The 72,089-nt window shown below is 30.7% G+C and overlaps 5 protein-coding genes across 9 annotated transcripts; 4 read left to right on the forward strand and 1 right to left on the reverse strand.

Annotated features, from left to right (window-relative positions):
- The first annotated feature begins 4,538 nt into the window (after nucleotides 1–4,538).
- On the forward strand, nucleotides 4,539–9,114 carry LOC114189543 (syntaxin-71-like). 4 transcript variants are annotated; one of them, XM_028078133.2, is made up of 10 exons: nucleotides 4,539–4,676; nucleotides 4,809–5,081; nucleotides 5,214–5,339; nucleotides 5,794–5,953; nucleotides 6,069–6,154; nucleotides 6,277–6,345; nucleotides 7,122–7,166; nucleotides 7,282–7,344; nucleotides 7,445–7,521; nucleotides 8,864–9,114. In XM_028078133.2, exons 2-10 carry the CDS (start codon nucleotides 4,926–4,928, stop codon nucleotides 8,877–8,879), a joined length of 798 nt encoding a protein of 265 aa, XP_027933934.1. In that variant the 5' UTR covers nucleotides 4,539–4,676; nucleotides 4,809–4,925; the 3' UTR covers nucleotides 8,880–9,114. The 4 variants fall into 4 exon arrangements, with proteins under 4 accessions (XP_027933934.1, XP_027933932.1, XP_085521301.1 ...); XM_028078131.2 differs by having other exon boundaries at nucleotides 4,570–4,676; nucleotides 4,766–5,081; XM_028078130.2 differs by lacking the exon at nucleotides 4,539–4,676 and having other exon boundaries at nucleotides 4,723–5,081.
- A 790-nt stretch (nucleotides 9,115–9,904) lies between these two features.
- Nucleotides 9,905–13,291, forward strand: LOC146884589 (uncharacterized). The gene is made up of 3 exons (XM_085675933.1): nucleotides 9,905–10,055; nucleotides 11,395–13,205; nucleotides 13,274–13,291. Exons 1-3 carry the CDS (start codon nucleotides 9,905–9,907, stop codon nucleotides 13,289–13,291), a joined length of 1,980 nt encoding a protein of 659 aa, XP_085532059.1.
- Nucleotides 13,292–13,320: 29 nt separating this feature from the next.
- Nucleotides 13,321–14,331, forward strand: LOC146884590 (uncharacterized). The gene has a single exon (XM_085675533.1). The coding sequence runs from the start codon at nucleotides 13,321–13,323 to the stop codon at nucleotides 14,302–14,304; it is 984 nt and encodes a 327-aa protein (XP_085531659.1). The 3' UTR covers nucleotides 14,305–14,331.
- Nucleotides 14,332–50,576: 36,245 nt separating this feature from the next.
- Nucleotides 50,577–54,024, forward strand: LOC114191867 (zinc finger protein JACKDAW-like). 2 transcript variants are annotated; one of them, XM_028081308.2, is made up of 3 exons: nucleotides 50,577–50,707; nucleotides 52,106–52,502; nucleotides 52,703–54,024. In XM_028081308.2, the coding sequence occupies exons 2-3, from the start codon at nucleotides 52,147–52,149 to the stop codon at nucleotides 53,769–53,771; spliced, it is 1,425 nt and encodes a 474-aa protein (XP_027937109.1). In that variant the 5' UTR covers nucleotides 50,577–50,707; nucleotides 52,106–52,146; the 3' UTR covers nucleotides 53,772–54,024. The 2 variants fall into 2 exon arrangements, with proteins under 2 accessions (XP_027937109.1, XP_027937107.1); XM_028081306.2 differs by lacking the exon at nucleotides 50,577–50,707 and adding an exon at nucleotides 50,885–51,969.
- An 11,678-nt stretch (nucleotides 54,025–65,702) lies between these two features.
- Nucleotides 65,703–71,240, reverse strand: LOC114192312 (uncharacterized). Its single transcript, XM_028082001.2, has 8 exons — nucleotides 70,922–71,240; nucleotides 69,420–69,899; nucleotides 68,342–68,504; nucleotides 67,219–67,501; nucleotides 67,013–67,085; nucleotides 66,851–66,941; nucleotides 66,677–66,756; nucleotides 65,703–66,423 (listed from the first exon to the last, which is right to left on the reverse strand). Exons 1-8 carry the CDS (start codon nucleotides 71,009–71,011, stop codon nucleotides 66,175–66,177), a joined length of 1,509 nt encoding a protein of 502 aa, XP_027937802.2. The 5' UTR covers nucleotides 71,012–71,240; the 3' UTR covers nucleotides 65,703–66,174.
- Between the last annotated feature and the right edge of the window lie 849 nt (nucleotides 71,241–72,089).

Here is a 72,089-nt window from a genome sequence, read left to right on the forward strand (position 1 = left end):
AGATTATTGGAATTGGAAATGAAGAAATGGAGATAATGAAAAAAACGATGAAGATGATGGAGAGTCAAAGGGAAAATGGTGTCGATGGGGAGGAAGAACATGAACATGGTGGTGGAAGCAAGATGGAGAAGAAACAAAGAAACCTTGGATAAAGAAACATTTTTTAAAGGTTAAAAAGTAGTGTTGAATTTTATAAAAAAAAATTAATTTTAATTAAAAAAATAAAATTAAACACGTGGCAACCACACGTCACTGTATGTGGCAACTTAAGTGAAGCATTGTTTGTTACATGGACAAAATTTAATGTCATTGAAAATCAGAGACGAAAACCATTGCTTTTGAAAGGATGATGATCAAAATACTTCAAAATTTTGCATAAGGAAGTACAAGACCAAAAATATATTTAATCCTAATTTCTTTTTAAGTTGTAATTGTTTAATTAAGTTACAATATTATTGTATATTATCTGCAAAAGGTTAATTATGTTTTTAGTTCTTAAACTATAACACAATTTTGAAATTTATTTTTATCTGAATCTTTGATATTGTTTAGTCTATATACTTTAGAAATTAATGAATAGAATTCTCATTACCTAATGACGTTAACTTTTTTTTTGTGTCAAATAACACTGGCATATGTTGACATGTATGTGTCCACATGTGTCATTTGCTCTCCCTCTTCAACCTTCCTTGGCCGCTCCACTCCTCTCCTACTTGGCCACTCCTCCCCTTCCCCATCTTCCATGGTCCATAATTTAGAAAAGTCAAATTAAATAAAAAATTTAATTTGAAAAATTGTTAGTAAAATTTGTAAGGTAATACTTTTAATTTTAAAAAAATAGTTAGTTATTATAGAATAACATTATAAATTAGAAAGAATGTATAAAAAAATTGAAAATATAATATAATACTAACGAAAATACAAATATTGGTGCGTGTTTATATTTTTTTTAACTATTTGTGTTGTATTATAAGTTAATAATATTTATAAAATGATTAAGTTAATATATAAAGTAAATTAATACGCAATAACAAAATTAAATACATCTTTATATATCTTTATACATGTACATGACGTTAAAAGGAAAGCATTAACACATTTTTATAGCATTAAAATTCTCTTTAATTGAAAGATCAAATAAATATTGAGGTTGAATCCATGCTTTAGTTTAGGGATGCTAACGGGGTGGGTAGGGTACGGATAGTAGCTCCCCCCTGTACCCTACTCGTTGGATAAATATTTGCCCTGTGCCCGTACTCATATCCATCGGGTATCCGTTATGCGAGTATCCGCTAATTTTTATTCATATTCGCGGGTATCCACGGGTACTCGCGGGTATTTACAAAATTATTTAAAAACAAATATTTAATCATAAATTCAAATAAAATAAAATAAAATACATCATTGTCATAAATTTTAAATATAGTTCAAATAAACTCAAGTTCATACAAATCCAAATAATTATAAAAGTATATATAAAATGACGTTCAACAAAATGAAAATTCTTTAATTAGTGTTTTGATAAAAAAATCTACTTTCTCCAATTGATTCCTAAAAAATAAACAAAATAAACAAATAATAAACCTCAATTACCACGTGCCAAGTATTCTTATTTTGATTCCATCATTTGACAACAAGCATACCATAAACGTCATTGTCTATATAGGATTTAATGTATATGCTCAACTTCAAATACAGAAAGAGAGGAATGTCAAGGGGTGTACTTGGAAGAATACAACGTACCAATACTTGAAGTTTGAAGAATGAAGACAGAAGACAAGATGTGCAACTTGGAAAAAATTATGCCAAAATGTTTTTTACTAATATATATATATATATATATATATATATATATATATATGAGGGTACTTTTGTGAATTAAAGTTTAGTGGGTACGAGTATCCACAGGTGCGGATACTATGATACATGTACCCGCCCCGTTAACATGCGGGTATCAAAAATATCCGTACCCGCGGGTAACGGGTATCCATTTTTAATATCCGTTTCCTACCCGTTGCGGATTTTATCCACGGATATCCGTGGATACAGATTTTTTTGACATCTCTACTTTAGCTACTTAATTTTTGTTTTTGTTAATATGCAATCAACAAAAATTAATATGTATCAATTGAGGCTCTCATTTAAATTTAATATAAAATAACTAAAAAATGTAATTTATGTTCCTGTGCTTGTTGACTATACTAGTTAAAAAAAAATAAAAAATAAAAAATATTTGAAACCTATTTCAATTTTATACAAAATATTTCAAAATAATAATTATGCTAAAAAAGTTAGTTAAAAATAATTATATTATAAAAAATAAAATAAAAATTGTGTACATGAGAGATTTTTTTTATACAATTATGGATAATATATATATATATATATATATATATATATATATATATATATATATATATATATATATATATATATATATATATATATATATATATATGCATGGCAACGGGGCGGGGCGACCACGAGTTTCGCTATCCCATACCCATCCTCGGCAAAAAAATTCATCCTCATCCTCATATCCAAACCCAACAGATATCAAACTTTTGTCTCATCCCCATCCGCTAATGGGTATAATCTTGTACCTATACCCCATACTCATTTTCTTACTACTTCAATATTAATTTTAATTAATTTTATAAAATAATAAAAAAATATGGTAAAGGAAACATAATATTATCAAATATTCAATATTAGAAGGATGGTTGTTCCTTCGATACCAAATACTTTAAAATAAATTATAATTGTTTACGTTTTAGATTATAATACTAAATAAAATTTCATAAGAACCAAAACAATTATTAAATTTGCAAATATTAATGAAACATAGTTGATAAAATTTAAAAATATGTTTTAAAAAATATAAAAGGAAAACAAATATTCAAATTAAAATATATTTTAAATGTTTGTTTACTTCAATCTTTTAAATTCTAATAAATATCTTTTTTATACACTAATAAAAGTTATAATATCATTTGATGAAAATGATACAAAGAACAAAAATATCACAATAAAAGTTTAAAGTAAATTATAATTGTTTACATTTTAGATTATAATACCAAATAAAATTTCATGAGAACTAACACATTTATTAAATTTGCAAACATTAATGAAATCTAATTGATAAAATTTAAAAATATTTTTTTAAAAATATAAAAGGAAAACAAATATTCAAATTAAAATATATTTTAAATGTTTGTTTACTTCAATCTTTTAAATTCTAATTAATCTCTTTTTTATACACTAATTAAAGTTATAATACATTACTTGATCAAAATAATACAAAGAACAAATAATAATCATAATAATAAAATTTTAACATAGATCTTGTATCTTTTGAACTTCAATTATGTTGGATGGTGATAAAAAAATATTCATGACAATTACATTAAATTTTTATGTTGTAGTAAATAAAAGTTATTTATACAATTATAGTGAAAAAAATTACAATATGATTAATAATGAGATAGAAAATAAAAAATAATTAGATAAAATATATCGAAATAGTATTCTATATAATGAAAATAAACAACAAATAAAAATATTTAAAAATTAACAAATGTTTACAAACAATTTGGGAGACTATTGAAAGAAATCGCACAAAGGAAAACAAATGTATAATTAAAGGTATGATAAGTTGAAAAATATCTTAAAGATTTAAGAAAACTTTTCAAATATTAACATATATATTCAATAGTTGAGAAATAACAAAAATTGTTTTAGTAAAACAAGAGTTCTTCAATGAAACAAAAACTAATAATAATAAGTAAAAGTTTTTTTTTATATTACCTATTAAATGAAAGGTTTGTGCTATTAAATACTTAAATTGAGAGTATTAATCATTCTCATGTGAAAGGAAAATATACAATAAATAAAAATATTAAAAAATATAGAAATATTCAAATGTGAGACATTAAATTTTTTTAATTGACATATATCTTTTTAACATGATTACATAAATGTTATGATGAGATGAAAAATATAATTGAGATGCGAATGAGTTTCATGACAAACCAAATAATTAAAAGAAATAAATATATATATATATATATATATATATATATATATATATATATGGTTACTTAATTAATTGTGAATATTTTAATAATTTAAACGGAGACGGATATTATGGCGGGATATGTAGATCCTCATACCCATCTTCATACCCAATTGAAAAAAGTCCGGGATTTCCCATACCCACATCCATACATACCCAGTCAACGCAGAGATTCTCCTTCAAAACGGGGACGGATTCGGACAATATCCACGGATACGAGTTTATTTGCCCCATATATATATATATATATATATATATATATATATATATATATATATATATATATATATATATATATATATATATACTTTTTTTTTCGTGTAATATCCTTTGACCTAAAAAAATATTAGCACTAATATTAAAATTTCCTTTTATTTTGTTTTCAGAGAAAAAAAATCGAGAAAAACATATTTTATGACAAATTTAACAAATAAGAAAATAATTAAAAAAATCGAAGATCCAAGTTACCGACCCCGACCGCTAGTTCACGTAGTAACCTCTAAAGTCGTCTGTCTCAAATTAACCATGGCATAAGCAAGTCCACAACACGCTGTAAATTGAACACCGATTCAATCACTTTTCACACCAACCACTCTCCAAGGTAAGTTACCACTCCTTCGAAATCAAAATAATTTTCTAATTTAATTGATTTAAAAAAACTGTTTCATGTTCATCGCTGTCTTGATACAGCTGTTCATGATCTCTCTCTTTCCCCTTTGAAATCCCTTCTCAGTTCTGCGCCAACTGAAACTACCAGATCGAACTCCGCTTCAACGGTCATCGGTTGGTTGTTGTCGGCAACAACCGTCGCAAGTCAGAGATCTGTGTTTGATTCCGAAACCGCCACAATATGAGTGTCATCGAAATTCTCACCAGAGTCGATTCCATTTGCAAGAAGTACGACAAATACGACGTCGAGAAGCACCGCGATGCTAATGTCGCTGGCGATGATGCCTTTGCCAGACTCTACGCCTCCGTCGACGCTGACATCGAGGCATTGCTTCAGGTATGCCCGCACCGAAACTCTTATGACTCAATTTGTGCCCTAACTGGAGAATTTTTCTACAGAATCATGGAATTAGGGGTTTCTATAATGGTACTGAGGAAATTCCTATGTATTTCTTTGATTTTTGTGCAGAAAGCAGAAACGGCTTCCAAGGAGAAAGGTAAGGCATCTGCTGTAGCGATCAATGCGGAGATTCGTCGTACTAAGGCTCGGTTGCTGGAGGAGGTTCCCAAGTTGCAGAGACTGGCTGTGAAAAAGGTTTTATTCTATTGTTAGGGTTATTGTCTGGGCTGGGAAAATGGTTACTGGAGATTTTTAGGCGTTTTAATTATGAATTCTCATAAACCTTGTTGCTGAATTAATCTAACTAGGAACTTGTTAGTATCTAGGATAGTTTGTTTAAACTAATTGAAGAGTCCTTTTATGAATTTTGAACAATGATCAAGAGTTGAGAAGTAAATTTAACTTTTCTGTTGTATTATAACTGTTATTACCAGTATAACTTCAGTTTCAAACGGGATTCAGGAAATCTTGTAATTCTGAGTATTTCAATCTAATAGTTCTAACGAGTTTATTCCATTTGGCGTACTTGCTTTCTTAGGTTTGATTTATTTTTCCTCAAGTTTATTTTGCATTTAGTAACTTCATACATGAACAGTTTCGAAGTGAATGACAGTACTTCTATCTGATGCATGATTCATTGTATCCACAGGTCAAGGGTTTATCTTCACAAGAATTTGCTGCCCGTAACGATTTGGCTCTTTCATTGCCAGATAGAATCCAAGCCATCCCAGATGGGTCTCCTCCTGTGCCAAAACAATCCGGAGGCTGGGCTTCTTCTGCCTCACGTCCTGAAATTAAGTTTGATTCAGGTAATTAAGTTGTCCATGTCTCACGTTCATGCAGTTATCATATTTCATCTGTGGGAGCCTTTTTATTGATTGACTCTGGTAACGTGTGTGAATCATGCAATCATCTCATATACAGATGGGCAATTTGATGATGATTACTTTCAACAGTCTGAGCAATCAAGCCAATTCAGGCAAGAATATGAAATGCGTAGAATGAAACAGGCAAGTAACTTATAGAAGTTGAGAGGATTTCTTATGTCTTTTAGAGTTAGGTTGATTACTGGATGCCACTCCAAGAATATTATGATTCAACGTTCAAATCTAACTACATGTAATTTTTTTAGGATCAAGGTTTGGATGTGATTGCTGAAGGATTGGATACATTGAAAAACATGGCACATGATATGAATGAGGTCAGTTGCTTTTATGATTTTTTGTTAGATTATATTTAGTCTCCCTATCTTTCATTGTGTAGTCCCTGACTGAAAAGTTAAGTTGTTTACAAATTAGTCCCTAGTCTGTACTTGTTCTGGTTCAAAGTTTAAGTGGCCTCAAACCAGGGCATTCAAGTTTTCTTTCTAAGTTAGAGTTGTATTGTATTTATATGGAGATTCTCCTTAGATTCTCTTGGGCTAAAATCCTAGGTAGTGGGAAACAAATGCCTGAAGTAAAAAACTTGGAGTACTAGAAAACAAACTCTTAAGGCTAAAAGCTTGGATTACTAGAAAACAGATTCCTTTTTTTACTTTGTTAAACCCTTAATTTTTTTATATGGAATATCTTTCCGGAATTGGCATGAATCTATTTCTAGATTCACATAGGTCGTCCTAGAGATGATCTACAATTCGGTTATGGGATAATTTGAACACTTATTTTAACTTTAAGGTCCAGGTTTTGAACAACGATGACTGGACTAGTGATCGGACATACCATAAAGCAATAAAAAATGTCAAGTATAGGGACCAAAACTTACTACCATTATAACTTTGCAAATGGCAAGGATCAATTTTTGAACATTATTTTTTGTAGAGACTAAAACGAGTTTTTGTATTTTTTTATTTAGGGACTAAAATAAGAAAATGTAGGTATAGGACGAAAATTTTAATTTAACCTTGTTTTTATGTTCTCTTGTGTGTGTGCACATGTGTTATAATTCTTTTTAAGGTCATTATTCATGTTTCATATACAGGAACTGGATCGACAAGTTCCTCTCATGGATGAGATTGACACTAAGGTGAGAATTATCAATTTCTGCCTGTAGCCTAATTATATACATGGAAGTGTTTGCTTTTAGAACTTGAATTATGAAGTTGAAATTAATATGACTCAATTGTTTGTCTTCATTACAGGTGGACAAGGCATCCTCTGACCTTAAGAATACAAATGTCAGACTTAAACACACAGTGAACCAGGTTATCTAACTACAATCTATTTGTATAGATTTCTATCAAATTCTAGTTCAATAGGTGAGATTTTTTTCTGAATCTTAATATGATTTTTTTTTTCATCCAGCTTCGATCCAGTCGAAACTTCTGTATTGATATTGTTTTGTTGATTATAATTTTGGGAATTGCTGCCTACTTATACAAGTAAGAGTCCTATCTGTTTTCTTGAAATTTAAAACTCTCAGCACTAGTATTCTGCTCATGAGTTTACATTATTCTTTATAGTACTGCTCAATTTGAATACTGGAAATTTTGGTGTATTTACTAACATGATTTTGTCTAGGAAATTTGAAGTACATTTTTATTTTTTCCCTTGGATTGAAGATTTAAAATATATTTCATATGGTGGCCTTAAGTTGCTCTTTAAGTCTGAAATTGGACTTGTCTTTGTTAGTAAAGCATTTGTCTCACATTCTTAGTATGCATATGCTGCCTTTGTTGCGGGACATAATCTTGTTTTTTCCCATTTAGCCCTTATTTCATATGCCTATACTTGGTTTTTGGAATGTAATCCCATCACCTATTTTCTGTGATTCGTGATTATCTAGTAAAACTTGAATGTTTCCCTCAAATGCTAATTTGCAAACTACTCTAGCCAAATGAATTTATTGGATGTTGTCGTATAAAAGAGAGTTTTATAACTCGACAGAGACGATAATCATGTTATGGAAAGCATTATTATAATTATTTGTTAGGACTGGAGGACTCTGCTTAATTTGAAAGTTGATCCTCTCCTGTTCACGATCAGTATTCACGACCAATAGGAGAAGTCCTATCCTATATGATAAATTTTAGCTGTTTATGATCAGTTTGATAAATTCAATTGTTTATGAACAGGATAATTCCTGTTCAATAAATTTTAACTCTATAATACTTAATGCATATACAATTGAAATATAAACTAACAAACCCATTACCTAACTAAAATATGCACTCGTACTCTCCATTCTTTTTTTTTTGGTTTTAATTAGTTTTTATTTGAACGGCTACATTTAATAATAAACTTTATAAATGGTCAGGATTTATTACTAAACAGGACTTCTGTTAACGTTGAGCAGCATAGAATCCAAATCCAAAAATGAAAGACTAGACTACTATATAAACCAAAATTTTAACGCAGTGCTCTATCTAAAAATTTTAATATTTTTTATCTATTAAGATAGTGGCTCCTTGTCACTTTCTGATGGCGTTACTAGGATTTTTAATATAATGGCATGTGTTTGTTGACAAGTCTTGGATGCTTTATCTGTTTGTTGATACATACACCTTTCTGACTTTCCACTTCCCGATGGCATTCCTGCGATTTTTAATATCACAGCATGTGTTTTATGGTGGAGTTTACTAGTCTTGCATGCTTTATTTCCTTGTCTCTTCCCAATGGTTTTACGGAATTTTAATTTCTTAGTATGTTCTAGGGTGTTCACTGGTTTACATGCTTTATCTGTTTCATGATATACCTGTCTGACTTGCCGTTCTCATTTTGCAGCGTACTAAAGAAATGATATGTACAAAGGCTGATGGATGTTCGAAGATTTGCCTTTACTTGTATTTTGAGAACAACGTTTCGTTTCATTTTTTTTTTATTTCTTCCTTCTTGCTACTTGTGAGATGTGCGCTTCTTTATAACCAGTCCTGTGTATGCAGTCATGTTAGTATCTTAAATAGTTGTTGCTGCTTATTTGCTATATATCTTTGATATATTAAATATATTATAGCTTGACGCTGATGATTTAAGAAGGATGTTCTTTGAGTGGTGTGGAATTCTAGTTGGAGTTAGCTAGCTATAAACACAATGATAAAAAATATGGGGACCCGCGTAATGAATGAGAAAAATATTGTGATTTGTGACTCATATATTCGTTCCTTTATTAATGTCATATGTCACTTCATGTGTTTATACAAGTTGAGTGGCACCGGAAATTTTATGTTTAAATCCCATTATCTGCAATGAATTTGTGATTTTATTGCTGGATCATATTGTGGCTGTAGTGGCGAATGATTAATCCCACTACCCTAAAGCATCTCTGGGTTGGGTCTTTGCTTTATGTACCCTCACAAATTACTTCTTGCATCCCTTGAATTTAATATATCCATTATATACATATTTTGTTTATAACACGGGAGGAGCAAGAGTGTGAAGAATAAATATCTAGATTTGTCCATGAATAATTTGTGTGCTGATTGATAAATTTCTATTTAATTTTTCATACAAACGTGTCCTTGAAAAATTCATTGTCTTCCATGTATTCTCTTTAGTTGGTGAAATTCTTAATAAAAAGTGCACCATAAGTGCAAGTACGTTACTTTTTCAATCTTTGTTTATTTCACATTTTCAAGAGTTTTATCTTTTTTCATGAAAGAAGTTGTTCACTGAAATGAATGTTTTTATGGTTGAGGGTTAACATTTGTAACTGTTATAAAAGTTGTCCTAATGTTTACTACTAATTTCGTGTTTTCTTCCATCTAAGGTGCATTATTATTAGTTAGATCAATTTGCTTTTTACAATGAAATCTTAATCAGTGTAAGATGAGTAGTGGTAGTCAAAGGTCTAATCTCAGGATGAGTATTATGGTTAGTTCTAATAGGTTTAATGATTCTTCAAGTTCTTCTAGGAGCTCAATGATTCTCCTTGTTCTTCTAGTAGAAGCTCAGAAGACAAGAGTTGAAATAGATGCAGGTGTTACTGTAGTAAGATAATAATAATGAGGGTATTAAGAAAATCAAGAAATCTTGAAAAAAAAAATGCTTGCATATGGTCATTCTTAAGAGTATTTGATATTGCGGGATCACCCAAATAATTGTCACTTTTTCATTTGGGAAAATATGGTAAATAAGAATAATTTATGGGCATATCATAAAAGTAAAATAAAGTGGAAAAGAGAAATAAAAGATACAAAGAGCTAAAATTGTGGTTGTGATACATAATTTAGTGAAGGAGTTAAAAGTGTTGAAGATAATGGATTTTTGAAGCATAATTTTTGAAGATAATCAATGACATAATATAAACAATTATAAAAGGACAATGCTTAGCAAAATACATAAAACTTCAACCATCCATTATTCAGAATACAATTATAAAGTAGTCATTAGCAACCAAAATAATAAAAATAAATAATAAATAAATTTATAGGCATGATATGTGTTGATGTCACTAGTGCTAAAATACTAGAGTTGGTACCACCTTAAATGCTTTCATTGGATGGGAGTTTGGTGCAGATTGAGACAATTGAATTTCAATTACTTTTTATTGAATGTATTGTCAAAAACTTAGGGCAAACTTGGACCAACTTCATTTTAAGCCAAACTTGGACCACCTTCATCTTCTTCTGCCAAACTTGAGGGGCTTGCTTCCTGCACCTCCAAGTTTTCTTCCTACACCCCAAATTTTCTTCTAATGTCCAATTTATCCCTACCAATTATATGTTTTAAATATTAAATTAAGGGTTAATTATGTTTTTGGTCCCTCAAGTATCGACCATTTTTGGTTTTCGTCCCTCATTCAAAAGATGCGCTATTTAAGTCCCTCACGTTCTGAAATGCATGAAATTCGTCCTCATTTTTTAACTCCGTTAGGTTTATTAGAAAGCTGGCAGACGGAGTGCCACGTCAGGATCCCGTTTTTAACAGTGTTGATTTTTTGATTGACACGTGGTAAATTTAGAAGCTGCGTTTTTTACGACTAAGTTACTAAGTCGTTTTAGTTTATTAAGAAGCTGTGTTTTATTAGGGTTTAGGTTAAAATTAGAAAGAAAGGGGTTTTGGTGAGATTGAAATGCGTTCGTGAAGGAGGACCATCGCAAGGGATTGGAGAGATTGAGATGCGTTCGTGAAGGAGGACGAAATTGCAATTTCGACGACGAAGTTGAGATATTTGAACGAAAAAGACAGCGCTGTGATCAACAAAGAAAGCAGGTTCGTTGTTCGTCCCTCTTCGAGTGTTTAGGGTTTCATTTGGTTGTTTGTTGATTCCGTTCATGATTCGATTAATGTGTTCTGTGTGTTCGTTTGAAATGTAGGATTGGGAATGGGGTTCGATGTAGCTTTTCACCATATGGGTAGGTTCGAAAGAAATAGGGGACTGAAGTACGTTGGGGGTGAGATTCATGTTGTTAAGGGGATTGATCCGGATTTTTGGTCGTTCTTTGAAGCATTGGGTATAGTGAAAGAGTTCAAGTACGGTGGTGAAGTGAAGCTTTGGTGGAAGGGGTCAAAACAAAGTTTGTTAAACAACCTTAGACTACTGAGTGATGATAAGGAAGCTATAGAGTTAGCTAACTTTGCCGAGAAGAGTAAAGAGGAAGTTGATATCTATGTCCAACATGTTCCTAGTCAGGCTGAAATAGTTCACTTCATTGGTGGATTGGATGAAGTTGTCGCTGAAGAGGATGTCGTAGTTGAGGAGGCAGAGGTGAATGACGGAGATGCTGTGGTTAGGGAGGCCGAGGTGAATGATGAAGAGGCTGTGGTTAGGGAGCCAGAGGTGAATGGTGAAAATGATGTGGTTAGGGAGGCAGAGGAGGCAGAGGTGAATGGTGGAAATGATGTGGTTAGGGAGGCAGAGGAGGCAGAGGTGAATGGTGGAAATGATGTGGTTAGGGAGGTAGAGGTGATTGGTGAAGAGGATTTGGTTAGGGAGGCCGGGGTGAATGATAAAGAGGCTGTGATTGGTGAAGATCATGTGGTTGGGGATGCAGAAGTTAATGGTGAAGAGGAACAACAAGATCCACCTAGAGATAGACTAGATGATAGTGAAGAAGAAAGGATGGCTGATGATGATGATGGATTTGGGATGGACAACAATTCAAGTCACAGAAAGATTGGCCCTGTTTTGGAAAGGTGGAAAGAGTTTAAACGAAATTCAAGCAAAGTCAAAAATAAAAGATATGTTAGTGAAGGTTCTTTTGTTACTAATGAAGAAATTGGAGAGCATGAGATAAATGAGGAATACATGAGTGATGACTTAGATTCTGATGTGGACAATGATGATGGTATTCTTAATGTTGGACCAAAGTTTTCAAAGTATAAACCGGAAGATATGAAGAAGGATTTCAAATTTAAATTGGGAATGGAGTTTAGTTCTCTGAAAGATTTTAAATATGCACTAATGGAGCATAGTGTGTTAAATGGTAAAGAAGTAAAATTTGTCAAGAATGACCACAAGAGAGTGAGGGCTGTTTGTAAGAGAAAATGTGGGTTTTTAATTATGGTGAGCAAGGTTGGAGGTAAGCAAACCTTTAGGGTGAAGACACTAGTGGGTGGTCATAAATGTGGACGTGTTTTTGGTAACAAAAATGCCAACACAGACTGGATTGCTCAAGTTTTAATAGACAGATTCATGAATGTTGGTTTAATGACAGTGAATCAAATCATTGATGAAATCAAAAAGACATACAGTGTTGGTATCACTGCTTGGAGGGCTGGAAAAGCAAAACAAATAGCAATGGACAATTTGGTGGGGGATGGACAGCGTCAGTACAATCGTTTATTTGATTATGTTGGTGAATTGTTGAGAGTTAAAGCTGGAACTTTCAAGGTTAAGATCAACCAACCACAACCCACTTTGCCACCAAGATTTGGAAGTTTCTATATGTGCTTAGATGGTTGTAAGCATGGGTTTGTGGCTGGGTGTAGACCCTTCATTGGTGTTGACGGTTGCCACTTGAAGACAACCTATGGTGGTCAGTTATTGGTAGCAGTTGGTAGGGATCCCAATGACCAGTACTTCCCATTAGCCTTTGCTGTTGTTGAAAACGAATGCAAGGAGACATGGAGATGGTTTTTGACACTGCTACTACAGGATATTGGTGACATTGATGGTCATCGTTGGGTATTCATTTCAGACCAACAAAAGGTAAAACAGATACATAATATTGTTTTTAACTGCTTCAAAATTAGTTGTCTGATTATGTCTAATTTGGTATTATATTTATTTGCAGGGACTTATGACTGTGTTTGATGAGATATTGAATGGTGTTGAACATCGTTTCTGTCTGAGGCACCTGTACAGCAACTTTAAGAAGAAATTTGGTGGTGGTGTAGTCATCAGGGACCTTATGATGGGGGCAGCAAAGGCTACTTTTTATGCAGGATGGGAAAAAAAGATGGGTGAGTTGAAAAATTTAAATCCTGATGCTTATAACTGGTTAATTGCAATTCCTACCAAATCGTGGTGTAAACATGCATTCAGCATTTACCCTAAATGTGATGTGTTGATGAATAACCTTTCTGAGTCATTTAATAGCACCATTTTACTAGCTAGAGATAAACCCATTATTAGCATGATGGAATGGATTAGATCATACATAATGAGTAGGTTTGCAACACTTAGAGAGAAGTTGAATGCATATCCTGGAAATGTAATGCCTAGACCCCAAAAGAGGCTAGATAGGGAAGTGGAAAAAAGTGGGAATTGGCTTCCTGTGTGGGCAGGGGATGCTAAGTTTGAAGTCACACAGGGGTTCACAATGAAAAAGTTTGTGGTTGATCTAAGCAAAAGTAGTTGCAGTTGTTACTTTTGGGATTTGGTGGGTATACCTTGTAGGCATGCTGTGGCAGCAATTAACTATAAGATAGAAAATCCTGAGGCTTATGTCCACGCATATTACAAGAGAGATGCCTACCAAGCTTGCTATGGCCCTGAAATTACCCCAATCAATGGCCAACAACTTTGGCCAAAAAGTACTCAACCTGAACTACTTCCTCCAATTTACAAAACCCCCCCTGGTAGACCAAAAAAACTACGAAGAAGGGAAGCTGATGAACATGTCAGTCATTCCAAGCTTTCAAAGAAAAATATCATGGGAAAGTGCAGCAGGTGCAACCAGTATGGTCATAATATAAGAAGCTGTAGAAAGGGCATGAGAAGAAAGGTAAATAATCATCTATACTTTCATTCAATTAATGATATTGTACAACCACAAATCTGAATGTCTACTACATACTCACATGACAGGGAAACACCCAAACTGGAAGTGGAGCTACTCAAACTACAAGTGGAACAACCAACGGTGCAGGCCCATCTAACCATAGCTCAACTAGTAGAAGAAGACGCAGACCCATGCTTGCAGCCAACAACAACCAAGGAGAAAGAGCACCAACACAAACAAGAAGCAGATCGGCACAAGTTTTAGGCTCTCAAGCAAGTAGTAATACTGCACAGCCCACGTGAAATTGAATGGAGATCCAAACTTTTTTGTTGCTTTATTAAAGAAATCTGTAATAGACAATTACTTTTGACACATTGGGCATAGGGATAGTGGACCACTATTTTGTTTTGGAGCACCACTTTTGTTGCTTTATTAAACTTTGCAGTGCTGTATTTAAAAATGTGGACCACTTTGTCTATTATGGAATACTTTATTGAATGCAATAGCAGGGACCACTTTTGTTGCTTTATTATAGTTTGCAGTGCTGTATTTAAAAATGTGGACCACTTTCATATAACGCTCTAAATCTCTTGAATACTTTAATTGTCAAAAACCTATATAAAGTCCACTGATTGTAATTCTGTTTAGTTATTTCTTGGGTGTTTATTCTTGCATTAGAACACATTCATCTGAAAACATTTTTGCTAAATTGTTGTTATGAAAAGCTTCAAAGATATGAAAGGGAGAAAGTCCCTCTGATTTGAGGGGAAAGACCAAATTTTGTTTGTTGTAGCTTGAGTCTCAATTCCTTGAGTTAGTGGGTGATAAACTAACTAATAGAGATTGGCATAGCAGAATGGTATGTGGATAACGTGACAATTCATAACATAATTCTAGAAATCTTTCTGAGAAATAGGGTCTCTGCAACAAGAAGAAATCATATTTGTGTGAGAAATGAGGCCAAATTTTGTTTCTGTTACTTCTATACATGTTACTACATCACTTATTCTTACATCACTTATTCTTATGTCCTCTTATTTTTTCAATATAGTATTTTACATTAGACAAATGTTATGGATTCTAAGGGACTGTTTGAGAAACTGCATAACTGAAAAATGCATTGGTAGGAATTTTTTGTGGTTTGAATTTCTAATCTCTTTGGCGTTATTCTCTTTCTACCATTCATGATAGGTCCCTATGAAGAAAGACAAAAATAGGCATGTTAGACAACAAGAAAATTTGGTAACTATTTTTCTGGTGAGGAGATATTTTGTTTAAAGTGGTTCTACTGTAAATGCACTGTTACATGTGATGTGAACTGTGTTTTCTCTTGATGAAATTCATATGCCAACTGTTACTTTCTCTTAAGCTTAACCATTCATATTCTACACCATAAATTCATATTCTACACCATAAATATCATCAGTACAAACTCATTCCCCAGAAATACAATAACTAATTACAGTTTAACTTGAACAAAAACATAACCACAAATACAATTGAAAATGCCCACGACAGTACAAATAAAAGTTGCAGCAATTTCCCAAATGTTTTCTCTTTTTGCAATTTCCTTTTCAACTTCTCGTTTTTCTTAATCAAGTCCAGTATCAATTTCTCCTTTTCCAAACAAACTTCCTCTTCTTCAAATCGTTTTCCGGCGCCAGCTTCAAATTCCGATTCTCCACCTTCTCCTTTACATTCCTCTTCATTAACCCATTCAAAATAATTACAATTTGAATTGGACTGCAAAAAAATTGAAACCATTACAACAGCCACCAAAGCAAGGTTGAGTAAAACAAATGCAATTTCTCACTTACCGCCCAATTTCGACATCTCCAAAATAACCTGCCCTTGTTCTTCACAGTACCTGCCTTTAGGAGCAACAATCGTTCCCCACACCCACACATTTTCGATGCTATTTCTGAACATGACATTGAGCTTTGAGAAATTTTCGAACCACTTTTCCTTTGCCTACAATCAATTCCGGAACTACCACTCTTCATCACCTACGTTTCCCCGCACCAAAGTGAACTGCTCAAGCTCCTCACCAACAATCCAATCTCACAATTCAAAATTTAGGGTTCCAAACGTTACCCTCAGACCCCTTTTAAGACCCCTTTTAAAACACGTGGTTACTGTACCTGAGTGAAAGTGAAAAACGGGATCCTGACGTGGCACTCCGTCTGCCAGCTTTCTAATAAACCTAACAGAGTTAAAAAATGAGGACGAATTTCATGCGTTTCAGAACGTGAGGGACTTAAATAGCGCATCTTTTGAATGAGGGACGAAAACCAAAAATGGTCGATACTTGAGGGACCAAAAACATAATTAACCCTTAAATTAATTAGTACTGTTTACCAAACGAATTTACTGTGTTCATTTGACTTCATCTGTTATATTTATGTGCACCCTCAAGTCATTTTCACTGTAACGACATTTAGATTCCTCTCTTCAGCTTTCTTTTTCTTTCAACAATGAAATTTTGAATTTTTCGACGAGAACAGCTGAATTTTATATTTACTTTTATGATTTTTAGCATGTACCAGATTTTAAAATCCCATCAGTAAAAGTATTAACCGGAATTTGAAAGACAGAGAAAAAAATATTCAATGTTTCTATTTTTTTTTCATCTTCAAATAGTTTTTCAAGAATGTTAATATCAAACATATAACTTTTACAAGATGCAATATCAATATTTGAAATTTATTTATTTTCTAAAATTGAAATTTTATTTTTTAAAATTTCTTCTTCTTCAAGAGACTTCTCAAATTTATTTTGTAAATCTTTAAAATCATATTTTAATTGTTTATGAGCAACATCTAATTTCTAGATTCATAAAATAATTGTTGAAATGCATCGTACACTTCATAATAATAATAATTTATGTTGCTAGATACACTTACTTGACTTCTAGAAAATTCACGGCTGGCTATTAGACAAAATGTGTTTGTTCATCTAACTCACTTGACTTTGAGGAGCTTGAGTTATCTTCCTACGAAGCAATATAGACTTTTTTCTTTTTGTAGAATTTCCTTCATTTCTTTTTTCTTCACTTCTTTCAGTGTTTGGGCAATCCACCTTTACATGACCTGTTTCTCTACAACCATAGCATTTGAAGTTCGAACAAGATCCTTGATTCTCCTTCTTGCCACTTCTAAATTGTCCTTTTCCTTTGGTTTTGATAAATTTGGTAAACTTCTTTATTAGGAGACTCACAATCTCATCTTTAGAGTCATTACTTCTTTGAAGCTTTTATTTTTTACTATCTCAGTTTTGAAGGCTATGATCTTTTTCCTTCCTTGGTCTTCTTCATTTAGAAGCCCAATTTAAAGTTCATGCTCAAGTTCTATGATTCCATGATGGTCGTGACCTTTGGTTGCCATGTCATGTTTAAAGATTTCAAAGTTTTAATATTTAATTCATCAGTGTCAAAACTTTTACCTAAGCTAGAAGATGATTGACGATGTATGTGAAACGCTTTTGCACGTCGTAGATGGTTTTTCCTTGTTGCATTTGCAACACCTCGTACTCTTGGATTAACAACCTGATAAGCTTTACATAATTTGTTCCTTCTAGGTTACTCTCAATATTTCCCACATTTCCTGAGCTCTAGTGCAAACAAATATCTTATAAAACTCATCAAGGGTTAAAGTAGATGAAATGATTTTTTTCTGAAAGGGACCTAATTGAGACATCTTTTCAAAAGTTGGGAATCAATTGACACATTTTTAAAAGCGGGTACCAAACTGACACGTCCGAACAAAAGTGGATACTATTCGACTAATTAAACCAATATGTTTCTAGTCTATGAACTTTGATGCAAAATTAGAATTCGTTACTGTCTGGAACTTTGATATATTTTAGTCCTCAAACTTTAAATGAATGGATATAGTACTTTTAACCCAATTAAGTTAATTTTTTTGTGTCAAACGCGTTTTTCAACAGATATTGAAATAAGAACGTGTTAGACGTTGTAAACAACAAATATAAATTTACCTACATAGAAAAAAAAATTGGAAGAGGGGGAGGGGGGCCATGGCCCCCCTATAGAGACACTAAGGTCTGTCCCTAAGTGACACACGACTCTAACACTAACACATGACACTGACAATGACATATGACATACATGACACAACAAGGGTATTGACATGTGACAAAAAAAATAAAAAAAATATATAATAAAACAAAAAAATTACAAATTGGTATGTGATATTTACAAAAATAGATTAACGTGGTTTATACAAATATAAAAGAAAATATTATCTGGAATCGATTTAATAAGAAGAAAATATAAAGCAAATTGAATAGATACAACAAATATAAAATCAACTTAGTAATTAAATCTTAAAATCCAGTGAGAAGGGAAGATTAATTAGCATTAAATTGATATCAGAGAAGAAATTCATTTCATTTCATAGTGATTTTGTTATTTACGTCCTGTTTACTAATTATAATCCTATCTTAATTTTTTTTATTCCTTTTATATCCCTAATCTCTTTTCCTTCCCATACCCATTACTATTATTACATTGGTCCTTCCGAGAGGGTCCAACTCTAAAATATTTGACTAGTCTAAAAGAAATTATAAAGTCCCACAAAAATAACGAAAACAAATTGGTCCAAGTGAAAACATATTTAATATATCATTTTAATTTGGTTTAATTATGCCTTTGGTTCTCATTTTGGAGTCAAAATTTCAAAATGGTACCCAACTTTTTAAAAGTCTCAAATTGGTTCCATTTTTTGTTAAAACGTCTCACGTTTGTCCTTTCCGTTAAGTCAAGGTTGACGTTGTTAGAGAGAGTGCCATGTGTCAGTTCCTCGTTTTTTTGAATTTTTTTTATATTTTTTTTGAATTTTTTTTATTTTTTATTTTTTAAAAATCAAAAAATTGCAACGTGTCAAGCTGTCATCGTTCCACGTGGCAGTGACAGAGTGACATGGCAATGACAGTGACACATGTTAGTATTATGTCAGGTGTCATTTCCTTAGTCTCAATTTGGTCCCTTTATTTTAATTTGTCTCAATTTAGTCCAAATTTTTGTAAAAATTAGCAATTTTGTCCCTCTCCAAATTGAAATCAAATTTAATTTTATATAAATGTTATACAAATATTTTTATTAAATTTGATATTTTTATTCAAATTGATATTGTTATTATATATTTTTAACATAGCTAAGTTTATTTACAATTATGTTTCACATTCAACTTTACTTAAAATTATTTTCAAATTTTAAATTTATATGTGTTTTATTGTTACATGAACTAGTTAATTTATGAATTTTTTTCTATTAACAACTTTTAAACCATTTTAAATAAAGTTCAATGTAAAATATTAATTAAATGAACTTAATTTGGTTAAAAATATTTACTTGAAATATCAATTTTGATGGAAATATTTGTGTACATTTATATAGAAATTAAATTTGATTTCAATTTGGAGAGGGACAAAATTGCTAATTTTTATAAAAAATGGAACTAAATTAAGACAAATTAAAATAAAGGGACCAAATTGAGACTAAGGAAATGACACCTGGTATAATACTGACACGTGTCACTGTCACTGCCACGTCACTCTGCCACTGCCACGTGGCACGATGACAGCTTGACACGTGGCAATTTTTTTTTGATTTTTTTAAAAAAATTCAAAAAAAAAATAAAAATAAAAAAAATAAAAAAAATTCAAAAAATCGAGGAACTGACACGTGGCACTCCCTCTAACGCCGTCAACCTTGACTTAACGAAAAGGGCAAACGTGAGACGTTTTAACAAAAAAATGGACCATTTTGAGACTTTTAAAAATTTGGGTACCATTTTGAGATTTTGACTCCAAAATGGGGACCAAAGGCATAATTAAACCTTTTAATTTTTTAGAATACTACTAAAAGAACCGAAAATGTGCCATTTCTTTTTTATTTGAAAATATAAACTTAATACTATTGACATATGTTAGGATCAAACGTTTATCACTAGACAAAAAACTATAACTAATAGTTAGGGTGCAACTCTTTTTACTTAAGAGTATAACAACCCAAGCGTCATGATTTGATTATGACTCGACCCACTTGACCTCCGCCACGGGACAATTGATGGTATCAAGATCTATGGTTCGATAGGATTTTTTCTTAGTATGCTCTGTGGTTGCAGCGTAGTCTGATCTTCCACATCAGAAACGATTAATTCCTTGTTGTTGGAGAATCATCTTTGGTTATTGAAGTTGCAATGAGAAATTTGATGGAAGGATCATTGTTAGTGTTGTGTTGACGCGGTGAATGTGCAACTGAGTTCGTGGAGGTGCAATGACTGTGAGTCGTGATGGATTTGCAGTGAAGTTCGTGTGTGGCAAGATGCTCTTAGATTTGCGAAGGACGTCGTAGTTGGTGCTCGCATGGCCCGATGAGTGATGTACAATGGAGATCTGATCTGTGTGAGTCACAGTTTGTAGCATGTGCATGGAGGAAGTGCTCTACGGTTTATAGATTTGCTTCGGCAAAAGTCAATGGAGGTGCTATGCCGACAAGTGTTACGTCTCCAGCGAAGGAGTCAAATGACACAGTGGCTGCGAAGTGTAGATGTTCGATTTGTGGCTTTTCATAATGTTCTGTGATTTTGTATCGTGGATTGCGACATGGTTCCAACGAAGGGTGTATGGTGTTTATGCGCAAAATTAGCTAATATTTATGGAAGGTGTGTGGTGATTATACACGGGCATTGGTTAGCATTGATGCATGGTGCATGAAAATTCTTAGGATGACTTAATTCGAAGTGGAAATTCTTGGAATGGTTTGATTCGAAGTGGAAATTCTTGGAATTGTTTGATTCCAAGTGGAAATTCTTGGGATGGTTTAATTCCAAGTGGAAATTCTTGGGATGGTTGGATTCCAAGTGGACATTCTTCAAATGATTTGATTCCAAGTGAAAATTCTTCGAATGATTTAATTTCAAGTGAAAAATCTTTGGATGATTTGATTTCGAGTGGAAATTCTTAGGATAGTTTAATTCCAAGTGAAAATTCTTGGGATAGTTTGATTCCAAATGAAAATTTTTGGGACAGTTTGATTCCAAGTGGAAATTATCGGGACGACTTGAGTATGGACAATGAAGATTTGTTTATTTTAATCAGGATGAAGAAGGTTGGGATGATGAAAATAACATGTCTTGAGAAGTCCCACATTGCCTAAGATAACCAAGGGGGTGGGTATCAGTGACTATATAATGAACTCTAAGTCCATGATGTTTCTTATTTTGAGCTAGTGTTTGACTTTTCTTATTTTCTTGTAATAGATTGTTGTGAGGTGTAACAAAATTCTTGTTCTGGAGGGTATGAGTGTACTTAGAGTCAAAAGAGTTGAGAATATTTTATGTGTTATACGTAATTATTCTATGATGGTTGTGGTTTTTCTCCAAATTTGATGGTTTTCATCTTATGTTTTTTATTTTATCTATTTCTTATTAATAGGATGATTATCGAAAATTTTTCCAAAGAATGTTGAAATTTAGACTCAAGTATTATGATATATATTTCATTTACTTTTGTACGGAATTTAAATATTAAGAACTTTTTAAATTTTATTTTAACTTTTGTTTATTGTGACATATTTTATTTCAGTAATCAAATATAATATACATTTGTTTACCCCTTTTCCTTTGAAAACATACACACAAAAAAAGGATGAATGTTGTAGGTGATTAAGAAAGATATCATTTTCCTATCTCGATGTGTCATTGTTCTTGTATAAATGAATGTGCTCTTAATTTTATACATAGATGGTGCAAAAGTAGTAAATATTTTATCTTAATTTTATACACAAATGATCCAAAAGTATTAAATATTTTATCTACATATTTTATTTATTGTGCTTTTATTGAATTTTTACTTTTTGGGAGGCTTAATAAGACATAATGATGACGCAATAACATCCTAATCTTATGAAGCTAAATCACCGATTATGACTTTTAATATTCTGACGAGGGTTTTGCAGAAAATTTCATGATTTGATCGATTTGGGACTATATGTACAGATATGAATCTTCACAGAGAAGGTTTTAAAGAGTTAATATTTTTTATTGATTTTTTTATTATTTTTTAACATTAAAAATATACTGTATTAATATTTTAAATAATTTTTTAATATATTTTAAAACATTAAAATTAATGATAATCGATATATTATAAAAATTAAATAAAAAAACCGAACAAAAATCTAAATTCGACTTCGAGCCTTGAGTACCATGATGTGTTGATATTTCCAATAAACTTGCAGTGTACAGAGACAATTTCAGTGTAGAAATTTGAAAATTTCTTTTAATAGCAATTCGTAAATATTCTTCCAGCTTCCTATTTAAAACTACAGTATGCATCTCTCCCTTTTTTTAACTGATACTGTATGAGTCTTTTGACCTAATACAGCAGGGACAGAAGCAAGTTCAAGTTCCAAAACATCGTTGTGATTTATGTTCCCCACAACAAGATACTATTCAGAACAAGCAATATGAATTTAATCATGATATTATGTTCAATTTTGTATTTCCATTATTCTTATTTATTATTTTTATCAAGATTCAAATGTAGGATATGACCAAAATAATGCAAATCCTAATAAACTACAATATATAGACATCTTAGTACATTTATTCACTGTGTTTTTAGAAGACTAGCCTTTTGGAAGAATTCTTTGAAGTGGTTTGATAAAAATTTTGAAATGTTAAAACCTTGATAGGAACACCATGCAATATTAAAATTGGAGTGAAATGCACCACTATGAGTAAGAAGAAACCTTAGTACACCATGCAATATTGATTAAATAATGCCGTCCAATTGATTAGAAGAAGAAAACTAATCCAAATTGTCCTGACTTTCTCTATTCTTACTATCTAGTCTATGACAGCAATTATGTTAAATGTTATGTTAATCGTTAAAATGAAAAAAACAAAATACTATATTTTCTCCGATAATTATTTAAGTATACATTTAAAGTAAAAGCCTATATTTTATTGTATTTTCATCGATATATAGAATATAAGATTTAATTGTAAGTTTAAGTTTTATATTGGTTAAGAACGAAAAAGTTGAGTACTATATAAAAAATAAAACTTGGATTGAGAGTAACATCAATTAGGGATGATAAATAGACCTTTTCTTCTGGATATTTTTCAAATCTGTCTCTATTTTTACATTGACAGGATGTGAATACATGTATGAGTAATATCCAATTTTTTAAATTGGATACGAGGACAAAAATGAAATATATATATATATATATATATATATATATATATATATATATATATATATATAATTTCTCTTAGGATTTAGTTTGATAACCATTTGTTTTTCTTTTGCTACACACTTTTTTCTCATTTTCTTCTAATGTTTGGTCTATTTTATATCTATAAAATTCACTCACATTTTCAAGATACTTTCTTTCTTATATTAATTTTCTTTATTATTTATTTTTATTTTATTTATAAAACGTTTTGTTTTACTAAAACAATTTTTCATTAGTTTTCAATGTTTTAACTAGTTCAATATCTAAAGTTTTCTGGATCTCTAAGATACTTTCTACCTTAATTAAATATACATTTTATTTTTTTGTTTGTACAATTTTGTTCTATAGTGTATTAAATTGTTTATGAAATACATATTTGATCATTTTTACTTTTGTAATATTTTTATTTATTGATTCTTTATCATGCAGAATGTTGTAATGATTATATTTATATAATTAATTTTATTTTATAGTCCATTATCATAAATGAAATTTTACAATCAAAATTGTATAAAACCTTTTATTTATTATAATATATTAATTTAATGTCATTATCATAAATTTTAAAAGATAAAAGATTTATATCTAAATTTGAATTATTATTATTCTTACTTTCATGTGATTGTATTTAAGTAGTGTATTATAATATTTATTAATGTATAAAAAAATATATTTTATTATAATTTAGAGAAAGGAACGGACATTTAAAATATTTTTAAATTTGAATATTTATTTTATTTTTATAAATTTTAAAAATATCTTTTAATTTTATTAACTTTATTTCATTAAATTTTCAAAAGTCATGGATGTTTTTGTTGTTATCAAGTTTTATTTATGAGTAATTACGTAATATTTTATAAATTTTCATTTTTATTCAATTGTTATTTAGTTTTTTAATATAAAATTTATATAATTATCATTTATTTTTAAATATTTGATATTGAATATGTTCATTTAATATTGAATATTTGATAATATTTTTTTAAAGAATTTTTATATAGAAGTTAATTAATTGAAACAATCAAAATGCATGTATACACACTAATTGATATCATTTGTTGAGATACTGTCAATGACTTTGATGCCATTAATCGATTGATGTGTATTGATTATATCATTATGTCTTGTAGAACAAATCTTTAATAATATAGATCAATATCAGAAGTAATTATATCAAACCAATATTATTGAAGTAATCAGTATCAGATCACAGTAACATATATATCAGATCAGATCAGAGCAAACATGGTAACATAGTACATGTCATGTTTTCTCCAATACTTTCTTGTGTTTCTAGTGTGCATACACTTATGTTGTTTCATTATTTTTATACATTCTCCTCCTTTCTTGTGGGTTATCCTCTTACCGTTACGTCTTCACTAATTTTTACTTAATTTTTCCCCTTATCATGTTTCATTTTTTGTCTTCATGTTTCATATGCATTTCTCCCCTTTTTTCAATATGCAAAAAATTGAGACTTGGGAATAAGAGATGAGAAACATATTTAGAAGGAAGAGAGTTCACGTTGATAAATATTAATTTCCAAAGGATGAATATAGACACAAAATAAAACGAATTTAAAACTGTGAAGGAGGAAACACCGATAGTTCTCTTAAAATACTGTAAAAATATTAGAAGCCACAAAATAACATAACATATCAAAACTTTTAGAAAGTACAAAAGTTTCTTGATGATGTTGTTATGAGGATCTAGCCTCTCACTCCAAAGTGCATCAAAATCATACAACTTCCTAAAAGTTTTCGACAAAAAGTAATTATCTGAAACCAAGTTACTTTTCTGGCTCAGTTTTTGAATACCGGAAGCACACTCGTGTTTCATATAATTCTAAATTCATCACCAATAACATTGGTTACCCAAATTCATGACGAGGAACAAACATCTTCTGATGAGTTTTTTGTAATCATGCTACTTGATTTTAACTCAACTTTATTGAACTGATTAAACAAAGTGAAGGTTCATTTCACTAATTTGGTCTTATCTTGCCAACAATGAGAGATTCCAAACTTTTGGCATATAAAAGTTTATATGTTAATGTTGTCATAAGTTCACTTTTTGTTTAATAGCTAGAAAGTTTGCAAGTGGATATGAAGCCACAAATGATGGGGTAAAAGAGTGTAGCTTTTTGTCTCACAAGAATCTTGTTCAATTAAAATGTTGAGTATTGAACATGGGTTACTTCAAAAATTGTCTTTTAATGCATGCATGGATAGGACCTTCAACATCCTAATCCATATTCTTTTATGACCAAATCCACTAATTTCAACATTTTAGAAGACCTTGGACCATTCATTATTATTATGTGTGTACTTACCTGAATAAAGTTCATGTTTGCTTAAACTTAATGAAGCATATAATTTTCCCCATGTTATTATCTTTTCTTTGTATCAAACAGATTGCAATATCAGATTATTTTATTGCCACCCTTAAAGTAAGACAAATACTGTGAACATATTTATGAAGCTTGACACAGAATTAGAATACTGGATCCCACCATGTTGATTATATTCTATTTCCGGTCCCAATGTTAACTTTAATTATTCAAATTCAGATTAATGGTTCTTGGCCAGAGTGCACCACATTCTGGTTATCATTTCACACTCTACTATGTATGAGTATATAGGTATAAATAACTTGAAAAAAACTTGACAAATTCCAAGTATTATGTCATTACATAATTGGTCTACTTGCATTGAAGTGAAAACCTAAAAAATGTACAACTTCTCTACTTTCAAATGTTTGAAAACCCCTTTTTTCAGTTACACATTCCGATGTAAAAAAACAGAAGGGGAAGGAAATGGTGAATAAAATAGTCATGTATTTTCGATGTAGTCTTAAATTTATTTTCTGAATGATTTTCGAACATGAACAAATCAACATATGTATACCATGTGGGAAATTGAGATAAAAAGAAAAGAAGAAGCAAATAATGGAGTGATTGATTTGAAAAGAAAGATGAGCATGGGCAAAACATGGGTTGAGAAGGTTGTATTTGGCTTTATTCCTACCATAGCAATACCATAGTCCAATTGCAGAAAAGTCCAAGAAACAGAACATGCATGAACACAAGGTGAAGAGACATAATAAGACCAACTTGATTCTGCTATTTGGTCTCTTCTTCTTGGACCTAATCATCTCAATAATCAAATTTCTTCACCCCCCTTAATTGACAGCCTGTTTTCACATTACTGCCTTACAACTATATGCCTCTAAGTTTCAATTTCTGAATCATTGCTCCATCAACAAACCCCACTTCTCACAGTTCCTTCCACCCTTTTTTCACTCTCACAATGGTATCATAACTTTTAATCTTGTTGGAAATACAACTATGAGTTTAAATCCGTCGTTGAGTAGAAATGAGAAAATTAAGTATTATTGTTCCGATACATTTAATAAATCACACGTCGCGTAGAAGTCGAGATCAAACGTAGTTTAAATATTCATTCTTCCCTTCACCATCTGAGACATCTTTTAAGGACAAAACCGTGACAGAATTCCACGCTTCAAAACGGACAATACCTTGAAAACACGGTGGTTCATCCTAACAATGTTGCTGGACGGACTTGGATCGGTTCGGGTCGAAACACATATAAACAACAACACTCGTGAATTGAATATTTTAAAGTTTTGGATTGAAGACGGTGTTAATTGTTATATTTTAAAATTTTGAATTGAAGACGGTGTTAATTGTTGTATTTATTAAATTCAAGTTTAATCGACGTACTGTCTACTGATGATCTCCTCCTGAAAAGTTACATCAAATTTAATTTGAAGTTTGAATCAAGATTTTATTATTATCTTGGAATCAAATTATACAAATGCAAACAAATTACGCAACTTTGTTTGTGTATATATAGAATGGTGAAGTGGTGATGGAAGATTGAAATTCGTGGATGATTATGACATGATTTTAGCTTCCAAGTCATTTCATGCCTCTAACAAAGAACATTCCTCAAGTTCAAATGTGAACACATTGAAATTCATCTCAATTAATTCCAAACAAAAATGGTTATATACTTATGTGAATGGAGCCACACGCAACTAGCTTATGATGGAACGGTTTTTCCTTGCACGTTCAACATTTTTTAGTATGCTTAAAACGCAACTTTTAGAAATAGATTATCACAAAAATCACGATTTACTCAAATCAATTCGGATTACGTGATGTACTATTATTTTAACCCGTTATTTTGGGAACATAGAAAATGATTTGACACCACCATTAGAAACAAGGTCAAAAAAAAAATAAACCTATTTATAATTGTAGAACATAGAATCATTCATATCTTATCCTTCTTTACGTGGATTGATATAAAAAGCAAGAGCAATGCAAAAACACACAAATTAAGACAAATTAGGGTTGGCTAGGGGGCCATCACTCACACACAAGGCAAATTGAAAGCACATTTTTTTTTTCTTCTCTTTCATGTGACCTAACCAATTTAAACATCAACCATAATCTTCTTATCAAGATCACCTTGCTGGATCCCAATCATGAATATATGACTCAATTTTTAATTATTATTGTAGAATATAATCTAAATCTTTCTGCAAAAAAATTATTAGATAGGAATCAAACACAAGATTTCTTTCTCAACACTATTTATTAGATTCGGTAGTTGAACTAGCTCTTTTTGGAATGATTTGAGGTAAATATTTATTGGGTTTTCCTTACGATGAGTGTTTGCATAAACCTAAGGGTTTATTTTAGTAGACTCTTACTAAAGTTCTGATTAATCATGTTTATTTTATTTGTAATTGTACTAAAAAAGTTATACTTATATCACTGTCCAAAGTGTTGTCAAAATAATTAAGTAAAATTGGTTTCAATTCGTTAATCATCAAGTTCTCATACATTCGACCCTCATGATTGAGAAAGTATATATATTTTCACTAAAACTAATTAACTAGTTTTCTGACAGATATAATAAAGTCTAGAAATACTTCACAACACATTAAATAAACTCTTGTTCACCACTAAATTAAACTGTTCTGATTAATTAACATTATATCAAACATTAGAGATAGCATGATGTCACTTGACTCATGATTTATCATATTTAACTCTTCTCATTAACTTATGTTAAATATGCCCTATATGTTTACTCGAAAAACTTAACTTAAAAGAACTTCATAATTCATTTTGATAATTAAGTGAAAGATTTAAGTGAGAAAATATATATGCTTTTTTTTAAAATCTTAGTGTGAGTCTAAGTGGTTAATTTATCAAATGAGATTAATTTTCTTTTGAAATTATTCGATAGAAACTAATTTTTAAAATATTATGGGATAGGTGAAGTAATGTGAGGAAAGACAAATTTAAGAGTGTGAAATCGTACTAGTTTAGACATAACATTAAAATTTATCTTATTTGAAGTGCTATAAGTCGATACAACTTCAATTTTGTTTTTCAATAAAATCGTTATACGTGACAAAACTTCGGTATGAAGCAATTTTTTTATTTTTTTTAAGGTAAATTCGTGTTATCTCATACGACTTCACACTTGAATTGATTTCGTGATATGATTTCACACTTACAAATTTGTCTTCCCTTCCACAACTTCACCCAATCTTAAAATATTTTAGAAATTGGTTCTCATTGCGTAAATACAAAAACAAATTGACCCTATTTAATCAATTAAATCTAAGTTTTACATCGAATAAAAATAAAAAAGTTAAATAACGAGACAAAACTTACAAATCTATTATACATTTTTTATTAGAATAATATCGATTCTTTGTATAAACTGACTTCATGTTTCATTAATCGGTGTCATATCTTTTAATGATGTGAGGTGAATGAAGGGTGAGAGCAGAGGAGGTGTAGGAAAGGAACAGGTAAGAACAGTCATTCCTTGAATGGGACCGGTTGGTGAAGATTCCACACACTCCAATGTGTTTGGTTGTGGAATAAATGTCTAATAATTGATAAGAACTCACCAACGCAAAAACACAGGAGATATCATGTGTTGGTGTTTGGTTTTTATTTTTTAATTGTTTCGGAGTTGAATAAGCATGCATGCAGCTTTATATAATATGCTTTTGTTGCTGCACGTAGTACCTCTTCCCAGTTATTAGATTCATATTTAAATAGTGGCATAGTTTTTGGACTCTTATGCCATGGTTCCGCACTTTACGCTGCTTACATCAAATAAACTTATGCAACAAACTATTGTGATGGAAAAGAGATTAGACAGTGATTCGTTGCTTGGTTCAATTTTGGAAAAAAATAAAGGTTGGGAAAAAAGATGCTTTGATTTTACCAATGACCATATACAAAATCAGAGTCAAAAACAGCCCAAAAAAGCAAAAGCTATTTGAGAACGTTCGGTCCCAATGAATTCGGAAGAGAAAACAGTTGAAGTCTTCAGTTTTCACACAAAGCATGCTTTTTCATGTTGAAAACCGTGTTCAAAGGGTGAATCCATCTCTTCGTGAAAAAATCTGCTGAGTGTGTTAGGTAATGAAAGTAGAAGAAAAATAATTAATGGAAACTTGCATTGATATTGGTTCCAGGAAATGTGAAATTCACTGTTTTAGGTGGTTGCAGTTTCCATCTTTTTTAAATTATATATAACTAGGTTCCACTTCCACAGAGGAGTTATAAAATATTCTGCAAAATATTTGTGTGTGTTAGTATTTTGCAAAATTCTAAAATATAATTTGAGTTATTAGAATATGTTGTAATAAAAAAGTTATGAAAAACAAATCTTTAGAATTTGGTTTTCAATTTATTTATTTTTTCTGTTTATTACTTTAAAAGATATTAGAAAATAAAAATGGAAAAGGAAAATTACAGGAAAGTTAAAAGTTCATATATGTCTTATATGTAGACGAAATAGTAATACTTAAAAGTAATTTTGTAAAAAATATATAAATTAAATGACAGAATTCTCATTTTTCTTTTCATAGATATAAAACATTATGGTAAAATATGGTAAGATGGGGCTTGATACTAGAGAAAAAAATTATATAAAAAATACTAATTTTTCATAATTATGAATACTCATTGTAACTAGAAAAAATAAATTATGTTAATTTAAGGAAAAAATATCACCAAAAGTAGTTTAATATATTTAAAACAATTTTACAAAAATTGAGGTGAGGTTTTTGGTGATACATTTAAAAAAGAGAAAGTTAGAATTAACTACCTTGCAAAAGCGATTTATAAGACAAACTTTACACTACAAAAATGTTAAAGAATAATGTCAACCAAAAGTGATGCTAGAAGGCAAAAGAGCATGCTAATTGGAATCTTGCATCTGTTTAGAGTATGATAGAGTGCATATTTTTTCCCCATTTAATATTTAATTTTGAATTTTATTTTTAAAAGATTAATTTAATTAGAATTTATGATAATTAGGCTTTTTAAGCTTGTAAGATAGCAATATCTTAAAAAAATGCTTTTTAGTTGCATAATTATATTTGGATATTTTAATGCTTGTTAATGTATTTAAGGTTAAGCTCATTTAAGGTGTAAAATAAATTGATTAAAGTTATAAAATTCCTTCAAATAAGACTAAAATAAAAAAAATTCAGAAAATTGTATTTTGTAGCGTTGAAAGAGGAGTTGGCAAAAAAACGCATCAAAGTTACCCATAGTAGCGCTAGCTAGCATGGAACACTAATTTGAATCAAAGTAAGCATCGACTACGTCGATGCTAAAATATATAAAAAAGGTATAACAACCCAATCACATTCTCTAGTACCTTTGTGATCAACAAAATATGAATAGAGTCTCCAACACAAGCGTCTGTCATAAACACGAACTCAGAAACAATCGAGAAATTCATTAACTCAATCAATCACACAATATAACAAATGTTTGCCACAATTCCAAGCCCTAGTCGAAAATAGTAGTAGTGGCAGTACAACAACATACGAAAACCCTTGTGCAACACCGTATAGAACGATCGAGATTTTGTTAAGTATCATGTTGCAAAAGGCAACTTCTAATTTGGTGTTGGGGAAGCACAGGTTCAAGATGGTTCATCAGAATCTCGCCTAAATCTAAGATTGAAGGTGGAAGGGGAGATGATGCATTTTGTGTATGTTCCCTAAGTGCATAATGATGTCTAGTATGCTTCTCTAAGTAAGGCTTATGGCTATTGTCCCTGACCTTGACCCATGTGAGCATGCAGGTTGTGCCACAACACTTGTTCTACACTCTAATAATGTTGCACTTTTGGCCGACACTATTTATTTGAAGCTAATATGCATCATTCTTGTACTATTACATCCATTTATTACTATAATTTAGTCACATTTCTACTCAATAAAGATTTCCAATCATTAATGGAAAAATAATATCAATAATGTCAATGTAAGATAATTCTAGTCAACATTAATTGAAAAATCCTAACTTGTATCAATCAAAAAATATTTCCACTAAAGTCATTTAAAACCCAAGATGACAACGATAGAAAAATAGTCATACAAAAGTTAGACAAGAAAGTGCTTATTTACCTTGGTTGGAAAATAATACTAAACTCCTTGGCCAAAATAGTTTTGATAAAAATTGGTTGAAAAATAACTTTGATTGGCATCAACTAAAAATAACCCTAATTGAGGTCAAATAAAATAATTATGTTTTGCATGAGGCTAAAAAACATCATTAAAGTTGATGGAGAGAATTTTGACATTGTCAAAAAATGAAGTTAACGATGTTAACAAAAAAATTAACTTTAATTAAGTTTGACCGGAAAGAAACCTTATTGTCATTAATTAAAAATTTGATGTCAAGTCAAAGGCGTCGTAATAGAGGTTCAGTTGGTGAAGATTAATATCAAGTCGAAAAGAGATTATGAAGAGAATATTCATGTACTAGACTAAGCTTTTGGTCATAAACAATCTGATCAAGACAATCTTCTTTCAATAATTTAATCCATGATAGTCTAGTTTTCACTGACCAAAAATAGTCTTGACAAGATGCCTTATTGTTTTAATCATAAAAAAACATATCAAGTTTTGATAAACTAATTATTTGTTGTTGTTTATCAAATTAAATAATTCAACCATCAAGAGAAGACAAACTTAGTCTTTATCGAAAGTTGATCCAATAGAAAATGTAAGATTCAAGACAAAGCTTATGATAAGATGCAAATTCAAGTTTCAATTTATCAATCCAATTAGAAGTCATCAATAGTTGAATTATATATCCAATAAAGCTTTCGAAATAACAAACTAACTTTCACTATACGAAAAACAAATATATCAATAGCCAAAATTTGTCGATAATCATTGAAATTCGTCAATAAATCAAATTATAACGGCTTACTGAACAAAAATTCCTCAGTAAAATGTGTGTTGATAAGTTTCACTGATGGTTAGAAAATTCCATTGATAATTTGCAATGGCCAAACTTTTCTAGTAATTATCAATCGAAAATTATCAATCAAAAATTACTGACAGACAAAACTCATCGGTAATTATTCATTGATAATATCGAAAACCAAAATTTGTCACTAATTATCCGCTAGTAATTATTGTTATATTTTGGTTGCAAGTAAGAAATTTGATTTTGTCTTTTTCTTCCTCTCCTCCTCTTTTTCTTTTTCCATTTTACTTCTTCTTCTTCCCTCTCCTGCTCCATTGTCATCGTCGTCATTGCATCTGCCTTCAACTCCTCCTTCTCCTTCATCGTTGTCATCTCTATAGTTACCGCTGCAAGCTTTGCCTATGCCACCATCGTCAACACCTCTTTTCCTCCTTTTCCTCCTTCTCCTCCTTATCATCTTTTTCTTCCTCTTTTTCGTCCTCGTTCCTCCTTCTCTCCTTCTTCCCTTCTTGTTTTACCTATCATTAATTAATTTATAACAAATACTTCATCAAATTTAGCAAAAAAATTGACATCTATTTTACCGTCAGATTTTAAACAATTACAATTATAACCAAATTTACCGATGAATTTTAAAAAGTTGAATTACCAACGAATGTATCAATATATTCTCAAAAAGTTCAATTATCGATTGATTTATCGATGAATTTTAAAACAAAAATCCATTACCGAAGGAATCATCAACAATTTTTTTTTTTTAAAATCTATTATTAACGAATTTTACCACTACATGATCAAAACACAAAGTGAAAAATTTAACGCCCATTTTACTGACAAAATTTACTAATGGATTCATTACTAACGAATATCTCTGTGAATAATACTAGTTTGCCGAAAAATATTATATTTTACCAACATTTTTTTTTCGGTAAAATTTCATTGATGATTCTACGTTTTCTTGTCATGTGTCTTACTACTTTATGTAACAATTACTGTTGTTAATACTAAGTAGGGCCAGCTCAAGGATAAAGCGAGTAAAACACTTGCTTTAAGCCTCCAGCAAAAGAAGGCCTCAAAAAATTATTTCTTTTACTACTAATATTTCTCTATTGAATTAATAATAAAATTATGTTTAAGAAAAAAGGCCTCAACAATTTTTTTTAGTATACCTCTGTTAAATTAATTATAAAATAATGTTTTAGAAAAAGAAAGGCCCCAAAAAATATTTTATTACTAATATAGCTCTATTAAATTAATTATAAGTTTATGTTTGAAATAAAATTTAATTAAATTATTATTGTCTAATAATTTTTATCGGTATTAAAAATGATAATTAATGAGTTAAAACTTTTTTTTAGTAAAATATAATTTTTTTACAAAAAATAGAATGATTAGATATCTTTAATCTCTTATAACCATTATGTATTTTTTTTTTTCATCTCTTTGTGACTTCTCTTGTCTTTCCTTACTTTATTCCCTTCTAAGAGTCACTTTTTTAGGGGTTTTACCATATTACATTCCTTGAATCTCATGTTGTTCGTGTCTATAAATTATATATGTGTTTCTTTTGCAATTTTGTTTTTTTTTTTCGATTTACCATTTTCGAAAGTTTTTTTTTTCATAAATCTTGCTCACTTACTATCGAGTTGAGAAGAACAATATTTTTTTTGAATTATTTTTATTAATGATTAATCTTTATATAAACTCTACAGGTTTGTGAAAAAATTGAGAATTGAGAAGGAGAAAGAGGCTTGAAACTTCAAGATACTACAAGTCTACTATCAAGTTTACTTTCTTAACAACCAAAACCAGATTTTATTGTTTTAATTCATTTGTTTTATATACTTGTCTTTAGTAGTGTTTTATATATTATAATTTTTTATTTTATATAAAATATATAGATATGTCAACTAGAACATTTGAATCAGACTATTCAAAAATTCAAAAGAAGAGAAGAATTGAGGCATTAATTGCATCACAAAAAGGTACTATGAATAAATTTATAAACATAGAAAAGAAAAAATGAATTAGAAAATACAGGTGAGTGCACTTTGAAAGAGAAGTAGTTAGTGATAAGGATAATTTTGATTCTCAAATCAATGACAATGAGGAGGAGATTGAGAGACTAAATAATGATTCTACTTTTGACAAAAATATATATGATCGAAGTCAATGGAAGAATATTGATACAAATTTGAGAGATTTATTGGTAGAAAAAGTTTCTATTAAAATCACTGATATAGATTTTCCTAAGAATATACATTCTAGGCACTTTTCTTCATCAAATTATATTCAAACACTGCCTAATGGAGAGAAATACGAAAGAAGATGGCTAATTTATTCTAGAGATTTAGATAGAGTCTTTTGTTTTTGCTGTAAATTATTTAATGTTGTTTCTTGTACAAGTAAACTAGTTAACGAAGGTAGTAATGATTGGAGAAATCTTAGTAATAAGTTGAAGAGACATGAAATATCATCAAATGAGCATATTACTAAAATGAATGAATGGATTGATTTGGAATTGAGATTGGAAAATAAAATAAAACAATAGACAAATATGTTCAAAGAACAAATAAATAGAGATAGAGAACATTGGAGAAATGTGTTGTTAAGAATTATTGCAGTTGTTAATACTCTTGGTAAAAATGACTTAGCCTTACATGGAAACAATGAAAAGATTTATCAAGAAGCTAATGTAAACTTTTTAAGTCTAATTGAAATGATTGCAGAATTGGACCCAATTATGCAAAAACATATTCGACGAATTAAAGATGATGAAATTCACAACCATTACCTTGGGCATAATATACAGAATGAGTTGATAAATTTGTTAGCAAGTGAAATCAAAACAAAAATTATAAAAAAATTAGGGATGCAAAATATTATTTAATCATACTTGATTGCACCCCAGATATAAGTCATCAAGAGCAAATGTTATGTGTATTACACAGTGTAGTTTAAAAGTAGATGATACAAGTGGAAAAGGTCTTTTTGATGAATTAAAAAAACTTCAACTTGATATTAACGATCTTAGAGACAAGGATATGATAATGGATCTAATATGAAAGGAAAACATCAGGGTGTGTAGAAAAAATTTCTTGATATTAATCCTAGATCATTTTATACTCCGTGTGGTTGTCATATTTTAAACTTAGTACTTTGTGATATGGCTAACTCTTGTCCAAAAACTACATATTTTTTTGGTGTGTTACAACGTATATATGCTTTATTTTCTTCTTCTACAAAAAGGTGGAAAATTTTACAAGACCATATACATAACTTAACTCTTAAATCATTATCACAAACACGTTGGGAAAATCATATTGAAAGTGTGAAAGTGGTAAGATTTTAAACTTCACAAATAAAAGATGCTTTATTTAAATTAGCTGAAGTTAGTGAAGATCCTAAAATAAAAAATGAAGTTGATTGTTTAACAACTTATGAACTAGAAAACTTTGAGTTTTTGTTAGGCAAGAATATTTGGTATGACATTTTATTTGTAGTTAACTCTATTAGTAAGAATTTACAATCAAAATATATGTGCATTGATGAAGCTATTGAACAATTAAAAGGTCTTCTTTCATTTTTTGAAAAGTACAGAGAAAATGAATTTGAAAATGCATTGATTTCTTCCAATGAAATTGCTTTTGAAATGAATTTGATGAAACAACTTGATGAAAATGTTGATAATGAAATTGTAAAATCTCTTCGAGAATCATTTAGAATTGATTACTTTTTGTATATTGTAGATAAAACAATTACCACACTTCAAAGTAGATTTGAACAATTTAAAATATATGAAGATATTTTTGATTTTTTATTTAGTGTTAAAAAATTAAAGTCACTAGATTATACATTTTTGAAAGAAAAATGCTTAAAGCTTGAAAAATCTTTAAAACATGATAATTTGTTGGATATTAATGGATTTAATTTATTTTCAGAATTAAATATCTTAAGAGAAATTATACGTGTGGAAAATGATAAACCAATTGATATTCTTAATTATATAAAAAGAATAGATTCTTTTCCAAATGCATATATAGTTTATACAATAATGTTAACAATTCTCGTGCTAGTTGCTTCAGACGAAAGGAGTTATTCAAAGTTAAAGATAATAAAAACTTATTTAAGATCAACAATGTCCCAAGAAAGATTAAACGGTTAACCCTATTATCTATTGAAAAAAAATGTTAAATGAAATAAATTATAACAATTTAAAAAATAGTTTTGCATCGAAAAAAGCTCAAAAAAATAAATTTTAAATAAAAAATCTCACTTTTAAGTTTGTTTTAGGTCTCCCAATCTCTTGAGCCGTCGTTACTAAGAAGAGATGATCAATGTAAAATATATCTTAAATATAATAACTTCACTGTAATAAATTTTTATGTTAACTAGAAAACTAGGATGTGAAATGCATGAGCTTTTTTAGAGTACTAGATTATCGGATTGTAATATATATATATATATATATATATATATATATATATATATATATATATATATATATATATATATATATAAAAGAAGAAAAATTGTGATATCTTTGTAAAGTTATTGACAATAAGAAATATTACTTAACTTTTCGTCTAAGACTAACACGTCTTTTCAATAATAAATGTAAGAAATGAAATAATTTTAAAAATTTTACATTTATAATTTTTTTTAGTAAAATTTGAAATTTCATAATTTTTAATAATCAAAATAATTTTAATAAATCTTTAAAATCTTAATTTTTGTAAAAAAATCATCTAAATAATATATTTAAACATCAACTATTTCAATTTTCTTTTTAAAAATAAGTTTCTCCCTATATTTTTTCAATCCACACACAAATTACATTGGAGATTATAAATTAAAATGATGATAACATTACAACTTTATAAAGTTTTTATGGATTAAAATTTTAGTCCGCTTTTTAAGTTTTATCTCTCTTTCATACACGAAATTTAAAAATAAGGGAAACTTTTCGTATTAATGAAACTAAAATTAACTTCAAGTAAAGTTGTATATAATCATCTTAAATGCACAAAAAAAAAAACTTGTTTATTACGTTTAATTTTTAAATAGTCTTTCACAAAACAAATTAAAAATGGTTTGGTTACCAAACAATGATAGTTATGTTAAAAATACACTAGATATAGTTTTAACAGTAATTAAACTTAATAATTTTGTTCTGAATAATAATATATAATTGAGTGAGAATGTAATTTTCTTTTATGATTTATTTATTTATTTATTTCCTCATTTCCTTCTTTTGAAGAAACCATTGATTTATATTTATCAGCTCCTTTGATGTCACCTTTATTAGGAAAAAAATATTGAAAGAAGTTTTTCTTAAAATAGTATTTGATAAGTATTGGTGCAAAAGTTTCTTGTTTTGCATTAATTAGGTTCGTTATGTATAGATCAATAATTCATAATTCAATAAATTCATTCATATCTAAGAAATAAAAAACAATTTAAGTGAATGGATTAAATTCTGTGATTAATGATACTTTTCTTCCCCTCAATCTATTACATTTAATTATTAAATTATTAAAAATTGATATAACGCTTTTCTTTTCTTTTGCTGTGAAAGTCCCTTTCTTCCTCTTCTTCTTCCTGTTCTCCATCATTACTTGAAACACCAAATATATATTATATAATATTAAAATAGATTTTTAAATTTTAACAAAATGTTTAAAATGATAATGAAATTAAAAATTATTAACCAATTATTATTGATGGTTTTAATTAATAGGTCATATATGGATGACTTAAATTTATTTAACACATTTCAATTTAATGGATCATAAATGAATTAAGTAATGGATTATTATTTTTCATTAGTTATAATTGAAGTAAAACATTATACAAGTAATTCCATTTACACCAACAAACCCATAAAAGTATTTTCTTTTAAATAATGTTTTTTACCTTCAAATATTCTGATTTATTGTTTTTTAATTTCTATTTTGATACATAGAATGAAATTAGGCCACTGTTCTTAGTAATAAAAGAAGATGCAATTATTTCATATCAGGTAAAAGTGATGGAGTGAAAGAAAGTTTTCACATTACCTTATTATCATTAATAGAAAATGAATTTTAATAATTTTTTATGAATATTAAACATTAAAATTAAATTAAATTTAAATATATTATTTTACTCTAAAATTATCGATAAAGATTTAAAACTATATATATACCTCACATTCAAATACTTAAAGTATAGAATTAGGGGTCAAATTATTATAAAACTTTATCTATTTAAAGTTTGATTAGTGAAAGACTTGTTCTTTTTATTCTGTAGCATAAAAAGGACGATAGCATTTTTTTTTTCTGGCTCTCGAATTACATGAAAGGGAATAATCGGGCCCTAATGAAGTTATGCAACTGACCCATATGCATGTGAAGAAGTTTTATTTTATTTTTTTCTAAATAAAGGTCATTTGTATTTTTTTTGTAAAATAATTTTGAAAATAAATAATAATCATAAATGTTTTTACCTGAAATTCAAACTTTTTGGTGGTGTTCTTAACGAGGTAGAATATTCAACGTTTTAGTGTATGATTGAGTTAATGGATTAAACTAAGGAGCGAACATCGCACTAACCATAAATAATTGCAATTTCTCTAAATAAAAATTTATGTGCGATTAAATTGGAGAAATTAGATTTTTGATCACCCTGGTATGATTGTCACCAAGAAAATGAGTAAGAGTGTGAATTTCATAGAAAGACAATAACAAATATGACAGAACAAAATTCTCTTATTCCCATAAACAGTCTCTTATTTTCTTTATGTATTTCTTGTACTTGAAGTTAGGAGACAATTTTTTTTCTTTTAAAGTTGTTGGTACAATTAGTATTTTTTTAGAATGGTCGTTTATTAGGCTAATCCAATCACAATTCCGTCAAGAAAAGTGTGGTTAAGTGGAAGCTTCAAAAATGCAAAAACAAGATGATAGAAAAGAATTGAAGGCTTACCAAAATCCCGGGTGGTGAAATGGTTTTTAATTTTTCTTTCAAAAGATTTTTTTTCTTTCCTGAAGTTCTTTAAAAGAAGATAAAGTAATAAAAAATTGCACAAAAAAAATTATACAGTTCAAATGATCACACATTAGGAGAGTGGAATAGATGAATGCCATAGAGGAAGTTGAGTGGCATAGGAGAAATTGCCTAGAAAATATTTAGTATGGTAATATTAAACGAATGATATAAGGGAAAGGGACTAGACAAAGTTTGTGGCAACCTTGACAAATGTTAAGCATAAGAACAAAATAGAGGTATAATATGATATAGGTAAGAATTCAGGTTTCAGGCTAAACATTATAGTAGACCATGAAAATAGACGAAATGAGAAAAATATTAGAATGAGCTAAGTGTATAACTAAGCGAAGGGAGTAGACAAGTCTTGCATAGTCAAGTGGAATAGGTGATAAGTCCTAAAATGCTCAGGATAACTGTTATATGTAAGTATTAAAGTATAAGAAAGAAGGCATACAGGTCAGAAGGACAAGCTAAGTATAAACACAGACAAAAGGCATCAGACGAAGTAAGTATAAATGATATGTTAGACGTAGTGTTTGACGAAAGAAAATGTTAATATAAGATGGCCTATTACACACTCCAATAGACAATATGTAGATAAGAAGACTATATGATGGGTGATCAAACAAATTAGTAGATGGTGTGAGTAAAGTATTACACAATAGGCAAGGATGAGTATATCAGACACTCTAGTAGATGTTGTTTGGTTAGGCTTAACAGATGATATGTGGTTACACATATTAGACAATAGCTAGCTTGAGCTACAAACAATACAATGATAAGAAGGTCAAATGATAAATGTGTAAGGAAGGAAGCTTAAATACGTCGAAGAGATAAAGTAGGTAAGTTATAGTAAGCAAGGCATGAGTAAATGAGAGAAAATGTACAGTATGATGTGAAACTTGATTCCTCAGTATTATTATATTATTTCTCTTTTAATTATGTCATAAAAAGTTATAACTGATGTAACATATGTCCAAAATATTACAAAAATGTCAACAACAATTTTAAAGTAAACAATGTAAAATTTTGATGTAAAAACATCAATTTGCACTAGTTCATGCTTCATTTCATAAACCCTATTCTTTTGTCGCCACTATTTCTCTCTTCTCTCTCTTACCTTCTCTTTTGTCGAGTTTCATGTTTGTAAGGTTAGGGAATATTTTAACATCACAACACAAAAGTGTCAAAAATAATTGTTGAACCAATTACAAGTGAAATTTGTTGTAGTAAACACCATAGGAAGCTTAAATTAGGTAAGAGAAGCTAATTATTCTATTGATTTTTTGGGAGATTTATTAATTTCAAAGAAAGTTGTATGCAATGCAAAATTATGTTCATGTTGCTTGCTTATTTTGTAAAACAATTAAGGATCTTTAAGATTTAGGATTCTCACACAATAAAACATAATAGAGCACTAACCTTGATCCACAAGAGATCTTATGAATATGTGTTCTTCAATTTGTAATTTTTTTGTGCTCTTCAACCACCGTTTCTCAATCTATCTCTTTGCCTTTCTTTTCTCTTCTCACACGTTCTTGATGGGTTATTGTGAAAAGAACCTTATAGCTAGAGACAAAACCTCAATCCCTTTTATAAACCAACGTCCATCAAGTTGGCTTTTATTTTATTTTTATTTTATTTTATTATCACTTCCCATAATAATAACCAATAGGTCTTTAAATTTAAATTTTATTAAATCACAACTGAGTCCATCATAATATTTCAAATGAGTCATATAACAAAATTAATTCATCAATTAATTCTAACATTCTCCTACTTGACTCATATGATGTCATAACATTATGTGATTTAATACATAAACATAATATGCATTAAAAGGACTTACATAAATTGGTTCCATCATTATTCAACATTAAAGATACATAAATAATAAGGGTCATTGCGGTCACACATCATTCGGTCAACATGATCCCTTCCATGTACTACTATATCATCCATTTCTCCTAAATATGATCTTAAAACAAGAAGTTCATAATGGGTTCAAACATAATGTATGAAATGACAAACTACTTCGCAATTTTTCATGAAATCGCTCCTCCGGCTAAAAGATACATATAACCAAATGTAGACATTCTTGAATCCACACAGTCGGCAAAGTCTAAATCCATATAACCTATCACCTCAAAGTGATCAGAATTTCTATAAGTAAGCATGTGATTTTTTGTTCCTTGTAGGTATCTTAAAACTTTCTTTACAACTTTCCAATGCTCCAGTCCTAGATTACTTTGGTATCTACCAAGCATACCAACTGCAAAGTTAATATCTGGCCTCATACAAGTTTGAGCATACATCAAACTCCCAACAACAGATGCATAAGGGATATCTTCCATCTGTTTCCATTCCAAATCATTCTTTGGACATTGCATGAGACTAAACTTGTCTCCTTTCTGTATTGGAATGGGAGATGTTGAACATTTATTCATTCTGAATCTCTCTAAAACTTTATTAACATATGTGTTCTGAGACAAACCTAACAATCATTGTGATCTGTCACGAAATATTTTTATTCCTATCACATAGTATGCCTCACCCATATCTTTCATTTCAAAGTTATTAGAGAGAAATCTCTTAGTCTACTTAATAGATCAAGACCATTAGTCGCAAGCAAGATATCATCAACATATAAAATCAGAAATATAAACTTACTCCCACTGACCCTTAGATATATACACCGATCAACAATGTTTTCCTTAAATCCAAAGGACACAATAATATCATTGAACTTAAGATACCATTGTCGAGAAGCTTGCTTAAGTCCATATATTGATCTCTTAAGTTTACACACCATGTATTCCTTTCTTTCTTCAGAACCCCACCGATTGGTCCATACAAACATCCTGTTCTAAATCCCCATTCAGAAAAGCACTTTTAACATCAATTTGATGCAACTCAAGATCATAATGAGCTATTAATGCCATAATAATTCCAAAAGAATCTTTCTCAGAAATAGGCGAAAATGTTTCCTTATATTTAATGCCATATTTTTGAATAAAATCTTTGACAACAAGTCGGACCTTGTAACATTTGATATTGTCATGAGAGTCACGCTTAGTCTTAAAGACTCATTTACACTCAACTCTCTTGCATCCTTCTGGCAATTCCAAAAGGTCTCATACGTCATTATGTGCCATTGATTTAAGCTCATATTTCATGGCTTCTAACCACTTATCAGAATTATCACCATTAATGGCTTCTGAAAATGAAACTGGATCATTATCAATACTTAAGTCATTTTCTGACTCTTGTAGATAAACCACATAGTCATTCAAAATAGCAGACTTTCTGTCTCTATGAGATCTTCTTAATACTATTTCTTGTGGTTGTTCTACTATCGATTCATTGTTAACCTCAGGATCATTAATTTGTTGTTCTTCTTGATTGTTATGAGTTTCTACAACATGTAGAACAACAACTCTTGATAAAGAAGTACTAGCTACAAGAACTTGTACTCTAACTTCCTTAATATCCACATTTCGTGAAGCTTCACTCCTACTAGTTTCACCATTCTCAATGAACCGAACATTTCCAATTTCAACGATTCTTGTACTATGGGTAGGACAGTAAAACATATACTCTTTTGATTTTTCTGGATAACCAATGAAATATCCACTGATTGTTCTTTTATCTAGTTTATTTTCTTGCAGATTTTATATTCTTACTTTTGCGTGACAACCCCAAACGTGTAGGTGTCTCAAACTGGGTTTCCTACTCATTCACAACTCAAAAGGAGTCTTTTGAACAACTTTACTAGGAACCATGTTCAACAAATACATGACAGTCTTTAAAGCATACATCCACAATGATACAGGTAAACATGAATTACTTAACATACTTCTAACCATATCCATTAATGTTCGATTACGCCTTTCTGATACACCATTTTGTTGTGGTGTGCTTGGCATTGTGTATTGAGCACAAATATCATGTTTCTTTTGATCTCCTGGCAAGCGTACCAAAAATTAATTGTAGTATAATGATTTGAAGTAGGAGTGTCGAACCCCCGAGGAACAAATTTAGTGAATATATATACAGCACGAGGTCTCGCTTAGGCTACTGAATCTCGCTTGGGCGAGATAAAGTACTTCATGCTGAAGAGAGGGTCTCGCTTGGGCGACCACATTCTCGTTTGGGTGAGAAATGCAAAAACATCTGGGCTTCTTCACGAACTCTCGCTTAGGCGAGAGCAGACTCGCTTGGACGAGAATGGCGACAAGTGTCTCGCTTAAGCGAGATGACATTAGCTTAGGCGAGCATGTTCTGGCTTGAGCGAAACACCTTTGATTTGAGCGACTTGTTGCACACATTCTTCCTTTTCTTCTCTATTTCTTGATTTCTCCTTCACTCTTCTTGAGTTCTTTCCTCCTTTTATTCTACTTTACTTGAAATTTACACAAAACAGGGATCAAGTGATTTCTTTTCAATAAAAACTTGGAAACATGTGACTAAAGCTCATTTTACTTAAATTAGGGGAATCAAAATCAAATGAACACAAGTTAAAAGCATAAGTGCTAGACTTTTCTATGAATCTTTACTGAATTTTGGCACTTATCAGTTTGTCAAGGTACTTAGTGTACGACCTAGGGTGTTGTCCACTTTCATCATATCTTCCATAATATTCATCATATCTATCAAACCTTACGATTTTCACCTTTTTGTCTAATTGTCTTTCCACTTCATTTATATAAACTTCTAAGGATCTTTAAGATTTAGGATTCTCACACAATAAAACATAATAGAGCACTAACCTTGATCCATAAGAGATCCTGTAAATATGCATTCTTCAATTTGTAATTTTTGTATGTTCTTCAACCACCGTTTCCCAATCTATCTATTTGTCTTTCTTTTATCTTTTCACACGTTCTTGATGGGTTATTGTGAAAAGAACCTTGTGGCTAGAGACAGAACCCCAATCCATTTTATAAACCAACGTCCATCAAGTTAGTTTTCATTTATTTTATTTTATTTTATTATCACTTCCCATAATAATAACCAATAGGTCTTTAAATTTAAATTTTATTAAATCACAATTGGACCCATCATAATATTTCAAATGAGTCACATAAAATTAATTGATATTTGATAAAAAATATTATTTTTGATGTGCAATGAGTGTGTAGTTACTGTATTTGTGTTCATGTATTGTCGAATTATTTAAGCCTGGGATGAATGGATATAACTTAATCCATTGTTTTCAAGTATATTTCCATACAAAAAGGTATGTTATAACCTTAACTATGACAACTAAATCTAGCAGTTAAAAGTTGGAGAAAACATGTTTATAAATCATATCAAAATTATTTTGAAAACCTTTTGAAAAAAACAAGTAGATCCTTTGATATAGATCCGTCTGAGATTTAGAATGAGTGTAAGGTATTTGTGTTAAAGTTTCTTAAGAACACTCTAAGAATATTCTCATTGGACATTAAGATAGCCAAATGATTATCTAGATGTGAAGGTGCATTTTAAGGGTATAAGGTTACTTAACAATGCGTATTTTAATAATTTAAACGGAAACGATTATTATAGTGGGTATGAAGACGGGACAGATATGTATATCCTCATCTTATACTTAATTGAAAAAGTTAAGTATTCCTCCATACACATATCCGATCAATGCAGAGACTTAATTGAAAAAGTTAAATATTCCTCCATACACATATCCGATCAATGCAGAGATTCCCTGTCAAAACTGGGACGAGTTCGAATAATTCAAATTTATTTAACATCTCTAATATCTAATAATCTCTAATATCATTTTAATTAAATAATTACTAAACTCTATCATGGTTTACTTATAATATTTATTTAACGTCATTTATTTATTTTCTTAATTATTAACATTTTCTTAGTTATTATAATTTTTCAGCGTCATGCAGGTTTGTTCAATTTTCTTTTTATATTTTGTTCATATGTTTTTTTAACCAAAAATCAAACCAAGCTACACTACAAACATACCTAACTGAGAATAATGAGCAAAAATGTGGTTATCTTATACGTTGTTGTAATAAAACAATATATTAGAAATATAATTAAATTATTAAAACTTATTTTTACTAATTAATTTGTTAATAATAATTTATTCATAAGATATCAAATTATATTATCATGAATATATTAAATATGGGTAGGTAAAATGTGTTTATAAGTACTTCATAACTATAATTAAGTTATTCCTTTTTAATATTTATCTATAAGTACTTATAATTTCTAAAAACAAATAAACACCAAATAAAAAAAAAAAACATCCCGTGAATGCTGAAGACAAAAATGCATATATAGAAACATAAATATATAGTGGTCATTAAACTTACTCTTATTGATATAATTTGCGTCTAATAAGTTGATCTACTAAGAGTTATATGCTTTCATAAAGTACAATGTAATTAATACAGAGTAAAATTTCATTATAACATTTATTATGATAAACTCAGCTATCAACTACAGTAATTCATATAACTAATTATGAATAATTGGTAGAACGTTGAATAATCAACAGGCAAATATATATAGAAATGACTGTGTTTCTGGATATCTTGAACCCGTTCTTCAAACCATTTAATCCTTAAACTTGAAGGTTTCATTCCATATTTTGCAAGCTGAAGCTATTGCCATATACATTCTATATTTCCCTCCTTCTTAGCAAATGTAATGAACTAAATCTTCTTCTTTCGACCATAGTTTTAAATTGTGATCGTAGTTTTATCACATTTTTTACAGAGTTGATTATGACAAAAAATACCATTTGAATAAACAATGCATTAGAGTTAGAATGTAGCACTAAAACGCGTTTATGAATAAAAAATCACATAAAATAATCTAATTTGAAAATGAAGTTGAGAGAGAGGCCTTTATAAAAAAATTTCAAAGAAAGAAAGCATAAATGAAGTTAGAAATTATAATAATTTAGAAGGATGGGGCCTTCGATCTCTATACACTTGCTGTGAAGACAGGGAATCCATGGAATGGATGTGTGTGAGGGATGTCTTTATCTGATGGACTTAATATATGTATTTTTATATAATACCTGTGAGTTTCATTCCTTTTCTCTTTCCAAACTTCATATCAAATTGCAGATCTTGTTAACCAATAAATTACACTATAATTAATTTGTATAAAATACTACCACATGTACACAAACTAATCGAGAAATAGATAGATTTTAATATTATGCTCTTATATTAAAAAATAAATTTTAAGTTTAAATCAATCTTTCGATCTAAATCAGTCTGTAAAATAAATTTTGTATCCAAATATATACATAAAATCGTTTGAGATATTCGTTATGTATAAGTTATGATAACATTTAGTATTTATCAAGATGAGGTTTGCTTTGTTTATATATATATATATATATATATATATATATATATATATATATATATATATATATATATATATATATATATAAAATATATTTTTGATCTTTTAATTTTCACTGAATTTTAGAATTAATTTATTTTAAAATTTTGGACTAATTTAGTCCTTCATTTTTTCGAAATACGTAAATTTAGTTCTTTTAATCAAATTTTATTAAGTTTATTTGATGTTTCGTGCACATTTCAGGATTGTATTTAAGCTGTTTATAATGTGACACATTTAAGTTAAATATTATTATGAAACACGCTTGAAATGTCAAATAAACTTAACAAAATTTGATTAAAATGACTAAATTCACATATTTCGAAAGATGAAAAACTAAATTAATCCAAAGTTTTAAAATAAACTAATTCCAAAATTTACTAAAAGTTAAAGAAAACATATTTAATCCTGTATAATTTAGTTGTATTTATAATGAATGGAAGATCTGTTTTAATAAGTGTAGATGTGTTTTTCTTTTTTCTTGATATAAATATTTTGTAAGAATTAAATTAGGAATTATCACATGGGGTTTGAATGTCTGTGAACGTGGGGTACTGGGTGACTGGGGGAATTGATCATAGGATACCGAAATGAGGATGAGGAAACAAATAATATATAGATTGGAAGGGAAATTCCGAATGCAAGATGCCAAAAGCAGTTGAGTTGTCTCATATTTTTATAACATCACACATTACGTTTTCCCCAAATTATTATAAATTCAATTATTATGCTCATTTTCCTTTCTTTAATTCCATCAAAATTCAAAAACACCCTGCTTTTCACTTCCTCAATACAATATTGTCAAAACCCTGGCCCCCACACCTTCTATTATCTAATTAATCCATCACTAATTCTTCCTTTGATCGCTATTCTTCACCTAATTCTCTTCCTCACCAATTCCACTACCTACATGACGATGCAATCTCAATCACTTCCCAGTTAAAACTTCTTTTTTTTTTCAAGTTTTTCTTTCTGCTATTGTTGGAAGTCCCACGTCGATTAAAGGTGGACCAATTCATAATATATAAGTGAGTGCAATCCTCATCTTACAAGTCAGTTTTGGAGGATTGAGTTAGACTTAAGGCCCACTTCTAACACCTATTCGACTAGAAGTGGACCAATTTATAATATATAAGTGGGTGCAATCCTCATCTTACAAGTCAATTTGGAAGGATTGAGTTAGACTTAAGGCTCACTTCTAACACCTATTTCATAATTATATATGGTTATGAGTTCTACCCCTCTAAAAAAAAAAAAACTGTAATTGTTGCATGAATTTTGATAGCGGAAACCATAAGCCTTCCTTTAACCAAGATGAAAAAGAAAAAACTGTAGGAGAGGAAGTTGGAGGAGTGCTCCATCCTTAAGCATTAAGTAGCATAGACCAAATGAGGTAATAGCTTAGAAATCTAACTAAGGGTGGGTGTTGGATATGATGGCCCCAAAGGGATTTTTTCCAATCTAAACACTATGTTTTTAACAAGCTACACCTATATGGGATCTTATTCTTCCAATATGCTCATGGATTCAAAAGGGGTATGAATAACATAGGATGGTCCTCCTATTATGAAACTGCATAATTAAATAGGTAGAAGACGTAAAGCTTCACACCTTCACCTTATTCACCTTCTTCACCTTCTTCACCTTCATCTAACCCTTTTCAAGTGAAAGTCAACTAGTCTATGCTTATATATGGACCATCATGATGCGTGTACACACACTCTAAACAACCATTTGCACAAGAAAATGAGCATGCTTTTCTGATTCAGTCGGTGCCCTCTATATGGAATACTAATCCTCATATTAACCTCAGTAGTTGTGGTTTAGTTGAGGTGCAAATATAAAAGGCTAATATTGTTACTTCTGATGGCAATATTTGTTCCCACACCAGACATGTAGGGTTGTTGGAAATAGACAGAAGAAGTTATGACGAGGAATCGGAAAAATATATGATTTTCAAACCTCTCAGTCTTCTTTAATCACGTGGACTACATATGGTATAGAGCAGGAGCATGCCCAATGTTACATATGTAACCTGCAGATTATTGCCTTCCTTAAATACTCATTGCTCATCTAAAGCAGAAAAAAAGAGTAATAAATATTAATTCTGCAACTGTCTATGCATGTGCTTCTAATGCATTTTGGTACGACACAGTTCTAGATGCCTTTCTCTCTTCCTTTTCTTTGTTCCCAGAAAAGTTGAAGCTGTCATAATTGTTATATGCAGTGGAATTAGAAATGGGGTATCTCTTTATTTTTGAATTCGATGATCAATTGCAAGAATTTTATCCAACAAAAGAAAGAGATTGTTAAATCATTGTCTTGGCTCGGTCATCATCAAGTAATTATCTCATTAATTATGCTAGTGTGACTGTAAGGTGAGGTGTCTCTGTCACTCAAGTAATCCTCAGATCTGCCCTTAAGTTTGCGTTTGGTTAGGAATATTACTTGTACAATTTTTTTTTTATTTCTTTCCCTATATAATTTATATTCCACAACCCATAATTATTAAGTGTAGATTAGATCAGCTATTGTTCCACAAGTTTATTATTTATCCAAAAATACCACTGTATTAATATCACATCTTTTACCTAATATCTGCCACACCGTTTATGTAAATGTGAAAATCTCATTTTACTAAAAATCTTTATATCCATTGATAAACATGAATTCACTTATTATGAGGAGAATTTTGTGTGGGGTCGTTTTCCGAAGAACACACAACAGTTGACGTTTTTGTTCACAGAACAAAACATGATTTATTGTGAAAGAAACAAGTCTAACAGCTTTTGGAACGGAGAAAAGAGGAAATAACAGGGTTCATGTCACCAAAGTTTGGTGATCACATCAGGAATACTGGTGCGAGGAAGAAGCTGAGGTTTGTGAGGTAACATCGTGGTCGTGATGAGCAAACAATAGGATCACATTCCCAGACATGTTTCGTGGCATCCTAACGTAAATGTACGCGTATACACGTACATACGTACGTCAACTTCAACCTTCAACAAGTAACAACATCCATCTAGCGTAGTAGTCTAGTCTTAGCCATAAACCCTTCTCATGAAACATAATGCACAAGTTTTCATCACTCGCACTTTTTGGAATTGGACGGTGCATCAAGGGTCCCCCACGGTCTAATCTCTGGGTCCCACATCGTTTGTCTGACAGAGACAGAGGTATCACGGACGGTCCTATCACCTTGCATTGGAAAAAGAGAACCCTTCCCCTCAGGCCCACTATATTGTATACTGGACCCCACATATGAACTTAATATCTTCTTCATATGAAAAATAAACAATTTTTTTTCTTCTTATTTCTCAGCATATCAGTGTCTGTGAGTGAATGTGAATGTGAATGTGAATGTGAATGGATCTCTCTCTGACCCTGAAGTCTGATCTGATTTAATCTCTCGCATGCTAAAAAAGAGTGGTCTTCAGGGCTGTAATTATGGCTTAATCATTCCACACCTGATAAAGCATCTAATAAAGGTAAAACACTTTTTTTTCTGAGACCCTCCTCGCTGGTTCTCAAGAAGCGCAGCATTATTTTTTTAACCTTGATTTCCTATAACTACTGCAAGCAAGCACAACGATACAAGCAGTCAAACACACAACCCTTGCAACTATATCTATTAGTCTACTGCTACTAGTAGTGGTTGTAGTTGTTGTACTATTTACCTCTCTCTCTCTCTCGAGATGTTCATCAGAATATATATAGTATAATTTTATTCATTTCAACCAAAAGTTACTAGTACTTACTTGGAATGCCTTTTCAAAAATATTTTCGGCTTTTAAAGCAAACAATTGGAGTTTGTGCTCACATATATGTGTGCCATAGCGCTACAAACACACAACCCTCCTATTTCTTCATATTCAAATCTCTGGTTTACTAGGCAAAAAGGCAAAACAAACCTCCCTCAAACACAAGACACAAAACGATTGTGCGTGTGGTTTGTGTCTGTTTTTATGTGTCCCTCTGTGTGTGACTGTGAAAGAGAGAGAGAGAGAGAGAGAGAGAGAGAGCGTGTGTGTAATGTCCCTGTGGTGGCCCATCTAAACATATGGCTCACCGTCTTTGAGGATACAAGTAAATAAGATGAGAAATAGACTAGTCTCAAGACCAAAGACAGCAAGAGAGAGAGAGAGAGAGAGAGAGAGAGAGAGAGAGTGAGTGAGTGAGTGAGACTGAGAGATAAGATAGAGGTGGAGTGTTATCTACAACCATCTTATGGTTTATATGGGCTTTTGGTTTTATCTTCAGAGAAACGAAATCAAACAAACGAGAAACCAGATCACCAGCAGTTGGAAGTTCATGCTTTGCATTAGTATATAGTTTCTTTTTCAGGCTTTAAATATTTTTGGTTTGATTCAAGTTTTCGTTTATGGCCTTTTCTTGTCTTTTGGCAGAACGATATATATAAAGCCATCCACTCTCTTTAAAGAATTTGGGTACCCTCCAAAAGAATTTATGTTCGTTTCTTGGCTTTAGCTACTCCAAAACCATTGTTTTCTTCTTTGTACTGTCTGAAACCTTTGAAACTTCGCTGTTTGCTTCTGCTCACTGCTTACCCACCCATTCCAATATACCCCAAATCCCCATTTCCCCCTTTTTTCTAATATGCAAATGATGCCCGGTGACCCCTTTTCCCTATCCACTTCCATCGGAGCCTTCACTCAAGAGCAAAACACAAACCCTAACCCTAAACCTAACCCCCCTCCCAAGAAGAAGAGAAACCTTCCAGGAACACCAGGTCTTCACCGTCAACTTCATCTTCATCTTCATCTTCATCTTCATCCTCCTTCATCAATCAAAGCACTTCAAATAACGCCGTCATGCACTTTCATCTTTTTAGCTCATTTTTTTCTTCCAAATTTTTCATGTTACAGATCCAGATGCCGAGGTCATTGCTCTCTCGCCGAAGACCCTCATGGCCACGAACCGATTCATATGCGAAATATGCAACAAAGGGTTCCAGAGAGACCAAAACCTTCAGCTTCACAGAAGGGGTCACAACCTTCCATGGAAGCTACGACAAAGGTCCAACAAAGAGGTAAGGAAGAAGGTGTATATCTGCCCCGAACAATCCTGCGTCCACCACGACCCTGCAAGAGCGCTCGGCGACCTCACCGGCATCAAAAAGCACTTCAGCAGAAAGCACGGCGAGAAGAAGTGGAAGTGTGAGAAATGCTCCAAGAAATACGCAGTCCAATCAGATTGGAAAGCCCACACCAAGACCTGCGGCACTAGAGAATACAAATGCGACTGTGGCACCCTCTTCTCCAGGTGATTTAATTAATATATATGTTTCTGTTGCAATGAAATAAATGCGTGCTTATGATTATGCAGTACTATATTTATGTAACAAGTCCGATGTTTTTTCATTGGTCGCGGAGTTTCAAATTTAATGCTTCCTAAATTGATGTATATTTTGGAGGAGATGTTGAGACGAGGTAGTTAATGGGGTTCCATTGGATTTTGAACAGAAAGGACAGCTTCATTACCCACAGAGCATTTTGCGATGCCTTGGCAGAAGAGAGTGCGAGACTCACCTCAGTCACCTCAACAAATCTAAATTTCAAGAGCGAAGAGGGTGGTAATGTGATGAACTCGCAGGGTGGTTTGGGAGGGCATGGACTAATTGCAGCAGCAGCAGCAGCACAAAGTCTTCAAAACGTTTCTGGCATTCCACAATTCGGGCCACATGGTTTTCGGTTGGATTTTAATGGAATGGAACAACCAAGGCCTAGCTTGTCGCTGTGGTTGAACCAGGGGAATCCCCAGATGAATAATAATAATAATAATGGTAATGTTAACGGCAACAATAATGGTCCCGATGTGGGGCCCAATTACATGTCGTCATGTTCTTCCTCAGGTTTGCCTGATATTGTGCAAATGGCTCAGGCTAATGGTTTGATGGGTTCTACATCGATGGTGTCTAATTTTGGGGTGCCTGCGGGTTCTAATTCTACCAGTGCAAATCTTTCTCTGTCGTCACTTCCTATTGGAAAAAGAGGGGAAGCAGGTGGAACTGTAGTGGACTTGGCGTCTATTTATAACTCTGAGGGTCCAAACAAGAATTCAAAGCCTGCTTCACCTATGTCAGCCACTGCGCTTCTTCAGAAAGCAGCGCAGATGGGTTCCACCAGAAGCACCAACCCTTCCATTTTCAGTGGTAGTTTCGGTGTGATGAACTCACCTTCCTCGCAAACTACCAGTCTCAATAATAACAACAACGCCGCTGCAGCCATCATGCTGCCAAGTAATACCACTGCTGCACCTGATTTCACCTCATTGACGCATTCACCAAACACTTTTGACCAACTCGTGATGCAAACCAATGCGCAGCTGCAAAGTGAGCCTGTCAAGTTAAAGCTTCGTTCAAGCGCCGCGGAGCACAATTTGACAAGGGATTTTCTCGGAGTCAGCGGAGGAGGAGGAGGAGGAGGAGGAGGAGGTGGTGGTGGTGGACCTCAGTTCCTACCCCAAGAACTTGCAAAGTTTGCTTCCATGGGGTCGCCTATGGGGTTGAGCCATTTCACCAGCAACCAATGAACTCGTCTGGTTTCTGAGCCTGTAAAAGAACATCAAACCGAGAAGTGTGAGAGCTTGATCGTGTTGTAGTGTGTGGGGACCCACTTCTTGAACGAAAAGAAAAGAGAATATCGAATGCCACGAGTCATGCATGTTCTCCCTATTGTTATATTGTTGTTTTATCTTCTGTCTTAACCATGTTATCGTTTTTGGCTTCTCTTCCTTGAGAGAAACGAAGGGAGGCATAAAATAATGAAAGAAATTCTTAGTAAAACGCAGAAAACTAGCAGTTACACATATGACTATTGTTTATGTTAATTGCAAAATAGAAGAAAGAAAAAGAAGAAGCAAGGATGATTAAGATTTTGATTCCTTTGGGTTTTTGACAAGAACAATAATAATTGAGTGATGAGTCATGTGATGAGTGATGAGAAAGGTTTTGGTAGATATGAAGTGCAGCCAAGACAGTACTTGTAACGTAGCGAGAATCTAGGTGACAGAGTAGGTTTCCGGTAGACCCTGATAACAATGACAAAGTGAAGTGCAGGGTTAAACAGTGAAATTTGCTTTGGTGTGGCTAAGTGGCTAAGTGGTGGTGGTGATTAGAATGAGAGATGAATGGTCAAAGTTGTTTGACCAGCAATGTGTGTGTGTGTGTGTGGAATATGGATTGACATTTCATTGCATGACAGATCGTGGTTGCTGTACAGTAACTGTAAAGTAGGTCCTTGACTGCTTCCAATTTGGATCTGTGTCCGAAAACGATGCAACCTTGGTTTGTGCAAAACCAAGAATTTTTCATGCTTTAACTGAACCATAATGTGTTGTGTAGTATTACACACCCCGGCATCACTAACGGAGTAATAAATTCTCTTGTCTCTGTCCCCAATTCTGTTCGATCAAAACCACTCAATTCACTCCATTCTTAATTGCTGCTGCACAACACAACTCAACTCATTCATTTATTACAAACAAAATAGTGTGCTTCATGATTTAATCACTAGTATTACAACTTTGATTTCTGCTTTGGAAATGTTTAAAAATTGAACAACTTTAAGTAGTACTTATATTAAGGGCATTGTTTATAATTTAAGAGAATCTTGTTTATATCAATACATTTGATATGTGTTATTAAACGATATATTTACTTGCATGAGAAATAATTGAAAAAAAAAAGTCTTTATTATTTCTTATAATTAAGAAATGAAAAGAAGAAACCAAATAGAATATTTTGTTTTTGCTAGATTGTTATCTTTCTTTTGAGTTGAATGTAGGCAATAGGGTTATTTTTTTTCATTGTAAAAGTATCCAAACAATTAAATGATAACTTATTTTCATCAAGAAAAGGGCTAGCAACACCTTTATTATTGATTAAAAAAGTATTGAATAAGATAAAAGACTTATAAGATTTATCATTTTTCAATCAAGTTTAAGAATGCATGTGTTGGGTGCATTTTTCTCTCATTAATCACTTTGGACTTTCTCTGTGGAAGTATATTATGATTTTATCACAAAGAAAGGGACCATGAATTTATGGTAGGCATGCGCTTAAATAAAAAGGACAATGAAAAAGAAAGAAAGTGAAAGAAATGAAAAAAAAAAAACAGAAAGTGGGATGATTTTTCAGGGAACGTTTGCTCAACTTTTGTTTTTATTCAAAGTAATCTTCTTATTCATTAAAAAGAGTTCATATTTTTTTCTATCATTAATTTAATGTCATTTTGAACATGATATAGTGGTATAATGTAAATAACACGTGACATAGTCTAATGTTGTTGGGTTATCCAACATTGGTTTAGAGAATTACAACATGAGAATCTAACTCTTCATGGTTGAGTTATCCAAATTGGATACTAACTCTTCATTGTCAAGTATCATTTACATTATCATATTGCCATTCTAAATGACATGTTAGTATAACGACTATATTAACTCTTTTTAACAAATATGAGTACTACATAAGTAAAATAAATAAATAAACAAAGGATCACATTGAATCATTCTGACAAATATTAACACTAAAAGTATTAATTTTCCATCAAATATGTTTAATAAATATCTAAATCTTAACATCACAAGAAAAATTTTAAATAATAACCAATTTTAGTAACAAAAAAATATGTTTAGAGAGACAAATTTCCTAATTAGAGATCAATTTTGTGAGAACCTAGAAAATAGTATTTTAAGAGTGATAGTGTTTTAAAATAATGAGATACTATTATTGTAATAATATAACGCATAATTATAAATAGAATTTTCATAAAGGGATCTCATTACTTAAAAATATTTCATCTCTCTAAAACCCTCTTTCTTGGAGCTCTTTCATCTCTCTAAGTTTCCTGACCCTGTAATAATCTCTTTGAAGATCGAAGATCGCCTGTGTGATCCTCACAGTGAGATCTTCAAGTTCATCCGATCAGTTTCTCAAATTGAGTAAGTTGACTTTTAGCTCATCTTTTGTATTTTATGATCATCTTGCAAGCATCTCTCTTTAAGGTCGCATATAAATATGTTGTCTTATGTTTGATTCTCTATTGATCAAGGATCATAAGGATATGATGATCTGATCATTTTGTGGTGTATCTGTGTGTAGATAGAGTACCTTGTGGCTTAGGGAAAGTCTTGGTGTTATTAGAGCCAGTGTCCAACTTTACTCAGGTAAGGGAAGCAAATTAGACTTTGTTTGTCTCGTGTGAATGTTGAATTGGTGTGAATTTCTTATATTTGATGGTGGAATTTGACTGTAGCATGATATATGTAGAAATTTAGTGTTAATTGTTATGTTTACGGTTAGATTGAATATGTGTAATTGATAATGGGTTTAGATTCCTTCATAGTGGTGTTTTATGTAAATGGAACTCTGGTATGACTTAGGTAAGTTGTAAATTCTTAAGCTAAGGTGTACTTGGACTCAAAAATGCACAATTTTGCAGAATTGGAATTCGCACGATTATGTAGAATTTTGTTCTACAGAATTATGCAAACTCATTGGACGAGCGAGGACTCATTGGGCGAGTTATGCATCAGGGGTTCATTGATTTGAAAGTCATTGGGCGAGCATAACTCGCTAGGCAAATTAAAGAGGAATATTTTCCCTGGAGTCCCAATGGTAAATTTGTTGGACGAACAATCTCGTCGCTGGTCGAAAGTGTAATCTTCGCCCAGCGAGAATATGTGCTCGTTGAACGAGTTGGTCAAAGCTTAAGTAAGACTTTGCTGATTTATTATAGATTTTTTTTTATATAGAGATAAATGTTATTGATATCTAAAATAATTATGTGTTTGTGAGCATGTAACATTGGCTAATTGAAAGAATTTCAAGGAAAACTCTTTTTGAGAGTGTTTTAGTGTATGTCTTGATATAGGGGATGTCTTGATAGGAAGGTATTTTGAACACTAATAATCATTCACACTCATATAGAGTGGAATGGATTATGTGGTCAGAGTGACAAAAGATTATAATCTTGGGATGTATTTGGGCTTAAGGCATAATGGGATTAACCTTATATGTGGTTGGGTGAGGACTCTTTTTGTCTAAACAGAATTTAGAAACCATCACAGGTGCATACTTCCTTATAATTCTATATCAAGTGCATCATCCGGATAATTAAGTCTAAAGTCAATTAAGTTGTATAAATTGATATAGTTGTGTGACTTATGCTTCATTGGTATGTTGCTTATTTGTGATACATTTTTTTACGAAAATGTTTTAATATACTAGCTTACCCTTCTCTTGGTTGTTGTGTTGGTTTTCTTGGTTTTTTTTTTTTTTTTTGCAATGATCATTAAATGATGTGAGCATAGGAGCCTAGAGGTGTGGAGACTAGAGTGATGGATGGTAAGGAGCAAACATAGTAGTATAGGATTATAGATGTATTATGGTGTTTTTGATGTATTCCTTTATAAAACTTTTCATAGTTACTTCCTTGGGATAATTGTATAAGTATTTTATTATCATTGACTATCTGTTTTGTGTTATCAGAATATCTAATATTTTATTTAGTAGTTTATGTTACAAATTTATTTGGTAGTCAAACATTAATTCGTAGCTAATGTTAGTGACCAATTAGATACCAATTCATAATACAAACTATTAGTTATCGATTTAGAGATAAATTATAATTTTTTGAAACTATTTTAGTTACCAATAATTTTTAGTTTATAAATTAGTATTTAAATTGGTCACTATAGTGACTAATTATTTTTTATCATTAAAATTATTCAAAGATTATTTTTTAGTGTAAATATTTCTCAGTTGTATTCTATCTAATAAAAGCAATAAGAAAACTATTAAAATTTCTTTTATATATATATATATATATGAATAGTAAAATTAATGTAACCAAATGCATTTTTTAAATACACCATACTTATAATATTCCTATAAATATCCTTTTTGGTTGGAACAAAATGGATTCCAATAAATTATTATATTTTACAAAGACAGATTCAACTAAGTTTGATGTGATCTGTTTCTCCCTAGTCACAAGTTAGAACAGAAAGAAAACCAAAATTCTAAAGACACATTTATTGGTATTTACATTCATTTATGAACCTCAAAAAATTTCAAAGCACACCTTCAAACCTTCCAAAACTGAAGTGGCAATTAAAGGCAGTGTACTAAGTCTATCCCTAGCCATTTTGTTTTTGTGGGTTTTGACTTGTGTTTTTGTAGCTATTGTAAAAGTAACAGTAAATAGCTTTTTGTTTTTTAAACTTCACCTTAATCTTTGAAAATATAACCAAACAGGATAACATGTTTGGGAAGCCAACATGGAACATAAGAACCACAAAATCAACGATATTCCTCTAAGAACAGAGCCAAAAATAAAAAATAGGAAACAGTAATGCTTTCCTTTCTATTTTTTGGGACAATTTCTTTAGGGATATGGGTCCTCAGAATTTTTTTGGTAGATGAAGAGATTGCATGCATGATTGATGTTAATAATTTTTTTTTTAAATAACTATATTTTATTTGAAAGTAGGTTATAAAAAAATAATTTTTGGGGAAATATTGCCCAATGGGCAATTGGTTGAGTTAATATAGAATGAGTGTAGGCCATAGGTAGCGAGGAGACAGAAAAAGCATTGTTGAAAAATACACAAAAAGAGAGATGATGGGTTAAATAAAAGGCAGTTCCCTAATAAGATTTCCACTTTTTATTGGTATTTGTCATCACCAGCTTTTTGAGACCTCACTCGGCCCTAGCAATCTCTTTCTCTTTCTCTTTCAAGTTTTTAGCAACTTTGTTTCCTAACAATCATACTTTCACCCCATTTTTTTCTTTCTTTTATAGAGCCTTCGGTGTATTGACTTTATATTCTACACCCTACAATATATCATTTTGTGTTCTCCATGCTTTGCTTTTCAAAAAAACTTTAGTCTAACTAAAAGTTGAAGATCAAAAGAGGTCCTATTGCCTTTATGCTATGCCTTTATTCAACAAGAGTTTGGCACAAACAAAAATAATGGCTATCTTCATATCCTTCCTGTATCTCGAGAGTTGTGAGAAAAGTACATATTATTTATAGGTTAAAAATATTTTGAATTGTATAATTTAAAAATTTATTTTAGATTTTACGATTCAAAATTTAAAAAATATTTTGGATATTATAATATAAAAGTGTATTACAAAGTTGTACTCTGTCAAGTCTTCTGGGTTCTTCTCAGTAGCGGAACTTGACCAAAAATTTTAAGGGGGCCAAATTATATTTATTATATATAAATTATTTTTTTTAATTAAAAATAATAATTTCTTTTAATTAAAAAAAATTAATTTTTTTATATCATTTTTTATTCAAAATAAGCACTCATGACAATAAAATTCAAACAATATAACAATAATATATATGAAAGAGTAACGTAAAGTTTATCATCAACAATAATATATATAAAAAAAAAACAAAAGTTACCTTTAGTCAGATGCATTTGATATGGACTCCATTTTAGATAAGTCCTTCATACCTCATCAATTTGATTTGGTGGGTATTGCCAAATTTGAAGACGCTTCCCTGCATCACATTCTAAAGTATTTTCAAATTCATTATATGTAACTTTAGGAACATTAGAGAGTTGTTTTTCGTTTTCTTCAATATTTGGATTCTCATGAAGTTTCTCAATTTTAAATGATGTAGATGCATTTTTTTTATCTTCATCACAAGTCTTCCTCAATATTTTAAGAAAATTAATAACTTCTAAATGATTAGCTTCCCTTACCTTAGAATAGATTCCTAATCTTGTTCTTCCCTTACACAACTTCAAAGCCTAAAATAGCTCTATCTACACAAAGAAGAGTTTGATTAACAATTAAAGCATGATTTTATGATCTCTAACAGATAGAGATATGTCTAGAGAGTAGAAAAGTCACATACAAGAGGGAAACATATTGCTTCAAAAACAAAGAGGAAAAGATGACTTACTCAAAAGAAGAAATTGTTCGATCCAAAATGTTCCTTAACCCGTCAATTTTGTCGTAGTGCAATTTGATTTTGAAAATAATAAGGAATTGATGGTGAAAATCGAAATGAAAATAACACGAGAGAAAGATATGGAAGCATATAAGAGAGAAACCAAATAAAAAAGTATAAAAATTATAATAGAGAAAAAGATGTAATTTTTAAATTTTAAAAAAGATTTTCCAAACTAAATTAATATAAATAAGGTAATAATAAAGTAATAATATATAAATAAAGTAATAATATATAAATAAAGTAGTAATATATAAATATATTTTTTTAAATATATAAAAAATAAAATAAAATAAAATGAATTAATATAAATAAAATAATAATTTATAAATATTATTTTTTAAATATATAGAAAAAAAAGTAAAAAAAATGGTTGGGGGAGCCGTGGCTCCCCCTGTCACAACGTTCTTCCGCCGTTGGTTCTTCTAGTATTCGGTCTCCAGCTTAATCGTCCTCCAACTCCAACAGATCTCGTTCAAAGCATAAGGGGTGAGTGCGTGTAAAAGACACTTCAATACTTAAGTTAACATTAGTTATGTCAAGGAATCTCAGAGTAATAATTGCATAATAAATATATAGAATAGCATATTATTTATATTGTTTTACATGTTGGTCCCATAAGAACGGCTTTTTAGCCCAAAATACTTTTTTAATAACTCGTGAGTCCATTCAAAGTAGGTGAATTTACCCAAAAGCCCTTGTTGTCTTCAGTTCTCGATTTTCAGTTTCCTGATGAAAGGTGTTGGTTTAGGGGTCGACAGTAGGACTATAACTGAGTACTGGTGGAACATCAACTCATAACAAGCAGCCATATAGAGGACTATGGTCGGGTAATGGTGGTACATCAACTCATTGTAACCGGCCATGAAGGGGGTTGTGACCAAATATTGGTGGGGGTTGTGACCAAATATTGGTGGTACATCCAGCTCATAACAAGTGGTCATTTGAGAGAGTATGGTTGGGTACTAGTGGTAGAGAGGGTTATGATCGGGTATGAGTGATACACAAAGTATATAATTTAAAAATTAGACAATTTTAAACGTATTTTAAATTATATAATTTAAAACATGTGTATGAATTGTGTAGTTTTAAAATTGATAAAATCTATAGTATGTTTTTAAATTATAGTACGTTTTTTAATTTCATAATCTCAAAATTCATTTTCAATGGTGTAATTTAAAATATATTTTTAAATTAAAAATTTTGAAAATGCATTTGTTATTATGAAGTACGGAAATATTCTTCATTACATAATTTAAAAATATATTTCAAATTATGTAATCCAAAAATGTAGTATAGAATACATAATTTAAAAATAAATTTGAAATTATACAATATAAAAGTACGGAAACACACTTCAAATAATTATATAATCTAAAATATATTTTTAATTAAGCAATTTAGTAATACGAAATACATTTCCAAACCTCAGAATATGGTTTTGAATTTTATAGTCCAAAAATATAATGCAGGAAGATTTTAAACCTTTCCAACGTCCCATGAAAGTGCAAGAAATCATGAGATGCAAAATGTAATTTCGAAAACCATGCTTTCCATTGGCCCAATTATATCAAGTGTTCCAAAATCTATTCCTTCAGTGGGCTTGCTTCAATTATAATCCAAATATTAACTAACCACCAACTTCAACAAACGCATTCGATAGGGGCAATTACTTCCTCAAATTTCTTCTGCACCACACAATATAAGAAAAAAAAAATACTCAAATTAACTGAATAATATAAGGAAATATTATTCTAGAAATTCTGAAATTTTTTTTTTGAAAATTCTGTTCAAAAATTAATAATTCGAAAATTATTTTCCAAGACTGAAATGGTCATTTTTTTTTAAATGCGGAGGTGCAGGAAGCAATTGCCTTCAAGAGGTTGTGATCTATTGTTGTTAACAAGAGAAGTAGGGATGGCAACGGGGCGGGGCGGGGACGGGTTTCACTATCCCATACCCATCCCCGTAAAAAAAATTCATCCCCATCCCCATACCCAAACCCAACGGGTATCAAACTTTTGTCTCATCCTCATCCCCACCGGGTAACGGGTATAATCTTGTACCCATACCCGTACCCGTTTACTCACTACTTTAATATTAATTTTAACTAATTTTTATAAAATAATAAAAATTACGGTAAAGGAAACATAAGATTATCAAATATTCAATATTAGGAGTATGGTTGTTTCTTTGATATCAAATACTTTGAAATAAATTATAATTGTTTACATTCTAGATTAGAATACCAAATAAAATTTAATGAGAACACAAACATTTATTAAATTTGCAAACATTAATGAAACCTAGTTGATAAACTTTAAAAATATTTTTTAAAAAAACTATAAAAGGAACAAATATTTTTAAAAAAATATAAAAGGAAAAAAATATTTAAATTAAAATATATTTTAAATGTTTGTTTACTTCAATTTTTTAAATTATAATGAATCTATATTTTATACGCTAATAAAAGTTATAATACATTAGTTGATCAAAATGATGCAAAGAACAAATAAGAAACATAATAATTAAATTTTAACATTATCTTTTGAACCACAATATATGTTGGATGGTGGTAAAAAAATATTCATGGCAATTACATTAAATTTTTATATTATAGTAAATAAAAATTATTTATACAATTATATTGAAAAAATTAAAGTATGATTGTAATGAGTTAAAAAATAAAAAATAATTAGATAAAATTTATCAAAATAGTATTCTACATGATGAAAATAAACAAAAAATAAAAATATTAAGAAATTATCAAATGTGTGTCTTATAAACAATTTGGAGACTATTGGAAGTAATCACACAAAAAGAAACAAATATATAATTAAGGGTATGATAAGATGAAAAATATTTTAGAGATCTAAGAAAACTTTTCAAATATCAACATATATACTCAATGGTTGATAAAGAAATGACGCAAAGAACAAATAATAAACATAATAAAATTTTATCATAGATCTTGTATATTTTAAACTCTAATATATGTTGGATGGTAATAAAAAATATTCATGACAATTACATTAATTTTTTATATTGTAGTAAATAAAAATTATTTATACAATTATAGTGAAAAACTTAAAGTATGATTGTAATGAGTTAGAAAATAAAAAATAATTAGATAAAATTTATCGAAATAGTATTCTACATGATGAAAATAAACAAAAAAAAATATTAAAAAATTAACAAATGTGTGTCTTATAAACAATTTGGATACTATTGGAAGGAATCACACAAAAGAAAACAAATATATAATTAAGGGTATGATAAGATGAAAAATATCTTAAAGATCAAGAAAACTTTTCAAATATCAACATATATACTCAATGGTTGATAAAAAAAAATGACGCAAAGAACAAATAATAAACATAATAAAATTTTATCATAGATATTGTATATTTTAAACTCCAATATATGTTGGATGATGATAAAAAAATATTCATGACAATTACATTAAATTTTTATATTGTAGTAAACAAAAATTATTTATACAATTATAGTGAAAAAATTAAAGTATGATTGTAATGAGTTAGAAAATAAAAAATAATTAGATAAAAATTATCGAAATAGTATTCTACATGATGAAAATAAACAAAAATAAAAATATTAAAAAATTAACAAATGTGTGTCTTATAAACAATTTGGAGACTATTGGAAAGAATTGCACAAAGAAAAAACAAATGTATAATTTAGGGTATGATAAGACGAAAAATATCTTAGAGATCTAAGAAAACTTTTCAAATATCAACATATATACTCAATGGTTGAAAAATAACAAAAATTGTTTTAGCGAAATAAAAGAGTTATTGAAATGAAATAAAAATTAATAATAATAAGAAAAGATTTTTTTATATTACCAAGTAAATGAAATGTTTATGCTATTAAACACTTAAATTAAGAGTATTAAACATTCTCATGTGAAAGGAAAATATACAATAAATAAAAATATTAAAAAATAATAGAAATATTCAAATGTCAGACATAATTTTTTTTTAATTGACATACATCATTTTAACATAATTACATAAAAATTATGATAAGATAAAAAATATATTGGAGATAAGAATGAGTTTCATGACAAACCAAATATTTAGAAGAAATAAAAAATAAAAAGAATATATAGGGTTACTTAATTAATTGTGAATATTTTAATAATTTAAATGATTATAGAAATATGGCGGGGACGGGTATTATGGCGGGGATATATTCATCCCCATCCCCATACCCATACCCAATTGAAAAAATCGGGGATTCCCCATACCCATACCCAGTCAATGCGGGGATTCCCCGTCAAAACGGGGACGGGTTCGGACAATACCCACGGGGACGGGTTTATTTGCCATCTCTAAAGAGAAGGAGTATTCTCTACTGTTCCGATCTTGGGTTTGTAATTTCAGGATTGTTATTTTCTTAGCTTTGACTTACCTTGTGTGATATAATATTGTTGAATCCTTTTTATCCACAAATATTAGGTATTCATATGTTAATTTTTGTTCATAGAAAACTCAGCCACAACTTTCATGTATATGGAGCCCCTAGATTCAATTCACCATCCATTTCACTCTTCAGTGTTCTCAAATACGATTGCTTACATGCTGATGCCTCTATTTATTTGAAATATGGCATGAGTCAAATTACACTACTTTTAATTTAAAATTTCAAAACATTCAATTTAAGGATTTTTTTTATATGTATTTAAGTTTATCATCTCTATCTAACTTAAGACTTATACTCACACTCGAATTATTACAAATTCAGATATATCTCGTTTCTTCCATAAAAGCATTTGATAGAAGGAATAGAAGTGGCACTTCCACAAAACATGCCCACTCTCTCGTGATGTGCCACCCAATTAAAAGTTCATTTTTCAACCATTTCACGTATTGCCTTTCAATTCATATTAAAAGAATGTAGCACCACTTCCTTTCACCCACGTTCATGAAAAGGACTCCATTTCCCTTACAATCTACACATTTTAAATTTCACAATTATGTTAATCTTGTTTGGCAAATAAACATGCTAGTTCCTGAAAATACTCTGTAATTTAGTTTTTATTTAGTTCTCAAATATGTAAATATGTTTTACTTTACAACTTAACCACACATTTGTCTCTAAACTTCATAGTTTAATCATGTTAAACTGATTCAAATACAAATTTGTGTCAGATTGGTTCTTAGTATTATATCAGTAATAACATGGTCTCATATAATAACAAGATATTATCAGGAATTTTATAAAGATTTTGTTCTTTCAAAGACTACGGTATCATTGGTTTCTCACTTTTAAGAACCAAAATGATAATTTGCGTACATTTGGTTTGTCTTTTTGCTGTTGTCTGTCAAATCTACAACAACATTGCAGCAAAAAGAATGGCTACGAATTCAGTAAAAGATGAGAGTATTTTTGTCACTTTCTGGGGATTCTATGGAAGTCTAAATCATATACTGTATAAATTGGAATGTGAAACTTCAACCATTATTGTAGCACAAAATCAACCATTCTTCAACTTTGCATCAAGCAATTATTGTACAAGTATTGCTGTGTTTTTATGAGAGATGGAACAATGGATGCCAATCATGCCATACATGATACATGTCTATTCCTGTATGTATCATGGCATCAGAAAACAAAAACAAGAGTCCAGCGTGTCCAAACTTGTCTATACAATATGCACATTATATACAACCAGATACTTTCAGCGAATAGCTTAAACATATTTTTGGTCCTGAAAATACAACCTCTGTTGTTCCAAAAGTAAACACTGTTTCATTGATTTTTTTTTGTTTAAAAAATGTGCTTTTAATACTTGATGGAGCTTGTAAGGGAGTAGAAACGTATTACTCGTATTAAATATAGTGACCAAAAATAATTAAAATTTAAATGGAGATTAAAATAGAAAAAAGGTCATATTTTAGAGACCAAAATATGTTTAAGCCAATATTCTGTCTCAACTCCTCTGTTGAGGAGACTCTCCCAGATTGCTCTCAGTTTGTTCAGAAGCAGTCTGAACTTGACGAGCAACTGTAGAAGATTGATCTGGTGGCACTGCATCTTGGGAACCTTGCTGTTGATTTGACTGAGCAAGGGATCTCCTCCTCCACTTTAAAATCTCCATAAGAATAGAAGCTCCACACATTACAACTCCAAAGCCAGTGAGTGTAGCTAGTAGGATAGCAAGAACAGCTTGCATATGAATCTGCCATCTCAAATGTATGAAAATACATCACATTAGAAATATTTTTAATATGCAAATTTTAATTAGTGTTCTATCATTAAAACTGAAGGCTAACATGTTGAAATTATAAACATTTGGCTCACTGATCATGGCTCTAACAAATTTTGGTCACTACAATTCTTTTTTATAACATGATTTTTATTTGAATGCATATGTAAAAAATAGCATAACACAAAAATGTCCTGTAACTATGGTTTCAAAAGGAATTTCTTACCAATGAAAAGAAAAGATGCCCAGCAAGAACCACCAGACAAAACTGAACAGTTGCATAAATCCAAACATGATTTCTCCTCACTAAGAAAATTTTGGAGGAATTAGTTCTATACTATATAATAACAAAGGAGGAGTTCAAGTACACAGAGTTGTCTAAAAGTAGAAAAAGCTCTACCCATTGTTGTTGCTGTCATGCTTGCAAGAAGACCCAATATACAAGAAAATGGGAGAGACATGGCAATAGAACCGGATCCCATATTAGACACCTGTCCATTGATAACATCAGGAATTTACATTGGCTAAAGGGAATATATTATCTAACAGTAGTTGAACTTACAAGAAGCTGCTCCAGAAAACAAAAGTAAGCCAGCATGTTGATAACAACAAGAACGGGAGCATCCTGCCAAACCCTATAAAAAATTTGCGTTATGTTGGAAAACATACTGAAAGAAAGCCAGAGAAAGGGCTAAAAGAAGTTAAGCTTCCTCTAAATCACGAGAAAGTTATGATACCACTAAAATTGATGTCAAGTTATGATGATACCTATAATGAGAAGCGTCTGACCCCAGTATGTTATGGGCCTGACCGTTTTGAACTCGTAAAAGAGTGACAGGTAGATTCTGAACCTCTTCCTTGCACACATCACATGTTCTATTACCTTTAATGGTAAACCATTTGACTGCACACTCTTTGTGTGCCAATGAAAGCTCACCTTTGCAGCTACACTCCAATTTAAAAGTATCAGCACCTTCTCCAAGTTCAACCATACAAATTCTACAAACAGCTTCTTCTTCCGGAATATCTTCACCACCATCCTCATTGTGAACTGAAACAAAATACTCTAGTAAATAAAATTGCCATCGAAGGAACTTAATCTAGAGGTTCAAGCCAAGAACGGATTTCTTTGGATTTGGAAATTAGCAACATTGTCAAAGCCACCACTTAGCCCTGGAAAATAAGTTTGTGCAGCCAAAGAGAACATATAGCAACTCAGAATTCAGAAAGAACACAATATATGTGTATGCGTATGCATATGAATATGTGTATGCATGTATGTATATGATAATACATAGGTATATATAATATATATACACACACATACATACATACACACACATGTAACTGGAAAGGTTAAGACAGCTGAAGCAGGAGATTGAGTAGGATGACAATGGAAACATGTAACAGTTCCTAACAGTTGAGTCAGCAAAATAACTTCAGTTTATAAATCTATTTTGTAGAATAACCAAACCCAAAATATTAAGTGTCATATACACAAAGCAGATTGTATTTTGCATTTAAATCAGTGATTCAAAGATACTAAATAATAAAACAGAAATGCTAGCAATACAGTCTATCACTGGGGGAATTTTGTGAGTCCCACCGAACACATAGGCCTGCTCTCTTTCTGGTGGGATCCACATGAAATTTAACAAATAATATAGTAGTTTTGTAAATAAAATGTTGTTAGCCCTTCTCATCTTTGAAATACTTGGAACTGAGACAGCCATTTGCAGTTGTCAGTTGATAGTTATAATGAGTATAACAAACAAACATCTCTCCATCTCCGTCTGGCATATAGTTTAGTTTAATCGAGATTCGTAACACATTGTTGAGGATTCTAAGGTTAACATATCTTTCATAAAGCAATTTTGAAAAGAAATGTTACCAGTATCATGAATTGGAGATGTCATAGGTGTTGCGGCGATTTTATCATCCACTCGTAATGTGGTCGGAACTATACGAAACATACCAGGTACGGGTGAGCTACCTTCTTTGTTAAGCATAGGTACTGAACGAGAACGATGAATTGGTAATTTCATTTCAATCTCCTGTAAAATGAAGTAAAAAACAGACATAATCATGTAAGTGAGGACCAAATTATCAGAGATAAAAAATGTCCTATGATGATTTGGAACATAATGTAGAATTTTTATTTTATAGCTTTAACATATCAAACTGTAGTGTTGCAGACTTCAGAGTAACATGAAGGAGATATGTAGCACTGATGAACACGTAGTCAATTGAAGGGGATGTAGCACTGATAAACACTTTAAAAGATACATCTTTTGAAGAAAGCTACATAGTCAATTGGATTGTATGATTTATGTTAATTTGATCCAAGTGACACCGATACTAATAATGAAGATTTTTAGGCGTTGCTTCGTCAATCATGATTTCTTCACTAAACGACTATAGGAAGCAAAACAAATCAGCTCAGTCAACTGTAGCACAAGAAAAATGAAACGAAACCATCATTCAAAATGTTAATTAAAAGAGTAGCACGTGTTACTGCTTATTGCTGTGCGTGAAAAATCTGTGAGGTGTACAAATAGGTTTAATGGATACTAAATATTTTTTTATGATGATGCCAAGATATAAGTGACAGATTCAAATATAAGGGTTAGTTGAATAAATCTGAAATACCATGTTAAACAAAATTGAAAGGATAACTTAAAGCAAAACCATCCGGAAAGAACAATCTTTAATGATGCACGCTAACATCTGTTTGGCATTTTCAAGTTTAGTCCATTGAACAACAAAGAAGAAAACTGACAGTTTAGAGTAAACACACATACAATCATGTCAGAAAACCTGGTTTCATGAAAACAAAGCATCACTACAAATATCCAAGGAAGAACGGGTTCTTTTCACAATTATTTTGACCATTTATTTTTTCAATATGCTAATTACCTATATAAAATAATTACAATGTAACATGTTGCGTTAATTGTCAAGCTACTCACAACTGTTTCTGCATAAGCCATGTTCCCGCCATGTACAGACCCAGGATTTGAATGAGCAATTGGGGTTACGGGTAAAGATGACGTTTTCTTCCCTCTAGGAGTGACAAGAGATAATGTCCTTGAAAGAAAAGGCCTTTTTGGTGCCACTGTTGCTGATCCTCCAAGTGCTAGGAAAGCAGCCTTTTCAATCTCCGAACTTGTGTTACGAAATTTAAAACTGAGTTTAGGAAGAAAGGCTTTAATATTTGATCTACTTTTTGATGAAGAGGGACCTGGGGATTCTTTGCTTCTTGGGTAAACAGGACTTGGGCAAGGGGAAAAAATCACTCTTCTTGGAGGTGGAGTTAGAGGCATGTTTATCCTCACATAATCTTCTTTCTGTTCCTCCTGAGATACTGCAGGTATATCCACGATCAGGTTTTGCCTTGTCCCATGTTGATCTCTTGGAAATTCCTCTGTTATTTCAGATGATGCTGGACCCTGTGTACAAACAAGCAGAAGAAAACTTTAGTAAGAGTAGAAAAGGAAAAGATTTCCTCATTGAGCTGCAATGTAATAAACCGTAGTGATACACAAATATATCAGAAATTTAGCCGGAGGATAGTTTAGTTAAAAGCCGGGTTTCAATTTAACTAATTTTCAAACAATATCATGGTGTTGAAAATTTTTCCCTTCTTAGAAGGAAGTGCTTAAGCATATGGTGCATTAGTTAGCATAGGGGAGATACAGAGAAGAATGAAATCAAAGTAAACTGAATTCTTATAATCTTAATACTTGATTAACTTTACAAGAGGGCTTTGTAAGACCAACGACCATACAATTCATCAAACAATTGGCATTCATGAAAAAGTGTAGCAGCTTTCACAAATCTGAAAAGATGAACAAATCATAGTAGTCACAAGAACTATACTACTTGAAATTCCACATTGCATAAATCCGGAGACAAAGATCCAGAAAGAAAATTCGAGGATCATACAATTTTCAGTGTCAAAGATCTGCCCCCAATTTGTAAGAAATAATTCATTTTTGAGCAGGAAAATACAAGTTACTCAATTGAATAGCTTGAAACATATGAGCATGTTAACAAAAATTATGAAGGGCAACATAGCTTGTAGTATCTTGTCTGCTGTATTCAAAATTCAAATTCAAAGCTTATTTTAAAGCTCTAAAGACTAAATTTTCAAAACCAAATTTTCAACCTTTACCTGAACCCAAATGCCCCTCTCTTCAATAAATTCATATTTCAGCTTTACGTGTACAACACACAAGTATGTTGGCTTACCAACAACAACTAAAGATAAAAAGACTGCAAAACCAATTGGCCATGCATGAACAGCCTCAACCTATGACCAATGATAGATAAACAAAAGGCAAGAACGTATATTAAGGCAGAAACAGAACACCCACAACCACAACCTTCAATTGAAGTCAAGAAAACAAACAGAAAAGGTTAGTACAAAGCAAGAAAAGAATAGAAACATGAGAACAAGTGAAGGAAGGACCTTTTGAATTGGGGTATCAGTTCTACTTCCAGTGGTGCCATGGCCTTGGTTATTTTTGTGGTTGGAAGAGTCTGTAGCTTCAGTTGCCATGTTCAGTGGGGAACCCACCAAACCAAAGAGACAAAAAAACAACACAGGTTTGTGCAGAACAGTTGAAATTGAAACAAATGTTGGTTTTGCAGGAAAGATAGGTGAAACCTTCCCTGGATCATGGAAGAAGAAAATTGGCAGAAGAAAAGCTCAGAGAGAATATAGTAAAGAGTGGAGAAGAGAAGCACCATGGAGCCAGGTTGTGGTGTAAGCTTGAAGCAGACATGTTTCATATTTTCCCAATTTAATACATAATACATGTCATACATATTATAATACAAAAAACAATCATTTTATCATGTTTTATTTATTCATTTATTTATTACTTACTTGATCATGTTATTTCACATTAAAAATTATTTTCTATTTTTGATTATTTTTATCTTTCATCTTAAGGTGATCAGATATCATTTTCATAATATATGGACGGCTAAAACATTATTTTTATTATTTTTTTTGTTTGAAGTTCGAAGTCAAATAAGAAACACTTTTTTGTTGTTGGAACAAATAGAAAATAGATTAATAGAGTTCTTCGCTTATTAACATTAATTATACATATTAAGATTTTAACAAAACAAACCAACCCCAACATTTTTTAAGTGTATTGGTCACTGTCTTCTATTTTATTTTATTTTAATATTATACCCAGCTACATTCCAACAAGAAATGTAACCTCCCAACATTGTTTTTAGAGGAGGAAGAATATAATTTTGTATATATTTGAGAAGTTAATTTTTTCGATTCTCAGTTCTGAGATATTTTTTTATTACCGAGAGTGAGTAATATGTAAATTGTAAAACGATTTTTTCCGTATTTTGTATAATTTACCTAATAATTTAATATTGGTATTCATAAAAATTGATACTATTATTGAGTACGTTCTATTCTATAGGTGTATTTTTGTTTTGATTAACCGTTAGAGGAAGCCAAATTCTAATAATAATAAAAATAATAATATTAATAATAATAAAATATGAATGGTAGTTTTAAAGTGGAAAACTAAAAAGTCAATGTGGTGATGGTGCTGTTTTATTATCTGTGGTCGAAGAGAAGCATACCACATATATTCACTCAAGTG

This window comes from Vigna unguiculata, chromosome 7 (genome assembly GCF_037176805.1).
Source record: "Vigna unguiculata cultivar grain cowpea cultivar isolate G323 ecotype 2 chromosome 7, ASM3717680v1, whole genome shotgun sequence".
NCBI lineage: Eukaryota > Viridiplantae > Streptophyta > Magnoliopsida > Fabales > Fabaceae > Vigna > Vigna unguiculata.

Excerpts from the sequence above, each read along its gene's own strand:
- LOC114192312 (XM_028082001.2), bottom strand. The coding sequence starts at position 71,011 with ATGGCAACTGAAGCTACAGACTCTTCCAACCACAAAAATAACCAAGGC. Across the intron at positions 67,086-67,218 it reads TCAGACGCTTCTCATTATAG|GGTTTGGCAGGATGCTCCCG; the intron begins GTATCATCATAA and ends AATTTTTTATAG. Across the intron at positions 66,424-66,676 it reads GGCATCTTTTCTTTTCATTG|ATTCATATGCAAGCTGTTCT; the intron begins GTAAGAAATTCC and ends TTGAGATGGCAG.
- LOC146884589 (XM_085675933.1), top strand. The coding sequence starts at position 9,905 with ATGAGTAGTGGTAGTCAAAGGTCTAATCTCAGGATGAGTATTATGGTT. Across the intron at positions 10,056-11,394 it reads AAGAGTTGAAATAGATGCAG|GATTGGGAATGGGGTTCGAT; the intron begins GTGTTACTGTAG and ends TTTGAAATGTAG.
- LOC114189543 (XM_028078133.2), top strand. The coding sequence starts at position 4,926 with ATGAGTGTCATCGAAATTCTCACCAGAGTCGATTCCATTTGCAAGAAG. Across the intron at positions 5,340-5,793 it reads AGAGACTGGCTGTGAAAAAG|GTCAAGGGTTTATCTTCACA; the intron begins GTTTTATTCTAT and ends TTGTATCCACAG. Across the intron at positions 6,346-7,121 it reads TGGCACATGATATGAATGAG|GAACTGGATCGACAAGTTCC; the intron begins GTCAGTTGCTTT and ends TTTCATATACAG.
- LOC146884590 (XM_085675533.1), top strand. The coding sequence starts at position 13,321 with ATGACTGTGTTTGATGAGATATTGAATGGTGTTGAACATCGTTTCTGT.
- LOC114191867 (XM_028081306.2), top strand. The coding sequence starts at position 51,837 with ATGCAAATGATGCCCGGTGACCCCTTTTCCCTATCCACTTCCATCGGA. Across the intron at positions 51,970-52,105 it reads AAACCTTCCAGGAACACCAG|ATCCAGATGCCGAGGTCATT; the intron begins GTCTTCACCGTC and ends TTCATGTTACAG. Across the intron at positions 52,503-52,702 it reads TGTGGCACCCTCTTCTCCAG|AAAGGACAGCTTCATTACCC; the intron begins GTGATTTAATTA and ends GATTTTGAACAG.